The following is a 72089-nucleotide window of genomic DNA, read 5'->3' as shown; positions in this document are numbered from 1 at the left end:
TATTATGCATGTGATCTATGATTCTAATTTATGATGGTTACATGTGATCTATGATTTTGGTTTATGATGATTTCATGTGATTCATGATTTTGATCTATGATGGTTGTGTTTTGAGCTAACCAGATGTGATATGTTTATACATGATGATTTGGTAAAGAGTTGGTTTGGCTTGTTGTGATAGGAAGTGAACATAAGTGTAAGTGTACCTTATTGACGGGCCACCAATGAGGTATGATTTGAATTTATTTTAAATCTAATGGAAGTTATGTGCTTAGTACATGATAGCATGAAAATTCCCAGTTGGGTGGTTGAAACTGACTGCAAGAATTAGCAGCATCGGTGAAAGGAATTAGAACATGCAGGAGTATGCTAGTAAAGCAGTTCAGGAGCAGGGCCATCATGGGACACTGGAATTGAATAGTGTCCATTGATTGCCATGGGAATCCTATGACCGGTATTATGGTTTTTAGGTAGGGATATGCCTTGGTTTTTGGAATTCTGATGTGAGGAAACCTTACCAAGGGAGGGGTTTCCTGAGGGATTTTGTAGAAGAGAATGGGATGCCCACAAATATTGGAAGGTACATGACTGCGCAAAAGGGGGTGACTAGATTGCTTAAGGGATTGTGTAGCAAATAATGGAAGGCCATGGATGGATTTTTTGGTCATTAGAATTTTCAGATGGAATTAGATGCACACTGGCAGTGTGCCCTGGAACTGTTGTATCTCTGAGATGATAATGGCCAGCTATCATGCCAGGGCATCTAAGATATGTTTTTTGGAGGGTTTTGTTTTAATTTTGGAGGACCAATGTATGAAAAAGATTTAAAACAGTCATACCTAACCTTTTGAATAGTATTAATATTTAAATAGAGGGTTGCTATTAAAATCCACATAGTGATATAACTTGTTTAGTGATGAGTAGAAATTGAAACATGATATGACTATTACAATTTTCAAATAGATAATTAAATAATCATAAGTAAGAAAACCTTCAAACAATGTTCAGAAAGTTTAACAGAATATGCCTAGGATTACAAAAGATGTTGATGATTCTATGATTTAGAGGGAATTAATTAAATAAACAGTTTATATAATTCATTCTCTTTAAAGGTGATCACTTTAGATTCTTATAGGAGTAAATTGAAACACGATTATTCCTACCTATTTATCTTTGTGTAAGAATATGAAGAGAGAACACAGTAAAGGAAAACTGGAAAACTTACAGGGAACACAAAACTGTATGAATCAAAACTCAGAATCCTTTGCTTTTGTATTAATGATTCAGAAAAGGCCAAGTATATTTAATGCTTACAAATGTTTCTTTCAAGGGTGCAACCCTTGATAACTCATGGAAGGGAGTTATTTATACAATCATAGAGCTAAGAAGTTATCTTAAAGAAATTTACAAAAATAGATCAATAGAAAATCACGAATATAAACTGATAGTCGATCTGTCACTATTTTTGTGTTGAGTTGTTGATGACTATTCCTGGAAACACTGAAAACTACTAAACTATTGATGACCTGTTCCTAGAAACACTGTAAACTGTTGAACTGTTGATGACCTATTCCTGGAAACACTGAATTCTTTTTTATCCTCTTTTCAGTCAAGTAAATCAGTTAACTATTCCCAACATTTCTTATCTGGGATAGATAACTTATTTACTCTTCGGTAAACTTCATCCATTTCTATATACTTAGTAAAAATAGGTTTTACTAGAAATATATGTCTGATTTCATTTAGATTGAAAAAGGCATCTCTGAGTGCATTCAACACAACCCTTGGTGTTGCTGCACCTCTTATGTTTGAAACTGAAGTGGCATTGGTACCTACCTCTGTAAGCTTTCGAACATAATCCTCAATGGGCATTAATTTGTTGTTTATCACAAGAATAGAGGGCAAACCCTTGCTGGTCAAGGGTTCTAACATACTGAAAAATATTTGAACTATGACATTAACGTTGTTGCATTTTTCCTCCAATTGAGGAATGAGGTTTTTCTTTGTGATTATTTTCTTCACTTCAAGTATGGTTGTTGTCCTGTCATTTATACCTAATTCTTCAAGCTAATAGCTGTCTTTAGAATTCAAAAACTTGATTACCTAAGTCGCAACTTCTAGCATGTCCTCAATTTCCTTGGAGATAGTTTCAATAGCTTCCTGAGCTTTCTCCAACAAGTCTTCTTCTTCAAAGATTATCTTGAAATAGGGCTAGATATCCTTGAATGATTCAATAATCTCTTCCCATAAAATCTCCTTTGCCAAACCTAGTTTGTTTCCAAGGTATGATTCTTTGATTTCTTTATGGAAAAATTCAATTTGACTTTTTTCCCTCAGCAACTCGGCTGCATGTGAACTGTCTGCAACTACTTTCATATGTTTTAATTTGTCCAGCTCATCCTGTAACTTCTTGATTTCAACTGTCTGAATGGACATGTTCTGAATAGCTTCTACAAGTTGTTCATCTCCTTTTGTTGTACCTGTAGTTGGTGTTGTTCCTGAAGTAGAATCTCTAGTTATAGAGTGTTGAAAGAGGAACTACATCCATTGGAATTTGAGCCCTTTTCACAACTTATTCTTTCTCTTTGACAATTTTTTCCATTTTCTCCTCCATCTGCTTTATTTGCATATTTTGTTTCGTGATGAGCTTCATCATGTTGAATTTTTGAGTCTTAATTTCTTCAATCTCCTTGGTCATTGGGTCCTCAAAAACTGGTAGTTTGAGCTACTTCCTTAATGCTGAGAGCTCAGCATTTTTCTTCCTGACAAGTTCTTTTGCAACATTTATATTTGAGGGATCATATCCCATCTTCAGCATCAGATCTTCTAAATATTTGATCTTGGTGTCCTTTTCCAGTGAGGAAAAATTTTCCAACTTGAGCTGTGACTACATATTGGAAAAAGTGACCTACAACTTTGACAAACTCATGGCAGTGTGAGTTAATGTGGAGGAAATCATTTGGTCAGTCTATTTGTGCATCTCAATTTGGTCAATTGGATGCACATCTTTTACATTAAACTCAAAGGAGGATTGCTTCTAATAATGTGCAGGAGTCCTGGGCTATGGAATTTGAGCTTGTAAGAAATCCATTTGCATCTTACCCTTTTCAGAGTCAAAGACTGAAAGAAGTCTAGCTTGAGAACTAGAAGAGTGTTTCCAGAATTGAGTATAAGTGTTCAACTTCAATTCCTCATTCTTATTCTTAATTTCACTGAAGACATGAAAGATATCATCTTCTTTGTCCTTATGACTGGTTCCACTGGTCTGAATCACTTATTGTTCCTGAGAAGTAGTGGAATGAGTGGGGGACTATGTAGAATGTCCACCAAACTGTGTAAAAATAAAACTCTCTCCAAGTCCATCAAATGTTGTTTTATGTGGCTCATTTGTTGTACTAACCTTCACAGACATCCTAGGTCTCTTCTTTCTATGTATAATTCTAAAGCCCTGGATGGGTGCTTCAGTTGTAGGGGATGAATGTTCTTCCCTTCCTCATTTAGTTGTCTTTTCCTGTGCAAGTGGAGTTTGTACATTTGAAGTAGAGATTGCCTATTCTTCAGCTTCTTGAAGGGTATTCTCCTTCCATTCTAACTGATTTTTTTACTCCTCTATTTTAGGCCTAGCTGTGTTGTGGTATGCAGTAAACTTATTTTCAACCCTAAGTTTTGAAATCACTCCCATTGGGTCAAAAGACCAAGTGAATATGAGACCAAACTTCATTTCTTTCAATAACCTATCTACTTCTTCTCCTGCTGCTCTAGTGTTGCAGATGAAAGGACCAACCTGAGACTTTAGCTTGAACTATGATTTCTTCTTTGCAGCTACAAAATGTACTTCATCTGCATTTAACCTCTACCTAATATATTCCAATGAAAAATTCTGATAGGGAGGTACTTAGGAAGTTCTTAGGGTGGAAGCTCACAACCAGAGACTTTTATTTATGTACTGTTTTGGTAAAGGTACCAATCTCTTGTGGTGGCTTGATCAACTAGCTGCAATACTATCACAATTTCATCACTGATTCTTGGTACTGGAGTGTTGCTCATAAGATCAATAGCTGGATGAAAAAACAATTCTATGAACTATTTATATGTAAATTCTTCCTTCTCCTTCATTCCCATGGAAGTCCAAAATATCATTGATTACTGGTTACCTTATTCATCTAGCTTTTGTAAGGTAAATGGAAAATTGTCTCCCTAAAAATATATAAAAAGATATACAAGTATTGAAGCATACTTGAATACTTCTTTAGTATTAAATTGGACAAATTGTTCATGGATGGCTTCAGCTAGAAATTGGTTAAAGTTATAGAGAATAGTAGGTTTGGAATCAGCAGAAAAGATATACAAGAAACCTAATATGGCTTCATTAACATATTGATCATAATTGTAACCAAGAAAATAAGAAATATTAGTGCTAATTTTCTTAGCTCCGTCTGGGAACATGGATTAATCATAAGGAGGGTTTCTTTTAGGCAGAGGGATATCTATAGCTAGAAAAAATTCAAGAGTTTTAGACCTTTTAGTGAAATCTAACTTTTGATAGGCTTCTATCAAGCTTTCATGAAAGAAAGGATGGGTTGATGCAATAGTTGGGGCCTGCAACATCTGTTAATAGACTGAGCATTGATGAAACAGAGGATTTTTCCTGTAGGTGAAATGATATCTCTTTGACTGGGATCATAGGATTCATGGCATTTCCTAACAAATTCAGGTGCTATATGTATCTGTGGGAACATGTAGTGAGGAAGGTGGGAGTCCCACAGTCTGATTTCATCTGTCTGATCAACTAGTAGGTCCTGCATCCAGCAGTAGATTTCATATAAATCAATTGGGAGGAAGACTTAATGATTTTACAGTCTCTGTCGACCAGGGGAGTATGATGGAAGTTAACTTGTGGATGAATGAGGGGATTTGGGATTTTTGCACTTTCTTTTCCCTTAGGAGGCATTTTGTTAGGTGAATTGCAGGCTGAACTGGACAGAAATGGGAAGAATTGGTTTGAAACACACTAATAACAGAAGAATAGTATAATTTAAAATGGATTAGGTGGACCTGGATTTCAGCTTTGTTCTTGACATAATTGAAAATTCGATTGAATGATGAATTTTTCATTTAGGCTGCAAGCACGAAATCTTCAGTGATGAATTGAGTTTCAAAAATGTACTGTGTAACGGTTTTTCTGAAGGAACAGGGCTTATAATGAATAAAATGGAGCGGGGTTGTTTGATGAATAGCTAAATCCTCATTAATTATCCAACGAGACTATTAAAACGGGTCTATGGAGTATAAATTTGCGGGAGTGGTGAATTAAATGAATAATGGATAGGCAGCAGCTGATTGGACAGAGGAAGTGACTGGGAGCGGACGTGGATGATGACGTAGGAGTGATGGTGAATGGTCGAATGAAAACCGTGTTCAGGAGCAAGTTAGGGTGGTAAGTTGTTTCAGTATTTTAACTCTCGAAAGACTAGGATGGAGGAAAAGTAGTTTTGGAGGGAGGTTTCCAAAACTGCCCAGTTTGGACCTCCCCCCTCGGATAAAGTTCAGACAGTAAATGAGGGCCAAAAAACAATGTAGGCCATCAAATCTCAAGAAAGTGTGTGGGATGAAAATTAAAATGAATGAGTTTTAACAACGCGAGGTGGAAGTGCTAGTGGGGCCAAGGGTTCTCTCAGATGTGACATGTATGGGGTATTTGCAAATAAATGGATGAAGTTTGGATATTTGCACAATAACATTGATACTTAGATTTTATGGTTAATAAAATCCATCACCATATGCACATATTTCCAATGTTATATTTTAGGATAAAAATCCTCTCATGTTCCAATTATATTTCATTTGTCTAGCTACTTTTAACTCCTAACATTTTTTCAATCTTAGTTACGTGAGTGCACTTAGACTAGCAACTCAACATTTTCCTTTTAATGACTAATCTACTTCTATCCCTTATTGCTTCCATTGGCTCAGATTAAACTGTTGAGCCAATTTTATTTGTTACCTATTGATAAACAATTTAAATCAAATCCAATCATGATTAAATTGTACAATTGGATTCTATGACTAGTGTGGCAATTAAACAATCTTCACACAACGTTTTATTTGCAAAAATAAACTTTGACTGAGAGTAGTGGTATTTGGTTTTGCAACACTTTCAGAATTTATTAATTTTTCTTTTCTCTCTAATCTAACATTTTTTATTTTTTCCTTCCTTTTTTAGGGCATGTAATCTAACATTTTATTTTATATGGACTTATTCATCAAAATATCCCTAACATTTTTTGATTCAATATTATTTTGTCCATATCCTAACTTAACATTTTGTGGAATGATTTTCATTTTTTGACTAATCGATGCTAACTTACCAAAACCAAAAAATGCTACAACATCGACTCCAACTGGGAACTACTTTCTCTTGTAGAATGTAGAGAACCTGCACATCCACGTGCCTTCTCCTTGGGCTATGGAGTCTTTGCTATGAAAATTCACTCTAACAGTTTGAAAAATAAAATAAACCAAACTTTTTACAATGGTAGTAATGAAATATACTTCCACTTCTCAATACTGAATATAATGTTTGAGAAACCTTCCATTAACAGGATAAGTGGAATACAGTCCCTCAAGATTTTGTAGCACAAAAGTATTGTTTCCCTTTACTTCAGCAATAGCTAAAGGTCCAAACCATAGGTTATCAAACTTGCCATGTTTTCCATTGTCTTATCTTCTGGAATCCCATATTAGAACTAGATCACCCTCTGTGATGTCCCTTTCCCTTGCTCTTATATCAAACATGATCTTCATCTTATTCTGATACTTTTTCAATTTGTATTGAACTTCATCTTTGTTTTCATTTAGTTCAATAATTTGGTTTATTCTCCTTGAAAAATCATTAGGTTCATCAGTTGAATCCAGCAGAAACTTTAAAAAATAGGGAGGGCCAAGTTGGTACGGAAAATTGCATATTTCCCATAGACTAATTGAAAAGGAGATTTTCTAGTAGATCTCTTTGGAGTAATCCTATTTTCCCACACTGCATAAATTAGATGAGAGTCCCAACTCTTTTTATGATCTGCTAAAGTCTTTTTGATCACCTTTATCAGACTTTTATTTGATGATTCTACAAGACCATTACCTTGAGTAATATGGAGGCGAATGATGTAACAAAATCTGATATTTCTGGCAAAACCTAGTCATTTTAACACTGGAAAATGTTGTGGCATTGTCAGTAATAATCTGGGTTGGGAAACCAAATCTAGATAAAATATTTTCTTCAATGAATTTGATTACTACTGAATCAATAACATTTCTTACTGGAATTTCTTCCACCCATTTGGTAAAGTAGTCTGTTGTAGTAAGGATCCATCTATGTTAATTTCTTGAAGTAGGATGAATTTCTCCAATAAAATCTAGTCCCCATTGAAGAAAAGGTGTTGAGACTATTGTTGGGATGACTAGAAGAGCTGCTAGTTCATTCTTACCAGGAAACGTCTGATAAGGGACACAACTTCTGACCTTTTATCCTACTTGTAAGAACAATGTGGGCCAATAAAATCCTACCCTTAATATATTATATGTTGTTGCTCTCCAAGCATAATTTCCTCCACAAATTCCTATATGAAATTAATCAATGATTCCTTCAGTTTTTGATTCTGTTAAACATAGTAACAAGATATTTAGTGGGTCCTTCCAGTATAGATTTTCATTTATGATATAGTATTTGACTGCTTTCAATTTGGGAGCTTTACATTGACTTTTAGAGAATGATGTTGGACATTCAAAATGGATTATTTACAATATCTTAATACCAATTTGACAAAAGAAATTTCTCATCAATGTGTATAGAAATGGTCGGATCCGAAGGTAAAGGTTCTTGTGGATTCTTTTCTTCAGGATGGTGAGGAGGTTCTTGTGGATTCTATTCATTCAAATTTTGGGAAGGTTCTTGTGGGTTCTCCCCTTCTGCATGAACATAAGGTTCTTGTGTATTCTCCTTATTTGAACTTTGAGCAGGTTCTTGTGGATTCTCCCATTGTATTTCCATAACAGAGTTGATGCCGAGCACTTTACAGTTGGATTTAGCTAGAAGCTTAGCTAAACCTTGACCCTTTACTAGCTTTGTGGTTTTTATAGTTAGATCAAACTCCAGTATTTGAGTGATCCATCGACCTCTCTTCCCATCTGCGTTTGGTTGGGTTAAAACAATTTTTACAGCACTGTTAGGAACATAAGTAGTAGTAGGTGAATGTAGGACATACATCTTGAATGATTTCAGAGCTTGTATAAGGGCGTAGGCTTGCTTCTAAATTATGTCATACTTAAGCTCGGAATCTCTCATAACCTTACTAAAAAAGGCTATAGGTTGGTCATGGGAATCTTCATTCTTTTGTAATAACACAACAGCAAGGGTTGTTTCAGAGGCAAAGGAAAATATACTGAATGGCTTGGTATAATTAGGACTCACCAAGGTTGGGGCTTCAAAGATAGCCTTCTTTATTTTATCAAATGCATACCTCAAAGAGATAGTCAATTTAACTTCATGATCCTTTCGGAGCATATCAATTATGTCTTTCATAATTTCAGCATAGTTCGGGATAAACCTCCTTAAAAAATTAATCTTCCCTAGAAAAGCTTGAATATCCTTGTTGGGCGCGAGATCCCCCAAGGGAAGTTTTGGGGCTTAAAGCCCAGATTTCATCTAAATCTGATGTAAAGACTCTGCATTTTGTGGGCATAGAGCGCAAGCTTGTAAATGAGTCATAGGGTTGTCCGCACTAACTTTTGTAATGTAATGTCAGCTTTTTGTATAAATAGAGCAAGGCTCTAAGTTGTAAATAAGGAAGTAATAGATGAAGAATTGAGTCTTATCTAAGTGTAGAGTCAAGTCTTGGGTTGTAGAGTAGGAGAAGGCTCTACAGCTGAGTGCACAGACCCCTGCAGCTGAGTGCGCAGACCCCTGCAGCTGAGTGCGCAGAGTGAGTCGAGTCTGCAACCATTGGAGAAGTAATAAAGAGAAGTTTCATATCATTTTTTGTATCTTTTTCCTGTTTTGTGCATTAAATGTATTAGGCATAAATTGCAATTCCACTGTTTATATGGTGCGCGAACTTATATGATTGTGTTGATTAAGTGAATATAAGATAAAGTATCTGTTTATGTGAAGTTAACTAACATATATAAGAAGATAAGTAAGATCCATGGTGTAACTTGGGAAAATAGCATAGATCACTACCTTAGCAGCGTGAAAGCACCTCAGCCCCTGGTTAGGGCTACGCCAAGGCGATTATAATAGATCTCGAAGGTATCGCAAGTCAAGATAGTGTACGAAGTGACCTGCATGAAGGTATTCACAGTTAGACTAAATTGACCCCTCAGACATCTCCAGGTTGCAGAAACTTGGTTCCAGCATCCCCCCATACTGCTTCAGGTGAGACCTTAGCCCACGCTCTGCGGGCTGTTGCCGAAAGGGCCTGTAGTGTAGGGATTTGTTTGGATAATTAATTCCAAACTTGGGTCAGGCCCCCTCAAGCCAACAAATGGTCCCGTTGTTGGGACCAGAATCTGCATGGAGATGTCTAATGTCATCTCATTGGAATCCAACTAAGAAGGAAATTGAAGGTTGGTTGGATAGAAGAATTCACAAGTTCACGGTGCAGGAGAACAGGAATCTGCGACTGACAAAAGAAGACTGGTTAGACTGCTAGCTGTACACAGAGATCCACGAAATCTTCTTCGCATATTTCCCTACTGAGTTGTACTGGTGGATTGCGAAGCTAGAATATAGCCAAGGAAGGTGGAAACTCAAAAATCCTATTGTGTGGACCCCAGAGTTGCTGCACAGATTGGAAGCATCGAAGGATCATATCACGCACGCTATTGATCACTGGCTTGATTGGATTATAGGAGGATTCATTACTGAGTTTGCGGTAGATACTTCAGTTAACTACAAAGAGGTAGAGCGATGCTTTCTCAAAGGACCGCAAGGTAAGTTCGTAAAGTGTCTAAATACTTGGATTAAAATGTTACTGTGTGAAAAGAGGGTTATGCAATTACCTTGATGTTCAGAGCTATGTGAAGTGGAAAAACCTACAGAAACGAAGGAAGTAAGGGACCAGAGAATAGCCCATTGATTTCACCTCCGTGAGGGGATGAGGAAGAGCTCGTGAAGGTCTCTCCATGTAGTGCGATCCATTTGATAAGGCAGAGGACTCCGCACATACCACCCCCACCCACACCACCACCAGCTTCACTGCCTTCACCTCCATCTTCACCCATACCACCTCTGCCACCACCGCGAGTCAATATGGTAAGCACGATAAAGTTTCCTATGTTCAAGGGAGTATGAAATGAAGATCTGAACCAATTTTGGTTAATGATACGAGCCATATGGGAAGCATAGGGAGTTATAGATGACAATATAAAGAAAGCGACACTAGTTAGCACCCTGCAGGACCGCATGCTGACCTGGTATATTAAGAATTCTAATGACAATCCAAATGTGGAAATTGTGGATATCTAAATTACACTAAATAAGGAATTTAGAAGCACGAAATTAGAAGCACAGTCAATCATTGGGTTCAAAGAAATCATGATGCTACTAGGCGAAACTCCTTAGGAGTTGGATCAAAGGTTGAAGTGTACGATTCGTGAAGCTAATATGAATCTGATGGATGGACAACATCATGAATGGTTTGTAGCATCGCTAATGCCACATTTAAGGTGTGCGTTATCACAGCAGAAGTTAACAACTCAGGCAGAGGCCTTAGAGATCGTGATGAGGCTGCATGAGACCCTGATGTAGGATCCTAACTTGGGAGTTTGGCAAATCCACATGCAGCTGAAAAACTTATGTCTTGAGATACAGATTTTGAAACAGGACATGATAGCTCACCCGGAAATGTGCGAAGAGGTGTGGTGCATAAAATGAAAGGGTTAGGGTCATGATAAGGACCATTGTCCGGTGTTCACAAATTACCTCACAAGAGGAGGACTGATGTGATTAAGGCCGGAGGCACAAGTAGGACTTAGCGCAAGGCCTGATTTGTGGTGCACGATTTTTCAAATAGGAGGGAAACACGTTATGGACAACAACCATTTGCTACATAAGTATACTCAAAATTCACAACAATTGTTCAGTAGCTTTTATAGATCAGTGGGACACGATGAGTGCACTTGTAGAAGCTATGAGTTAATGATGGATAGAACTCCCACCTACAGAGTTCAGGCCAAATTGCAGCCCCTAGACCCGAAAGTAGGAGTGGCACGAACCGGATTTCAGGGGCACGGACGAGGCCAAGGTGGAGGAGGACTTGGAAGAGGTCGCGGAAAGCTGATATGCTACAATTTCAGAGGGCCAGGATGTTATGCCCGTGATTTTATGAACCCAACACGTCCATCATGTTTGTATTGTACCTTGTTTGATCATAAGACGTAGGATTGTCCTATGCTGATAGCTAGGATATGCGACAAGGGAGTGATACCGCCTCCCCCGACTCAGAACCTACAGATGATGAGGTCTGAGTCGCGTGAGGAAGATCGAAATGTGAACATTGTGCTCCAAAGTGAAATCATGATGGGAGATGAGAAAGGCAAACAGCCCGAAGATAGCACTTGGGTTTGCAAGGATTCGACGAAAGAAGCAGAGTTTGACTTGGAGCACTCTAAGGAAACTTTCATGGAAGCTAAGAAGAGCTTCGCTGATGCCTCCACTTCAGGAAGCAAATATAGGCCGTAGCTGAAGATAGACCCATCTATGCTTACGACATTCCTAGAAACATCCATGAAGCTACTGGGCGAGAGTAAGGCTGTAAAAGGATTGCAGGAACTCATTAACAGATGTGCTGGGACTGTGTTAGGAGAACCGTGTGTAATTCAAAATATTGGAAAGCATAAGACGAGGACGGGAAGAGAAATGAGGTTAACCGTGGATTGGAGAATATGAGATGGACCAAGTAATTCTAGATTTAGGATTAGATGAGGGAGACCTATGCTACAATGGTATCCTATTCAGCTACGAATGGTGAACCAGCAAAAAAAATACCCATGGGGCGATTGCATTGAATCACTGTGGATATTGAGTGAGCGGGCGCGCTAGCAGACTTTGAAGTGATAGAGATTGTTGATGACAACAATCCCTACCCCATGCTCCTAGGAACTGATTGGGCCACTGACATGAACGGGGTGATTAATCTAAAGAAGCGCAAGATGATTTTTGAAAAAAAGTCTCTACATGTAGTTATACCTTTGGACCCTACGAAAGGATCGTGCTATATAGAGCCAGTGCGCGACTATGACAACGATAATGATTTGGACTGCATCTACAAAATAACCGCATGAGAGAAAGATTGGGTAAATCCCACCGCGGATGGACATATCTCATGGGAGTGCGAAAGATCCTGTACTTCAGATTCAGATGAGGAGATAGAATGATGGCAGAACAGGCTACATGAGGTAACCACGCTAAACTGTAATATGATGTCAAGATTGATGCACTGCGTATCGACAGAAGTAAGGGATTTACCTACTTATGATGGGTTAAGTGAGGTAGATACTTTCTTGGACAAGTTTGAAATGGAGGTAACGGAAAAGAAACATTTCCAGTCCTTGAATTGGGTACTGTGCGCTACGCTCACGAGGTGGTGGGGTACACAAAAAGGAAGCTTTGAATACTGGTGTGAATGTAGGATAATGATGCGCACACGTTTTGGGAAGCATAAGATGCGACTAATAGACAAGTATGATGGATGAGATGATCCGTGCGCACACCTAGCCAAGTGGACAAAGGTCTATGGAGAAAAGCCACAACCTGAGTGGGTGCACCTATTTTTTCGTAACCTATATGTTATACCCATGAATTGGCATATTGAGATAGAGCTCCGCCATGGGACAAGTGAATGTGATATCCTGCATGAAGGGTTCATGATGACCTTCAGTTTTGAGGATAGATGGTGGGAAAACATTGATGAAGTGATACAAGAGGTAAAAGCAGCTATCTTTAGGATACCATAGGAGCCGTAAAATCAATTCAGTATGAATGGGCTACTCAGCTGAGCTGTTCAATGGAATGTTATAATGTAATTGCTAAAGAAGAAGAAGAAGATCTGTGAAAGATTAACATTCTAGAAATAGAAGGCCATCACCAGGTTCAAGGACCACAGATTGAGAACCCTGACATAACCACGCTGGTAAAAACGAAGCAGGTGAACATTGGTACAGATTCCGAACTAAGTTTGCAACACTCAGTGACTACTCGAACGACACGATAGTGGATAAGGTCCCTGAGTTACTCTGTGAGTATCAAGACTTATTCTCAACCAAGTTTATGGAGTTAAAGGGAATCATCAGAGATTTAGGAATGATGAGGATCACATTAAAACTGACGCGAAGCCAGTTAAGAAGAGGCCTTACCACTTAAATCCAAAATTCAAGAAGAAGGTCCATGTAGAGCTAGACAAAATGCTCGCAGCAGGAATTATTGAGCTGGTGGAAGAATTTGATTGGGTAAGTCTAACGGTGGTGCAGGAAAAGAAGCAGAAGGAAGAGATAAGAATATGCATGGATCTCAGAAAATTGAATGATGCTTGTGTGCATGATCCATTCCCAACTCCATTCACAGATGAGGTGTTAGACAATGTCAGTGGTGATGAAGCATATTCTTTCACTGATGGGTTCTCATGCTACCACTAGATCAAAATTGCACCAGAAGATAGGAGCAAGATAACCTTCACGACTGAGTGGGGTTGCTTTCAATACACTGTCATGCCATTTGGGTTGAAAAACTCGCTGACCATCTTTTCGTGCATGGTTGTTGCAACATTCAAGGAATATATTCACAAGTTTTTGGAGGTTTATTTTGATGATTGGACTATATTTGGGTTGGTTAAGCACCATGTAGCAAGCTTACGCTTGATGCTGGATAACTGTCGAAGATACCAAATTGCACTTAACCTCAAGAAGTGTACGTGCATCATTCCTTTTGGGAACCTGTTGGGACATGTGGTTTGTAGATAGGGACTGATGGTAGATCCCGTGAAGATTGTGGTGATTCTGAATTTGGAAGCACCGCGAAGTGTGAAATAGTTGCGCACTACGCTGAGACATATGGGGTACTACAAGAAGTTCATCAAAAGTTGTGGGTAGATCACCGCGCCGATGGAAAATCTGTTGAAAAAATATGTCACGTTTTGCTGGAACGATGACAGTGAGAAAAGTTTGGATGTATTGAAAGAAAATATGGTCATTGCATTGATTCTGTTCTTCCTGAAATGGGAGGAAGAATTTCATGTCCATGTTGATGTGTCGAGTATAGCGTTGGGGGAAGTATTAACACAGGAGGATGGAGAAGGCTTGGATCACCCTATAGCATTCATAAGTCAGAGATTATCTAAAACAGAAAAGGATTATTCCACCACTAAACGTGAGGGACTGGCTATGGTGTACGTGATCCAGAAATATCGGCACTACTTGCTAGGGGGACACTTCAAAATGTATACAGATCATTCCACGCTGAAATACTTGGTAAATAAGCTTGTTTTGGGGGGGCGCATATGTAGATGGATTTTATTGTTCCAAGAATATGATTTTGAAGTTGTTGTAAAACCTGGACAATTGAACGTAGGACCGAATCACCTGTCACGCATTAAGACAGGAGAGGAACCTACTAGTCTAGAGGAAGGATTACTTGACGCACAACTTTTTGTTGTGCATGTAGTGGATGGACATTTTGAAGATATAATCCACTTTATTACGACTGGAACTACGTCGAAAGAGTACTCCGTCCAGCAAAAGAAGGAACTAGTGGTGGGTGCTGCAGATTTCTCTATGATTACGGAGCACCTATATAAGATTGGGAATGATGAGATACTGTGAAGGTATGTACCTAAATTTGAACGAAGCAATATCCTTGTGGACGCTCATGGGGGCGCTGCGGGAGGACATTATGCTGGGAGAGGGACTGCGTAGATGATTCTCCATGTAGGGTTGTGATGGTTGTTTGGTTACTTTAGTGTCCTAAATTGCTCTACATAAATTATCAATCTGGGTATCATAAACTGATGAAGTGTAGTGCACTATATGTGCTATATGACCCTTCTTACTTCATTGTTTTTGAGTTTTATGTTGTTTTGATGGTTTTGATCCTTTAATCCCTAATGATTTACAATGTACTTAACAAAATCTTAAATCTAACTCCTGTAAAGACTGTTAAGGACCTGAAGAAATGAGAACTAAAAAGAGCTTAAGTGAGATTTGGAAGCAAAGTTTAATCAAGAAATGAAAACAGAGTTTTTATTTCTAATCATATCATTATTTCCAAATCATGAGCTACAAACTTAAAAAGTGAAATTGCAACTACTATCTATTCAATTAAAAAAACAAGACTAAATGGAATACTGCAAACTAAAAATGAAATTGCAATTATTGTCTAATCTGTTACAAGAACAAAAACTAAATGAAATACTAAAACTGAAAGTGAAATTGCAACTATCTATTACGGAAGCAAAACTAAATGAAGTGCTTAGTTACTTTGCCTCTCAATTTTGGGAGAAAAACCTCCTTGTGATGACATTTTGAGGAATTATGTACTTCATTATTCTAAGAGAAGATAAATACAAAAATGCAGAAAAGACTCATTGCATGAATGAAGTATTCAACCACTTAGTTTAAGATGACTTATCAACTAGAAGGTCTCTTTAGAAACATTCATCTACACCATGAGTAAATAAACTAGTAACAAAATGGAAAGAACTGTAATGGCACTGATCAGCTTAATTGAAAACCTAAAGATTAATGAAACAACAAATGAAACAAACTACTCTACGCTACTGAATTCAACCTCTAACTACTGATAAAAACTAAAAGGAAATTAAAGTAGAAAGAAACTACTCTGCACTGAAAGAAGTTATTATGCGTTAGTAAGAAAATGATAAAGAATGCATTATAAACAAGGTCAGTAAATGGTTATGAACCCTATGGAAGAAACGATGAATTTACAGATTAATTATAAAAGACAAAACAAAATGAAATGAAACCTTAGTCAGCACAGGGGCCCTCTACAACTGATCAGGTTATGAGTGCTCAATAAATCTCCAAAAAACGCTTTTAGATATCCATAAATGACATGGTCTTCATATTAAAAACAGGGAATGAGTTTTTCAAAATTACAGAGCAATAGTCTGAGCTTAATACATGTTGAAATTCAAACTAGTTCTGTGTTCTTTACACAAGTATTTATAGAAAAATTATACAATTGTTTATGGAGAAAAATAAGCTACAGCCAAAAACACATAGCAGACAAGCACACAAAATTCTCTTCCTCAGCTATTGGAGACATAAATCTAATATGATGGCTGTTAGATTTGGTTGCACAGATGGTTGTTGGAGTATGTGGTTTCAGGAAGTTGTTTCAGATCCCATCACTGTGAAACGTGTACAAAACAGAGCCCTGTTTGCCTTTGGTCTCTACGTTTGACTTCTTCATTGACCAGAGTCTTGTACCATCTTCCTTGTCGACCTGGGTGAGGTGAATAGGACACGATCCATGTCATCATGATTTCTAAGCTGTCCATGTAGTTATTTTCTCCTTATGACACCTGCAACCTGTTAAAGCATGAAATTAGATGCAGAACAACCGATTAGTTGCAGAATAGGCTGCGTTATGTAGCTAAAAGACAAAAATTTATTCAAACAACAAAACATAAAAGCATAACATGTAAATCACTAAAATGTTCTCCTTAAGGCAATGTATATTGGTTATTGATGATAGGGATGCATTTTCTTCATGGAAAACAAAGAAAAGGGATGAGAAGAGTTGCTAAGGAAAGGGCACTTTTGAGGCTCAACATACCCCCACTAAAAAACCATTGCATGTCCCATGCAATCAAAATTGTGAACTTCCTCCTCCTATTGCATCTGTTCTGATACTTCAGCCAACACATCCAACTTCATCTTATTGCTTTTCTTTGCACCAACTGCCATCCTTGGCTTCCTCATAAGAAATCTATATTTGAGATTAATGAGTGTCCTATTTAGCTTCTTGTTTTTCCTTTTCAGTTTCCTGTTCTTTTGTACCATATTCCCGGTGTATCATTGTGTTGTCATGAATAGCTCTGTCCAGCTTATTCTATTCCCTGAAGGTTTTGTTTTCTTTTTGGATGTGCCTGTTCAGAACTTCTAGCTCATAGATCTCCTGTTTGAGGGAGCTAGTTAGAGTCTCTTGTGAGGTAACAGGATGCTCTGGATTAGCTGAAGTCCCTGGCTCTGCTGAGCTACTCCTTTTCTCTAATGAGTCTATGTAGTCATAGATTTGTTGTTGTATTGGTTCAATGCCAGGAGAGGCTCTACTTGGGCTGCCTTCAAAATTTTGTGGAGGAGAGTTTTGGGATTTTGTTCATATGGAATATTGTCAGGAGACTGAGCTGGAGTTTCTTCCTCTAAATTTATAAACTCAGCCTCTTTTGATTTCACCTTCTTCACTTTTCCTCGGAGTCTAGAACTCCTCCTCAAGTTTTGTAAGCCTATGGTTTCTTCTTTTGTATCATTTTTCCTCTTTCCTTTCTACTTATCTTTCTTGATCTGTTCCTTGATCTTGGTTAGTCTTTTAGAAAGAATTTGTTCATCTTCTTGAGGTGTTGAAGGTTTAGGGATGTCCTTATTTATTTCTTCAACCCTCTCTTTCATTTCTCTCTTCAACTTAGTCTGCTTCATAACCTCTGATTTAGGAGTTATTTCTACATAATCTTTTTGTGAGGGGCTTCCAATGCTGACATTTCTGTTTCTACTCCTTTTTGCATGACTTCCCTGAGATAAATCTAGAGCATCTTGGAAGAAATTCCTTACCAAGAAGTCCTTCCATGTATCCCCTACACTTCTCAAATGAAATTCAACTAAAATCTTCACTAATCCATGGTGATATAGAGTGGTTTCTATTGTTTCAACTTTCTTTTCAACATTAGTTTCCATTCTTCTCAAACTATTCAAAAGGAAAAAGGGAAGTTTGAGGGTTCCATTCTCTAGAAAATTCATTAACAATCGTATGTGATAAACATACATAGACCCAAATCTCCCTTCACAGGTAATGAATTTTTGCAGTATTAACAACATGCTACTCCATTTGTTTTTGAGTTCGGAAATTGGAATCCTTTTTCTAAAAACTGAAATGTCCATACCTGGGTTTTTAAGAATCACCTTCCAAGATTCATCATGAAACTCTTTGTTCTTAAACCACCTTTCTCCTAGCCTTGGGAGTTCTGTTGCTTCTGCTATGAAGGACTCAGTAACTGCAAATTTGATGTCACCTATTTCCACTTCCATTCCATCAAATGACCTAGCAAAGGATTTAGTGATTTCCTTATGGTAAGCATTGAATTTTTCAATAAAAAACAACCAACCAGCCTTCTGTAACATTCCCTCCAGCTGCAGATATCCATCCATGAATTTTACCCCTACGAGTTCAGTTCTAACAATAAGCCCCATAACCTCTATTCTCGGCTACCCTTCAAAACTACTCTCATTGTTTGAGAAATGGAATGATTGCATATATCGTAATAAGAAGATTGTGTATACAAAAGCAGAATGATTATGGATATGGAAACAGGATGACAGGGTATATGGGAACAGAATGACTGGAAACAGAATGACTATGAATATGAAACAAAACGACTATATATACAGAATATATCTAAATAGAGTAACTGTATACACAAAATGTATGGAAACAGAGTGACTGTATGCACAAAGTGGCTGCATAAATATGAGAGAGAAAACTTAAAAGTTTGCATGTAATAAATAAACAGTCAGGGTTTGAAGAATCGTATATAGGTAGGCCATGTCATTAATCTAGACGTTAACAGGTGTAGCTGTAGCAGTCCTGTTAAGTACAAGTTATGGAGTTTAAAATGGAGATCAGTTATGAAGGAATCATTGGACCATTTGTCATTGAAGACAGAAGATATGACGGAGACATCGTGGCGGTCAAATCACATGATGATTAATCAAGGAGACATGTGATCATACATGTTATAAAAGCTTATGTTTTTGAATTTCTTTTTGAAATAAATTTTTTTATTTTACCTTTGGAACTTTTACCTTCCACTTGCTAATATTTTGATATTCGCTCCACATGTGCTTTAGGCATGATTGGTCTTCAAAGTTGATTTTTCTTCAATTACCTGCATACAAGATTTTATTATGAACTAGACACTTGTGCTTGGACTGATAATCCAACTGTTGCTACAGAATCAGATTGGCTGTAGAACAGGAACAACTACGGAATGGAATCAACTGCAGAATGTGGAAACAACTGCAGAATGTGAAACAGAGAGTAAAATATGGCTTATTAATGGATGAAATGGAAATGGCTATGTAAGTGAAAATAAGATAAGATGATAAATGAAAATGGAGATGAAAGAAATTTTAAAAAAGGAAAATTTTATTGGTGAAATATGACAATGGAATGAAGTGAAACTGTAAAAGTAAAACAAAGTAAAATTAAATGAGATAATGAATTTTGCAGAATGTTGAATGACTGTGGCTTTTTGTCACCATTTTTTTTCCAGAAAGGAAATGGAAAATATAGGGTGTCAGAAACTTCTGATTTTCACCCTGTATTTTCTGTATAACCATGCCAATCAATGATTAGTTTTCAACCTTATACATGTTTTTATTTTTTTTTAGATAGGAAAAATAAGGACTAAGTTGGTGGAGAAGAAGGATTCTACTTCACTAACTTCATTTTAGAATTTTTCTGGAAGATCTTGATGAACTCCTCCTTTGAAATTGGTTTTTGGTATACTTTCAATCTATGACCATTCACAAGAAGAGGATTTTGACTTCCATCTATTGTTCTGATCCTCACTGCTCCATTATTAAAAAAAAAATTCAATCTCATATGGCCCAAGCCAATGAGTTTGAAACATCCCTTGAAAATCTTTAAACTTTGAATCAAATAACAGTTCCCAATCTCCCTCTTCAAACCTCTTGTCCTTGATGTATTTGTCATGCCATTTAGCCCTCTGTTGTTGGACTATACCAGTCCTTTGAACTGCTTCTTGTATGATTTCATCAAGTTCATTTAATTCCTCTAGTCTATGCTTTTGAGCCTCTGATAATTCCATCCCCAATTGAACTACCATCTTGAAAGTTTTGACTTGGAACTCTATAGGGAACAGGACTTGTTTCCCATAAACAAGTTCATAGGGTGTATGTCATGTTGTGTTCCTCCATGTAGTTCTATAGGCCCATAAGGCTTTAGGAAGCCTTTCTGCCCAATCTCTTCTATGTAGATGCACAGTCTTGGTGAGGATTCCTTCAATCACTTTATTTGTAGACTCCACTTGACCGTTTGCTTGTGGATGATAGGGAGTATATTTCCTATGCTCGTGCTTGTAATCCTCCATAAGCCTTTCCATCATGTGAATTGAGATCCCTGATCTGTCCCAATTTCTCTTGGAACACAAAAATAAGTAAAGATGTCCTCAAAAAGAAAACTAACTACATATTTTTCGTTAGCAAAAGGTAATGCTTTGGCTTCTACCCATTTGGTGACATAATCAGTGCTTACCAATATATACTTTTTCTGCTTAGATGGAGGATTAATTGGTCCAATAAATTCTAAAGCCCACTTTTCAAAAGGTTCGATAAGTACCTGAGTTTGTAATGGCATATCATTTGAGGGAGCAAGTTTCCCTACCCTTTGGCAGCTATCACACCTTCTGACATATTCTTTAGCATATTTGAAGATGGATGGCCAATAATATCCTAAAGAAAGGGTTTTATAGGCTATCCTCTTGTCAGCAAAGTGTCTGCCACATGGTTCATCATGACATGATTTTAGAATATTAGGCATTTCATCTTCCCTGACACACCTTCTGATCATAAGATCTGGCCCTGTTTTATACAATTCGTTAGTGATCCATGAACATCTTTCACTTTCTTGAATAATCTTTCTTTTCTATCTAGGAAACAAATGTGAAGGTAACTTCCCTGTAACCAAGTAATTAGCAACATCTTCAAACCAAGGAGTTTGAGTAGTTACTACAAAAAGATATTCATCAGGAAACTTATCTTCAACCGGAGAGTCCTCTTTGATATTCTGAATCCTTGACAAGAAATCAGCAACTGTGTTTTGTTTTCCAGGTCTATCTAGCACAGTAATGTTGAATTCTTGCAAAAGTAAAAGCAATCTTGTAACTCTGCCATTAGCAATAGGTTTATTCATCAAATATATAATTGTAGAGTGATCTGTATGAACAAAGGTTTCATAGCCTGTTATATAGTGTCTGAACTTATTAATTGCATGAACAACAACTAAAAACTCCTTTTCAGTCAGAGTATAATTCAACTCAGTGGGAGTCAAATTCTTACTTGTATAGTGAATGGCATAAGGAATCAAATCTTTTTGTCCCAATACAACTCCTAGAGCTGTATCTGAAGCATCTGTGGAAATATGGAAAGGAAATTTCCAATTTGGACCTCTTAAAATAGGTGCTCCAAAAAATTTTGCTTTCAAGGTTTCAAATGCTAGTTGGAAATCAGGATTCCAACTAAATTCACAATCTTTTGTAAGAAATTTGAAGAGTGGAGATGCTATATTAGTGAAATTTTCTATAAGCCTTCTATAGTATCTTGTAAATCCTAGAAAACTTCTAACAACCTTTTGGCAATTCGGAATTGATAACTTAGAGATGACTTCAACTTTAGACTTGTCAACTTTAATCCCATCTCCTGAAATGTGATGTCCTAAAACAATACCTTCTATAAATATCATAAAACATTTTTCATGGCTTATTGAAAGGTTTGTTTCTTTACATCTTTTAAGAACTTTTTCCAAATTTTCCAAAGCTTCTTCAAATGTGTTTCCATAGACTATAAAATAATCCATATATACCTCTACACAATCATACATTAGATCAGAAAAAATTCCTAGTACTGCTCTTTGGAATGTTACAGGAGCATTACATAACGCAAAAGGAAATACTCGGTAGGCAAAAGTTCCCCATGGACAAGTAAATGTGGTTTTATCCTGATCCTCAGGTGCTACCTGAATTTGATTATAGCCACTAAAACCATCCAAGAATGAGAAATACTTCTTACCTGCTAATGTATCTAACACTTGATCTATAAAGGGAAAATGAAAGTGATCTTTAAGGGTTTCTTTATTCAATTCTTGGTAATCAATGCACACCCTCCATTTACCATTCTTTTTAGGCACAATTACCAAAGGAGAAACCCATTGGCTATCTGAAATTGGGTAAATGAAGTTTACATTGAGTAATTTCTGGAGCTCTTCTTTCACAATTTCTCTAAGATTTGGATTCATTCTTCTTTGAGGTTGTCTGATTGGTCTATTGTTTTCCTCAATATAGATATGATGGATACAAGTCTTATGATCAATACCTTTCATGTCAGTGTACTCCCATGCAAATGTAGCAGAATGTTTTTGTAATGTTTTGGTTAGCTCTTCTTGTTGTAGTTTCTCCAAGTTTTTGTTTATGTTCAATGTCCTACCTGGAAAAATTTCAATTGTAGAGCTACGAAACACTACTATAGAATAGAGAGACATCTGCCTAGATGGAAAGTATTCAACATTAGAATTTTCTTGAAATTGTGCATGATCATATTCTGAAGATGTTTCAAAATTTTCCAATGTATTCAAACTTTGACTATCTTCACTAATTTCTGACATGGTAAAGAGAGGCTAAATATTATCTTCATCATCAATCCATTCCTTGTCATTTATTTCTATGATTACTTTTGCTGAAGTAAATTTCTTTGTTGAATTACCATTAGAAATATACATGTCACCAGATCTACAACTAATAAAAGCATCAGCTGTGGCCAGCCAAGGTCTTCCTAATATGAGTGGGTTTCCTCCTAGATTATTCTTGGGAGTTAAGATCATGAAATTAACAGGATATTCCCCAGAATCTAAGGAGACTGAAATATTTTCTAGCACACCATCTGGTTTGATTACTGATCTATCTGCGAGTTACAATAAGGTAGGTGCGTAGAGAAGATTTGGAAGTTTAAGTTGCTCCATAGTTTGTCTACTCATGATATTTATTGCTGCCCCTAAGTCAATCAATGTATTTGGAATTTCAATTCCATTTATATGTGTCTTGACAATTAGACTCCCTGGATCCACATCGTTCTGCATGGCAACTTTTCCCATCATTATATCTGCTATCTTTCCTACCAGGTGAATTCTTTTTGTTTCGTTTGCTTTTCTTCCTGGTCTTTTGATGCTCAACCCCTTTATTGTTTTGGCTAGAATGGGAATTTCTCTAATGGCTTGTAACAAAGGAATTTTGATATGGAAATTCTTCAATTCATCTAGAAAATCATAATTGGGCAACAAGATCTATTTTTCTATCCCTCTATCAATTTGTAGTCTTTCAGGAAAAGGAGGTGTAGAAGTAGATGTTGCTTGCTTAATGATAGGAGTTGTGTTCACTGACTCTTTTTGTTTTTCTTTTTCAATGTTTTGGTTTTGGAGAGACGTTTCCTCAAAACTTTTATTGACTTTTAGAGAATCTTCCTCAGAAGTGTCTTGTTCCTGAATAACTACAGAAGGTTTTTCCTTTTCTAATATTCTACCAGATCTTAGTTGAACATCATTAAGATCTAGAGGAGTAATCATGTAAGTTGGAAATTGTCGTCCTTCTACCATGTCAGCATTCTGAGGGTTTTTATTGTTGGGGTTTGGTAATGGTTGGGAAGGTGGCTGATTTGGTTTCTGCTGAAATGGCAGTAAGAGTTGAGGATTTTGACTTTGTTCTGGAGGTTGTTGTGGAAATGGTAATGAAAGTTGAGGGTTATGATTTTGAAGTCGTGGCTGCTGATTTTGTGGGGGAGGATAATTCTGTTAGGATGGAGGATATTGATGATATTGAGAAAATCTCCCATAAGGATTTTGTACCCCTTGTGCCCACGGTTGAGATTGATACTGAGATTGAGGTTGAGGCCAAGGTTGCTGCCAAGGATTCTAGTTTGGTGGGGGCTAAAGATACATTTGATTGTTAAATCCCTGATTTTGTGGCCCTTACCAAGGTCTTCTTGCAACAAAACAAAGAGATTCTATAGAATTTGGGACTGTTACCTCTTGAAAGATAGCCTTAAGACCTGAGATTGAAGGACAACCCTTGGTATCATGACTTTCTGAACAAATCATAGAAGTTTCTACAATTTTTGCATCTAAAGGGCATTCCCTTAGAGCATGTTTCTTTCTGCATTTTGGACAAAAAATGGAAAAAGCATCAGCCTCTGTTTTCTGCTTGTTTTGAATTTTAAGGGTGTCTAGTTGCTCACTAAGGCTCCCTAGAATGTAAGTTTTAAACTCATGAAGCATATTGCCGATTTATGCCCTACTTATAGATCCAGTTGTAGATTTGTTTGCTCTAACAAGAGAAGGATCTCTTAGCCCTTTCCTTGTTTTAGATTTCCCTCTTAAGATATGAACACATAGTTCTCCTATGTCACTCAATGGAAGTTGAGAGATATCTCCCTACCCTATCATGTTAAGGATATCTATCCACTCATCTCTAATGGCCTTTAACAAAATAGCTTTCAATTTTTTTTCATCTAAATTTTTCATCTTTGCTCTCTTCAAATTATAGTTAAATCTCTTAATCAAGTCTTCTAAGTTTTCATCCTCTCTTTGCATATTTTTTAACACCTCATCTTTATGATTGGTAGGCATACAATAATCCAACTATCTATCCAAAAATGCCTATTTCATGTCATTCCATGTTCTAATGGATTGAGTGACTAACCCCATGAACCATTTCAAAGCAGCCCCTTTTAGTGTTGAAGGAAACAATTTAAGTTTTTGAGAATCTTCTAGATAGTCATAAGTTCTGCACAAGACTTCAAACTGAAACAAAACTGTTTCAGGATCCTCACTTCTCAACTCATAAAAGTTTGGAAGGACAGATGGTGAGATATTTTTCATTGTGGTATGTGTTTCCTCATCCACTATAGGGAATCCCAAAGAATTATCTACTTCCCTATTTCCTTTGCCTCCTCCATTATTACATCTACCTCCTCCATTATTTCCTCTACCTCTCCCTCTACCCCCCCTCCAAACAATGAAAATTATCCATCTTGTTCTTCCTCTGCCATTATAGTTTCTTCAAAGTCAGTATAGGGTTCAACCTACAAGGTTATTCCCTCCTCCTCTGGTTCTTCTATTAATGGATTATGGAAGAGAGTTTCTACTTCTTCTACCTCACCAGGTATTCCTAATTCTCCAACTACAATAGGCTCTCCTGTGGAGGCGAAAAAGGTTATCCCTGCTGTTGGAGATTCAAAATTTTTCTCTCCTAGGACTGTTTTGGTAGATGAAGTAGGAGATTCTTCTGATTGAGTTTCTACCCCTTGAATTCCAGGAATCCTATGGCTAGGAGTATGAGTCTGGGATGGAGGTGTGTCTTTTCTTGCTCTTAGTGGATTTGGTGGAGTTGTGGGAATTGAACTTCTGCCCCTAGCTATAAATCTACCCCTAGAGTCTCTTTCTCTATGCATGTCATTGTTTTGTTTTGTTTTGTTTGTTTTCTTTTTTTGAATGTAAGAGATAAGGCTACCTAGTTACACTTCCCCGGTAGTGGCTCCAAAATGTTTGGTCAATTTAGTGTCCTAAATTTCTCTACATAAACTATGTGCTAGATGACCCTTCTTACTTCATTGTTTTTGAGTTTTATGTTGTTTTCGGGGTTTTTGATCCTTTAATCTCTAATGATTTACAATCTAGTTAACAAAATCTTAAATGTAACTCCTATAAAGACTGTTACGGACCTAAAGAAATGAGAACTAAAAATAGCTTAAGTGAGATTTGGAAGCAAAGTTTAATCAAGAAATGAAAACAGAGTTTTTATTTCTAATCATATCATTATTTCCAAATCATGAGCTACAAACTTAAAAAGTGAAATTGCAACTACTATCTATTCAATTAAAAAAACAAGACTAAATGGAATACTGCCAACTGAAAATGAAATTGCAATTATTGTCTAATCTGTTACAAGAACAAAAACTAAATGAAATACTAAAACTGAAAGTGAAATTGCAACTATCTATTACGGAAGCAAAACTAAATGAAGTGCTTAGTTACTCTGCCTCTCAATTTTGGGAGAAAAACCTCCTTGTGATGACATTTTGAGGAATTATGTACTTCATTATTCTAAGAGAAGATAAATACAAAAATGCAGAAAAGACTCATTGCATGAATGAAGTATTCAACCACTTAGTTTAAGATGACTTATCAACTAGAAGGTCTCTTTAGAAACATTCATCTACACCATGAGTAAATAAACTAGTAACAAAATGGAAAGAACTGTAATGGCACTGATCAGCTTAAATGAAAGCCTAAAGACTAATGAAACAAACTACTCTACACTACTGAATTCAACCTCTAACTACTGATAAAAACTCAAAAGAAATTAAAGTAGAAAGAAACTACTCTGCATTGAAAGAATTTATTCTGCGTTAGTAAGAAAATGATAAAGACTGCATTATAAACAAGGTTAGTAAATGGTTATGAACACTATGGAAGAAACGATGAATTTACAGTTTAATTATAAAAGACAAAACAAAATGAAATGAAACCTTAGTCAGCATAGGGGCCCTCTGCAACTGATCAAGTTATGAGTGCTCAATAAATCTCCAGAAAATGCTTTCAAATATTCATAAATCACACGGTCTTCATATTAAAAACAGGAAATGAGTTTTTCAAAATTACAGAGCAATAGTTTGAGCTTAATACATGTGGAAATTTGAACTAGTTCTGCGTTCTGTACACAGGTATTTATAGAAAAATTATACAACTGTTTATGGAGAAAAATAAGCTACAACCAAAAACACGTAGCAGGAAGGCACACAGAATTCTCTTCCTCAGCTGTTGGAGACATAAATCTAAGATAATGGTTGTTGGAGTCTATGGGTTCAGGAAGTTGTTTCGGATCCCATCACAGTGAAACATGTACAAAACAAAGTCCTTTTTGCCTTTGGTCTCTATGTTTGACTTCTTCATTGACAGGAGTCTTGTACCATCTTCCTTGTTGACCTAGGGGAGGTGAATAGGACACAATCCATGTCATCATGATCTCCAGGTTTTCCATGTAGTTATTTTCTCCTTCTGACACCTAGAACCTATTAAAGCATGAAAGTAGCTATGGAACATCCGATTAGCTGTAGAATAGGCTATGTTCTATAGCTAAAAGACAAACTTATTCAAACAGCAAAGCATAAAAGCATAACATGTAAATCACTAAAATGTTCTCCTTAAGGCAATGTATACTGGTTATTGATGATAGGGATGCATTTTCTTCATGGAAAACAAAGAAAAGGGATGAGAAGAGTTGCTAAGGAAAGGGCAGTTTTGAGGCTCAATAGTGGCCGCCCTTCATCAGGATTCAAAAGCACATTACAAGGCCTATGATGTCTGTCAAAGAATAGGTAAACCATCGCAGAGGGACAAGATGCCTTTGAATATGCAAATGACGTTGCAGCCCTTTGAAAAGTGGGCAATAAACTTTATAGGACCTATCAAACCTTAAGGAAAAATGAGCGCGAGATATATTATCACTGCGACAGAGTACCTAACTTGTTGGGCAGAAGCGTAACTAGTAAAATATTGCATGGTCGCAATAGCTGCGAAGTTTCTATTTGAACATGTATTGACATGATTTGGATGTCCAAAGATCTTGATGAGCGACCATGGTACACATTTCCTGAACGAGGCAATCAGTGCGCTGACATAAGAGTTTCAGGTGTATCATGAGAAAAGCACACTGTATCACCCACAAGCTAACATGACAGTAGAATCATTTAACAAAGTACAGGAGACTATGCTGACCAAAGTATGCAATGCGCAATGAAGTTATTGGAACCTACGCGTACCTGCAGTATTATGGGCTTATAGGACGACATGCAAGAAACTAATGGGGCAGACACCTTTCTGGCTAGTCTATGGAGTGGAAGCTATAATGCCGATGGAATACATCGTGCCTAGTCTGTGCATAGTAGTGCTCATAGGTATGACAAACCACAGAGCACTGGAGGAGAGGATCGTGCAGTTGGAGGAACTTGAGGAGGAATGATTTTTGATTGGCTTTCACTAATAGGTACAAAAGCAGCATGAAAAGACCTAGCACGATCGACATATTAAGTTGTGCACCTTCAAGGTGAATGATTTGGTGTTACTGTATGATAGTAAGTTTGATAAATTCTCGGGAAAACTCAAAATGCATTGGTTGGGACTGTATGTTATCAAGGAGGTCACCAACGGAGGCACAGTGTAGTTGGTAAAGTTAAATGGAGAACCTTTCCCAAGAAAAGTGAATGGTAGTCAGTTGAAGCCATTCATAGGTGGCTCGACTATCTGACTAGCAAACAGAACCACAGTCTTATCGCTCCAAGTAGCTGAAAGGAGGCGCGAGACTATAAACATGTGCAGGACAGTAGTTCATCTACTGCAATCTCTGAACAGCTCGTCCAAGAAGTACAGCAGGAAATTGCTCAGTGCGATGTTGACCTTGCAGTGGTCCGGGCAGAGTTGGGAGGTCTCCGCATGAAGATATTTGCACCAAAAGAGTGACTCGAGGGCGAGTCACGATGTTTGTGTTAGGGGCTTGTTGGGCGTGGGATCCGTTAAGGGACGTTTTGGGGCTTGAAGCCCAGATTTTGACTAAATCCGATGTAAAGACTCTGTGTTTTGTGGGCGCAGAGTGCGAGCTTGTAAATGAGTCATAGGGTTGTCCACCCTCATTTTTGTAATGTAATGTTAGCTTTAGAGATCTACCCATGGTCCACGGACCATGGGATTGTATAAATAGAGCTAGGCTCTAAGTTGTAAATAAGGAAGTAATAGATGAAGAATTGAGTCTTATCTAAGTGTAGAGTGCAGTCTTGGGTTGTAGAGTAGGAGAAGGCTTTGTTGCTGAGAGTGAGGACCCTTGTAGCTGAGTGCACAGGGCGAGTCGATTTTGTAACCGTTGGAGAAGTAATAAAGAGAAGTTTCATATCATTTCTATGTATTGTTTTCATGTTTTGTACATTAAATGTATTGGGCATAAATTGCAATTCCGTTGTTTATATGGTGCACAAACTTATATGATTGTGTTGATTAAGTGAATATAAGATAAAGTATCTTTTTACGCGAAGTTAATTAACAGTTATAAGAAGATAAGTAAGATTCGTGGTGTAAATTGGGGAAATAGCACATATCAGTGTCTTAGCAGCACGAAAGCACCTCAGCCCCTGGTTAGGGCTGTGTGAAGGCGATTATAACAGATCGCGAAGGTATCGTAGGTCAAGATAGTGTGCATAGGTATTCACAATTGGACTAAATCGACCCCTCAGACATCTCCAGGGTGTGGAAACTTGGTTCCAACATCACCCCATACTGCTTCGGGTGAGACCTTAGTCTACACTTCGCAGGCTATTGCCGAAAGGGCCAGTAGTGTAGGGATTTTTTTGGCTAATTAACTTTGAACCTGGGTCAAGCCCCCTCAAGCCAACACTCCTTCTTATTTCTAGGTAATGACAATGTTTTTATAGCAGAAACACATTTGGGATCAATCACCACTCCTTTTGAGATTATGTGGCCTAGCATCTTTCCTTCTTTTATAGCAAACAAAGACTTTTTAGGATTGAGGAATATTCTAAATTTCCTACACCTGTCAAAAACCTTCATCAAGTGCTTTATATGTTTTTGATCAGAATTAGAAAAAAGAGTTACGTCATCAAGATAAATGACTACAAATTTATTTACCTGTCGCACAAAAGCTATGTCCATAACTCTTTGAAAAGTTGCTCCAGCATTGGACAAGCCAAAGGGCATTCTAAAATACATAAATGTACCCCAGGGTGTAGTAAAAGTTGTCTTCTCTTTATCTGTTGGATCAACATTTATTTGATTGTAACCTGAAAAAACATCAAGCATGGAAAGTCTTTGTGCTCTTGAAACCATATAATGTAAATGATCCATTTTGGGTAAATGATAGTTATCTTTCAATGATGCTTTATTCAATTTCCTAAAGTCCACACAAAGTCTGATTTCCCCATTCTTCTTTCTAATAGGAACTAAATTAGCAACCCAATTAGCATCTAAGAGGGAAAATAATTTGGGCATCTAGCATTTTCTTAATTTCCTTTTCTATAGTTGGTAGAAGAGTTGGATTAATCCTCCTAAGTTTCTATTGACAAAGTTTTACTTCTGGTTTTAAAGGAATCTTATGTTGTATCAGTGATGTATCATAAGTCTTTAGATCATCATAGGTCCATGCAAAAACATCCTTGTATTTTTCAAATAACTTAAGCTATTGAGCTTTGATTTTGGGATCTAAGGATGCACATATTTTGATGTTCCTAATGTCATCATTTGTTCCAATATTTACTTCCTCTATGTCATCTTGTGGAGAAATTGACTGTGGGTTTCTGAGGACATCATTTTGATCAAACAATTTCTCTAAAGGAATGATACCTTTGGGAATAAAATTGTTAGACAACTGAATGGTATCATGATTGGCAATTTTTGAATTGGAATCTGAATTATCATTTTGATTTGTGTTTTCATTTGTTTCTATTCTATTTTCATCAATTTGTAGAGCTGAAAATTCATCTATAGCATGCAAAAAATATTTTAACTGTTCATAATCTTCGAATATCTGCCAGTATTTTAGATTATTTGGGATGGATGGCCTATATTTGACTTGTATTTCATAGAGCACATTAGTTTGATCAAGAATTTTAAATGAACTGGCAGAAACAACTAGGGAATCTGCACGAATATTCTGATCCCTTGGGATATAAGTCAAACTAAAATCATTAAAGAAATTTTCAACTTAATCCCAAACCTCATTTCGATAAGATATAAGCCTAGGATGTTTTGTTTGGAAAAGATTTCTAACTTGTTTAACAATGAGCTCTGAGTCAGTAAAAACACTCAGGTTTTGTACTTTTAAGCTCTTGGCTAACTGTAGTCCTAAAAGGAAAGCCTCATATTCAACTACATTATTTGTAACTTCAAAATCAAGTTTACATGATTGTGTAATGTTTTCTTTTTCTGGTGAGATTAATACTACCCCAGCTCCTGCTCCATCCTTTGTACAAGAACCATCAAAGAATAGATTCCACACATCAGTTTGATTTGGTATAAGACTTTCAATTACATCTTCAATTTTTACTTGATTTTCATGTGTTTGGTTTGAAGAGAGTTGGAAACAACCAAAATCTTGATCAATTGCATAAATAGGATGGTTCCTTGGTTGATCTATTTTGCAAATAGTGTGCACAAATCTTACTTCTCTATACAGCCTTAGTTGTTCTCCCCCATAAACTGGAATAGTGGCATAAGACATGTCCATCTGAAGAGTTCCCCCTAATTTGGCACAGCAAGACCTTGAAAGGATCATTCCAAATTTGGGATGGATATCTGCGACAACTATCTCTAACACTACACTTTTTACTGGGATTTGGGCGAGAGTGACTACTAAATCCTTAATTAGTCCTAGACAAGGCACTCTTTTGGAATCAAAAGTGTACAAATCATGATAGGATCTAGTTATGCCGAGATTTAAATGGTCCATGATTTTTTTTGGCATGAGATTATGTGATGCTCCAGAACCAAGCATACAATTGTATAGGATAGAATCATTTGTTTTAGGAGTCACATAGAAAGGGGGTACTACTTCATCCTTCATATTTGAACTAGGACCAAAGACAACTGCTGGTTTTCATATTCAAGACTAATAATATCACTTTCAGCATCAACCAAGGTGTTTTGTGTCCATTTGGAGACTTGATTTTTATATCCATGGTTTTTGGAAAGTTCTGAAAGTGGCATAGGGATTTTAACTCTTTCTAATTCCTTTTCAACATTAAATGTAGTTAAAATAGTCTTTCCAATTTGAGCAGTGTCAGTTGACTAATTTAATGGTAGAATAATAGTTTTCTGAGTTTCAACGGATTTGGTATGAGGTTCAATCATTGGAGGTTCCTTAGGAGGTCTTCCAAGACCAGGTCTAAGCCTAAGATCATATCTTTCGTTCAGCTTTGCAATTACGAATTCAGATAAGGCATGGTATTTGGAAGTCTGTGAGGAGTCTTGATCTTCTTGAACCTACTTTTGTTGAGAGAGAGGAATAATAGAGGTGTGACCAGAATAGTTATCCATATTGTTAATATCTATAGTGATAGTCATAGTATTGTCATGAGGCTGTTGATCATCTATCAGTAAAGGAGTTGGAAATTGTTGATCATTACTAGGGCTTTGAGGAATTTGTAATGGTGAATTTCTTTTCTATTAACCTTGATTTTGATTCTGGGGTCTAGTGATCATTTGTTGAACTATTCTAGGTTGAGTCTCAATCTTGGAAATTCTATTAGATAGATTTCTAAGAAGTGAAGTTATCTCATCTATTTTAGAATCTTTCAGTTTTAGTCTTAGAGGAACTGGAGGCCTCTTGACTTGATTTAAGTTTTCTTTAGGCCTTTTCCTCTTTAGCTTTTAAAGTGGCTGAGGCAACCCTATTTGCTTCCACCTCTATAGCATTAGTTTTCATATCTTCAAGAGTCCTTGAAGTTCTTTCTCTTAACATCACAGATAAGTCATCTTTAAAAGCTTTTGAAAACCTAGACTTGCCTGCTGCTACAGGGGGTTTGCAATCAGGGGGCATCTTATGATAAATTTTGTTGAACCTTTTGATAAAATCAGAGACAGGTTCACCAAAATTTCTTTTAAGTTCTTCAAACTCAGTCAAAAAGTAAAGAGAATCTTTTTTCACCCCCCATTTATTTTTTAATATATTTGTTATCTCTTCCCAGTTTCTAATGGAATTTGCAGGTAACTGGCTAAACCAAGTCCTCACATTTCACTCAAGAGACTGAACAAACAACCTCATGTAAACATTTTCTTGTTCTATGTTCATGTTATCTGCAAAGTCTAGAAATGCTTGAAGATGGTCCTCATCTGAGGGACCCGTTTCTCCATTATATCTAGGAAGGTGATTTAAATATCCATTAGGGAAAGCATCAAGGACTGGAGGTAGAAGTAAAGCTGCATATCTTGCCTGTACAATGGGTTGGAATGCCATAGTAGAAGATGATGTATGAGATGTTTGTGAAGATGATGATAGAGAAGAGGAAGATGGTGATAGAAGGGGTGAATTACTATGTGGGGGTGAAGAAGGAGGAGATAAAGAAGGTGGATACTTCCTGAATGATTTTAAAGGAGTCTTAATAACCAACTTGTGGACTTGAGAATGAATATCCTCTTTAGTTTCAAAGAGTGGATTTGAATATATAGCAAAGGCCCCTTCAGGTTGTTTAGAAGTCGAAGATTCAGGTTGTTCAGAAGTGGAATGAAATGAATAGGTGGTGGGGGATATAAAGTCTGTAGGTTTGTATTCAGGTAAATGAATACCTAGGTTAGAATCAGATTTAGGTGATCCTGGTGGAAGTGGGGGTTCTGGATGAGATTCAAGTGAATGAATAAGGAAATTTTATTTGAAATCAACTCCCCTATCTAAGAGTTCAACAACCCTTGGTGATAAGTGAGTGTACTCTGGATTGGATGCAATTTTACTATGGGGATCAAATTGTAATATATCTTCAGACTGCAAAGCTGAAGTAGAAGAATATGGTTGATGTCTTCTTCTAGAACTGGCATTTCTCACAAGTATTTTTGGATCTGACAAAAGGACTAACCGTGTCAGATTCAGAATGGGATCTAGTGTGCTTAAAAGGTGTTAGTTTGTTACAGTGGAGTTGCCAGGTGAAGTATTTTGACCTATCTAGAACTTTAGTCACCTTAAAGGAATAGGAATTTTATCATTGATCTAGGAAAACTTAATGAAATTCGAGACCCCGGCAACAACGCTAGATTGATGTTGTATCTCTGAGATGATAATGGTCAGCTATCATGCCAGAGCATATAAGATATTTGTTTTGGAGGGTTTTGTTTTAATTTTGGAGGACCAATGTATGAAACAGATTTAAAATAGTCATACTTAACCTTTTGAATAGTATTAATATTTAAACAGAGGGCTTCTATTAAAATCCACACAGTGATATAGCTTGTTTAGTGATGAGCAGAAACTGAGAGATGATATGACTATTACAATTTTCAAATAGAAAATTAAATAATCATAAGTAAGAAAACATTCAAACAATGTTCAGAAAGTTTAACAAAATATGCCTAAGATTACAAAAGATGCTGATGATTTTATGATTTAGAGGGAATTAATTAAACAAATAGTTTATATAATTCATTCTCTTTAAAGGTGATCACTTCAGAAGCTTATAGGAGAATTGAAACACAATTATTCCTACCTATTTATCTTTGAGAAACTTAAGAATATGAAGAAAGAACATAGTAAATGAAAACTAGAAAACTTACAGGGAACACAAAACTGTATGAATCAAAACTCGGAATCCTTTGCTTTTGTATTAATGATTCAGAAAAAAGCCAAGTACATTTAGTGCTTACAAATGTTTCTTTCAAGGGTGCAACCCTTGACAACTCGTGGAAGGGAGTTATTTATACAATATTAGAGCTAAGAAAACATCTTAAAGAAATTTACAAAAATAGATCAATACAAAATCAGGAATATAAAATGATAGTCGATCTGTCACTATTTTCGTGTTGAGCTATTGATGACTGTTCCTGGAAACACTGAAAACTGCTGAATTGTTGATGACATGTTCCTGGAAACACTGAAAACTGTTGAACTATTGATGACCTATTCTTGGAAACACTGAATGCTATTTGATCCTCTTTTTAGTCAAGTAAATCAGTTAATTGTTCCCAACATTTCTTATCTGGGATATACAACTTAGTTACTCTTCAGTAAACTTCATCCATTTCTATATACTTAGTAAAAGTAGGTTTTACTAGAAAGATATGTCTGATTTCATTTAGAATTAAAAAGGCATCTTTGAGTCCATTCAACACAACCCTTGGTGTTTTTGCGCCTCTTATGTTTGAAACTGAAGCTGCATTGGTACCTACCTCTGTAATATTTCAGACATAATATTCAATGGGCATTAATTTGTCGTTTATCAAAAGCATAGATGGAAAACCCTTGCCGGTCAAGGGTTCTAACCTACTGAAAAATCTTTGAACTATGACATTAATGTTGTTGCATTTTTCCTCCAATTGAAGAATGAGGTTTTTCTTTGTGATGATTTTCTTCACTTCAAGTATGGTTGTTGTCCTATCATTTGTACCTAATTCTTCAAGCTCATAGTTGTCTTTAGAATTCAAAAACTTGATTACCTCAGTCGCAACTTCTGGCATGTCCTCAATTTCCTTGGAGATAGTTTCAATAGCTTCCTGAGCTTTCTCCAACAAGTCTTCTTCATCAAAGATTATCTTGATATAGGGCCAGATATCCTTGACTGATTTAGTAATATCTTCCCACAAAATCTCCTTTGCCAAACCTAGTTTGTTTCCAAGGTATGATTCTTTGATTTCTTTCTACAAAACTTCAATTTGAATTTTTTCCCTCTACAACTCGGCTACATGTGAACTGTCTGCAACTGCTTTCATATGTTTTAATTTGTCCAGTTCATCCTGTAACTTCTTGATTTCAACTGTCTGAATGGACAGGTTCTGAATAGCTTTTGCAAGTTGTCAAGCTCCTTCTGCTGTACTTGTATTTGGTGTTGTGCCTAAAGTAGAAACTCTAGTTATAGAGACTGCTGAAGAGGAACTACATCCATTGGAATTTGAGCCCTTTTCACAGCTTCCTCTTTATCTTTGACAAATTTTTCCATTTTCTCCTCCATCTATTTTATTTGCAGATTTTGTTCCATGATGAGCTTCATCATGTTGAATTTCTGAGTCTCTGTTTCTTCAATCTCCTTGGTTATTGGGTCCTCAGAAGCTGGCAATTTGAGTTGCTTCCTTAATGCTGAGAACTTAGCATTTTTCTTCCTAACACATTCTTCTACAACATTTATATTTGAGGGATCATATCCCATATTTAACACCAGATCTTCTAAAGATTTGATCATGGTGTCCTTTGCCAGTGAGGAAACTTTTTCCAACTTGAGCTGTGACTACGTATTGGCCAAAGTGACCTGAATCTTTGACAAACTCATGGCAGTGTGGGTTAATGTGGAGGAAATCATTTGGCCAGTCTATTTGTGCATCTCAATTTGGTCAATTGGATGCACATCTTTTACATTAAACTCAAAGGAGGATTGCTTCTAATAATGTGCAAGAGTCTTGGGTTGTGGAATTTGAGCTTGTAAGAAAGCCATCTACATCTTACCCTTTTCAAAGTCAAAGACTGAATGAATTCCAGCTTGAGAACTAAAATATTGTTTCCAGAATTGAGTATAAGTGTTCAACTTCAATTCCTCATTCTTCTTCTTAATTTCAAAAGATATCATCTTCTTTGTCCTTCTGACTGGTTCCACTGGTCTGAATCACCTGTTGTTCCTGAGAAGTAGTGGAATGAGTGGGGGACTGTGTAGACTGTCCACCAGACTGTGTAAAAAGAAAACTCTCTCCAAGTCCATCAAATGTTGTTTTCTGGAGATCATTTGTTGTACTAACCTTCACAGACATCCTAGGTCTCTTCTTTCTATGTCAATTCTAAAGCCTTGGCTAGATGCTTTAGTTGTAGGGGATGATATTTCTTCCCTTCCTCGTTTAGCTGTCTTTTCCTATGCAAGTGGAGTTTGTACATTTGAAGTAGAGACGACCTATTCTTCAGCTTCTTAAAGGGTATTCTCCTTCCACTCTAATTGATTTTTGTACTTCTCTATTTTAGGCCTGGTTGTGTGGTGGTATGCAGTAAAATTATTTTCAACCCTGAGTTTTGAAATTAATCCCATTGGGGCATAATACCAAGTGAAGCTGAGACCAAAATTCATTTCTTTCAATAACCTGTCTGCTTCTTCTTGTGCTGCTCTAGTGTTGCAAATGAAAGGACCAACTTGAGCCTTTAGCTTGAACTGTGATTTCTTCTTTGCAGCTACAAAATGTACTTCCTCTACATTTAACCTCTTCCTAATATATTCCAATGCAAAAATTCTGATAGGGAGGTACTTAGGAATTTTGTAGGGTGGAAGCTCACATCCATAGACTCTGATTTTTGTATAGTTTTAGTAAAGGTACCAATCTCATGTGGTGGCTTGATCAACCAACTACAGTACTTTCACAATCTCATCACCGATTCTTGGTATTGGAGTGTTGCTCATAAGATTAATAGTTGGACGAACAAACAATTCTATGAACTGTTTATATGTAAATTCTTCATTCTCCTTCATTCCCAGGGAAGTCCAAAATATTGTTGGTTTCCTTCCTCATCTAGCTTCTGTAAGTGTTGTGGTCACCAACAACCCCCCCCCCCCCTTTGTTTGATATTAGCAATAACACCAAGCAAAGGGGGGACCCTGAATAAAAAATCCAAAAAATATTTTTGTTAAAGTTTTTGTGTTTTAGACTCCCTAAGGCTTGATCGCATCGCAAAGAGAGAGTGAAGCGTTTCCTAAGCGCAAAAAAAAAACAAGCTACAAAGAAGCGACGCGAAGTTCATCGCGTCGCATACATTCAAAGCGCTCTTAAAAAAGAAAATCTTAAGGAATCGCCGATCGCCGATATGCGACGTCGCATATCTCAACGTCGCTTGAAACAGCATAAGTAACTGAATGAAAATCTGCGATCTGCGATCTGTGATATCAACGATCTGCGATCTGCGATATTGGCAATTTGCGATAACACTTAATGACGTTGCAATCCTCGATACTACGATTACAATCGTAGAAAGGACTCATCGCAAGAATTCTCTGACATAAACGGTAAACCCAAGATTGAGCGCGCACCTTAAGGGAAATTAATGATCGCATGCTTGAGTATCCAAGAATGATTGTATCGCGTGTTTCGAAGAGTCAAATCATGATGAGTGTCAGAATTACGCATTCATTAGAACTTAATGCTTTCATGTCAATCTTTTCGTCATTTCTCTTCTTCTTTGCGTAAACTGCAAGACATGTAACTGATATAAATCTATATGCAGGAAACATCTAAGGAAAAGAGGAAAGCGCTAATGGGGTAACAGAGAGAAGATGCCTCCGCAAATGGATGCCGCATGCAGCAGGACCGCGGATTCCAGAGTATCGCCCAACAGGCGCTGATGAAAATAGACTATCTAAGACTCGGAGTCAAAGGCGCACAAAAGCAGCGTGTTTGCAAAAGATCTTGAAGCTCAGACTGGGTAAAGCAAAAAGAGAAACGCAAAAGAAGGAGGACGCTCCAGAAAAGCCTGGAACAAAGAACGGAAGCAATTCTTGATACAGAGGATTGTCCAAACAACGCGACTCCTAACTCATTGAGTCATCCGCACGACCAGAAACCGAAATAGCAACAGCAAAATCAGTTCGAAAGGAACCTGCGTTTTACTAAGTATACACACAGCGAATACACCCAGCTAGAGAAAGATTTTCGAAAATATCTTCTAGTCTGTCAGAAAGAGGTGCCAGCTCTTGTTGTTTCCACTTTTATCACTCAAACGAAAGGAGAAGACAGCCAGCCGACTCTTCCCAGGCAAACGTTGCATTACTTACAGCACTAAGGAGCAGATACAGAAACGGTTAGAAATTAGATTTGATTTTTAGAAATAAATTTGCTTTTAGTAAAAGGGTGGTCATTTGAAGCCGTTCCCTAAATTTGTGTAATTAAGATTAATTAGTTAGTAGTATTTAACCCTTCTCATGGAATTTGGAGAAGGGTCCGGAAATCTGTCAAAAAACTTGTACTCAGAACATGCACTTTTGCACCCTCGGAGGGGGTTTTTGATGAATGGATGGATCGAGATTTATTTATGTTTGCATTTTAATGTCTGTTACTGATGTTGCACTTTTGTACTCTTAGCAGATATTAGAACAAGTAGAAATAAATCGTCATTGCTTGAAGTTTATTAGTGAAATCAGTCATAAATGGTACTTTTATCTCTTGATTAATTTCTGCTTATATTCCTAAAGTGATATGCAGCTGAGTTCTTTATATGTTAATGTATGAATGTGTGTATTACCATTTGGCACTTCTGTACGGTGGAGTCATTTATTTGTGCTTGACATATGAATAACTAATTATGCGATATGCTGTTCACAACTGTTTTGGCTAACTTTTTATGCAGAATGGTTTATCTTAATGGATTTCTATTCTTATGATAGCTGAATGATCTTTATTACCAGCTATTGTTCGAAATCTTTTTAGATCACATAATAGAAGAAAAATAGCCCGGGTTTGCGTAGATTAGATGTATTGTTTTTTATTAGATTACAATAGCATAGAGTTAGTTTAGAAGTTAGAATTAAATTAGCTTAAAATACCCCTAGATCAATACCATCAAACTCTACACACACACACCCCTCACATTGGGAAACTGGTCCCATTACCCCCAGTCGGACCCACTACTCCAAACGGGCAAGGAGCCACCAACCAGGTTCCAGACCGGGTGGGTATCCCCCTTGTTGTTGACCCGATTTTGGGGCTCTCAACATATTTGGCGCTAGAAGGAGGGCACGAGCTATGAATGGCGCATAAATCAAAATCTAAATACCATTCTGAGAGCAAATCACCCTCACCCACTCCCCCGACTTCTCCGGTATGATTAAACTTGGAGCTAGAAGTCGCTCGAGCATCCACCGCTGCTACACACCCTAATATATCAGACCAACTTATCATTGATCCCCCTGAACTTCAAACTTTGATTCGTAAACTCCAGGGATTCTCTATTTTTACTCAGAGGTCTGATAAATCTAAAGGCAGCATGACTTCGCAGTACAATCCTGCTCATCCCCTGACCAGATTGAAGAGTGAAAAGTTTAGCATCCAGCCAACTAAAATCCCTCTCCCCACTAGGAAAAGAGCAAGGAAAGCACTTCTAGAGTCTGACAGAGAGACTCTTTCATCTACCTCGTCCATTTCAACTCCCTCACCACGAAGTCAGCCACCCACATCTTCACCCCAGATCACTCATCCATCTTCCGCAACCCTTCCTCCGTGATCATCGAAGATCATAATATCTCCATCTTCTCAGCATCAGAGATCATCTTTTGCACTTCTATTAACTAGCAGCTCAACGATGGCCCAGTCTCCATGGAACAACCCTGTGGCGGTTTTAATGCCTCCACCCCTGAGTCCAATACCGGCCCATCCTGAGAAATGGCTACCTAAATTCAATCCAGAAACAGGCATGCTAGCTGAAGAACATATCAATAATTTCATGCTTTCTGTTAATCTCAACGGAGTTACCAACGAAGATGCTGTTGTCCGGCTTTTTCCCCATACAGTGCAAGGAACAGCCGGGTCATGGTACTTTTCGTTACCTTCCGGATCTATCACGAGCTGGGACATTTTTCAAAGTCAATTTCCAACCAAGTTCGGTGATGATAGATCAACAGCGACATTGATCAACGACTTATCCAATCTTAAAGCTGAGGCTAGAGAACCCATTAAAGATTTCAATTTACGGTTCAATAAGATCCTCAACAAAATCCCCGCTGCTTCTCAACCTAGCAAGGAAGTAAGATGTGAATGGTATATTACGGCCTTACCATCAAACTTGGCCATCTTCGTAGATAGGGCAAGCAAGACAACCTTAGTTGAAAACTTAACAGAGGCGTTAGCAGTTGAAAAACGCGTAGTAGCCCTTGAAAAGAGATCTGCAATTGAAGAACGTAAATCTAAGAAAATATCTTTCAAAGAAGACACCAAGAAGAAACAAACGAAAGATCCTTTCGATATGGAAGGATTACAAAAGGTATTAAAGGCCATGTCCAATGAGATGATTGATATAAGAAAACAAGTAGCAGAAACGTCTTCAAGAAAGCCTTTCAGGACTTTTAAAAGAAACCCTCCCATGGAGACGAAGCCACCCAACGCTGTCTCAAACGTTGAATCTGAAGAAGAAGAAGAAGAGAATACCATCGAAGCACAGACCGACGATGAAGAAGTGGTGGAACTACAAGGAATGTGGGATTTCATCCTCCCAGAAGAAGAGGATCAAGAAGCATTTCCGGTTAGCACACGAAGCAAAAATCAACTTGATCCTCCCCAAACTACCCCTAAACAGAAGGGCGCAAGCCCTGCAGCAAAAGATAAGGTCGCAACAAAGAAAACAATCGCCAGAGCGACCCAATTTAGCCCATTCCAATCAGACAAATCGCCTCCATCAAGAACACTGATAGTGTCGGATGAAATGGAGTATAACATCATCGATGACATGAAAAAGACTAGGGCTAATATCACCCTTTACGAGTTGAGCAAATTGAAACATCAACAGAAAATAATGATGAAAGAATTACATGCCGTGCCTACTACACCTTTACCTACGGCTGTAGCTTCCCATAATGTGGGAAGACCTCCAATCAACACGATCAATAAGATTGATCCAAACGACATCGCCTTAATTGGAGGAAGATCTAGATCTCATACTCCTACTTTTCTCCTCACTTATGAAATTTTCAATAAAAACGTGCACAATTGCTTGGTTGATTCTGGTGCTTCAACCAATATTTTACCCAGGTCAATATGTGACAAATTGAATGTTCAACCGCAAAAATCTGCAGTGCGCATAGTTCAACTTGATCGATCGCAAGTCGAAGTGATAGGTGAACTTAATCAAGTGACCATAAGACTGTCGTCTAACCCCAAGGTATGCCAGGTTATCGACATTCTAGTAGCTGATATCCCTGAATTCTATGGTTTGATTCCTAGCAGGGACTGGTCCGAAAAACTCCACGGATACTTTTCAACCGACTGGTCGCACATGTGGTTACCCTACAACGGTAAACCAAATCAAATAAAGGTTGAACGAGAGTTGCACCAAAAATACATAGTGACGAAATTGGAAGGAGAGAATGAAGCAATAGCATACAACAGCAGCATCATAGGCAACTACTCGGTAGATTCTTTCCTCGGAAATTTCAATGCTCATATATCACCTTATTTGGAAAATTCAGTTTTGTCCCAAGTAGAAAACTTTTCCCAAAGTAATGATTCAAAATGTGTTAGTTTTTTAGATAACCCTATAAATACATCTTTATTTTGGAAATTATATTTTGATGGCTCTAAGTCCAATGAGGGAGCAGGAGCAGGATGCATTCTGATTAGCCCAGACGGAAATAAGACCATGCTTACATGCAGACTTGAGCTCGATTGTACAAACAATACAGCGGAATACGAGGCCTTGGTGCAAGGCCTATACAAAGCAATCGGATTGAACATTAAGTATCTTCAAGTCTTTATAGATTCTGAGATTGTCGTCAAACAGGTACGTAACACCATACACTGCCTGCCAAGTCATTTGAAGCACTATCAATCTTTAGTACAAGATCTGACTGCACATTTCATAGCATTCAATATTTCGTCAATCCCGAGACTCCAAAATGCAAGCGCAGACCTGTTAGCTAACGTAGCCTCTAGACTTATTCCCTCCGAAGATTTCAGTCCAGCTAGATTCTCAATAGAATTAATCTTTAGATCGTCCATCCCTGACAACATCACCAACTGGAGAGTATTCAACGACGATCCGAACATTGTAAGTTTCCTCACCTCTGAAGGATCCTACTCAAACCAGATAATCGACGAAGACTATCATGATCACCAAATACAACAAAGTAGCACTGATAATGCTATACCCAAATCGGTGGTCAAGTTAGAAGACCTATATGATTTGGAAAGTCGGTTCAAAAGGTCAGCTAATGCCAAACTCTACAGCTCAATTCTGAACTATGAATCGGTGAACCTAGGAACCGATGAGAAGCCACAAAACGTTAATCTAGGCCAGGGCCTAGCCCCTGAAGAAAAATCAGCATATATCCATCTTCTGAGACAGTACAAAAACGTTTTTGCCTGGAATTACGATGAGATGAAGACTTACAACACTTCTATCATTCAACACACTATCCCTATGATTGACAATGAAAAACCTGTCCAACAGAAGCTCAGGAAAATCCACCCCAACTTGGAAAATCAGATAAAGACTGAGTTGAACAAGTTGTTGAGAGCCAGAATAATTTTCCCGGTCAGACATTCCAAATGGGTATCCAATATGGTACCCGTTAGAAAGAAAAACGGAGATATTAGGATCTGTATCGACTTCTGGAATCTCAACAAAGCCTGCCAGAAAGACAATTTTCCCCTCCCACCTATGGAGCAAATATTACAGGCAGTAGCAGGCTCAGAGTTAATGTCTTTTCTGGATGGATTTTCAGGATACAATCAAGTGCTGGTACATCCCGATGATCAGTTAAAAACCACCTTCCGAACCAAATGGGGTACCTACGCGTATCGAAAGATGCCATTTGGTCTGATCAATGCCGGCGCCACCTTTCAAAGAGCCATGGACATTGCATTTAAAGGTTTAGTCAATAAATCGGTAGTGATTTACCTGGACGATATAATAGTGTACTCCAAGAACCAAAGTGACCACCTCAAAGATTTGAAACAAATCTTTCAAAGATGTTTAAGGTATGGGATCTCACTTAACCCGAAGAAATCTTTTTTCGCATTAAGTGAAGGGAAATTGCTAGGATTCGTAGTGTCAAAATCTAGTATTCACATTGAACCTGACAGAATCAAAGAAATTTCCGAGATATCCATGCCCCATAACAAAAAGGCCATGCAATCTTTCCTGGGACAGATCAATTTTGTAAAAAGGTTTGTCCCGGATTTTTCACGTATTATTTCTCCTTTACAAAAAATGATAAAAAAGAATTCAAACTTTAAATGGGGTCTAGACGAGCATGAAGCATTCAACTTGATCAAACAAGCCATCATCAACGCTCCATCTTTAGCAATCCCAAATTTTTCAGAACCTTTTATCTTATACACGTTTGCCTTAGAGAAATCTTATGCTGCGATTTTAACTCAAGCGAATCAAGAAAAGGCAGAAGCTCCAATCGCATTTTTTAGCTCGAACTTACAAGGTGCTGAACTGAATTATTCAGACGTGGAGAAATAGACATATGCTGTTTTCAAAGCAATCAAATATTTCAGACTTTTCTTGCTAAAAGCCCATACCAAAGTCATAGTACCGTTCCCAGCGGTAAGAAACCTCCTGATACAGAAGGATGTGGGCGAAAAGAGAGCGAATTGGATCACCGCCTTACAAGAATACGATCTTGAGATCAAGCCAGCACACATCGTGAGAGGTCAAGGCTTCTGCAAGATGTTAGCTGGAGCATCGCAAATTCCTGAGAACTCGTCTGAAGAGGTACACAAGTATGAGGTAAGCCTAAACGACGCAAAATCATTATATGCTGACACCATTTATTTTCTTAAGAATGGGTATGCTCCATTTCACCTGGATCACACCAAGAAGAGAGCCCTGAGATTGAAATCTAAACAATACCAGCTCATAAATGATGTTCTGTTTAAAAGAAATTACGATTCTGTGCTTCTTAGATGTCTTGAGAAAACTGAAGTCGAAAAGGTTTTGCAGGAACTTCACGATGGACCAGCAGGTGGACACTATGCTGGAGAAGCCACCGCACATAAAATCTTGCATGCAGGATATTACTGGCCCACGCTGTTCAAAGACTCATACAATTACGTAAGGAAATGCCAAGTCTGCCAGACTGCTGCAGGGAAACAAAAGAAGTCATCCATGCCACTGCAGCCGGTTAACATTGAGCAACCGTTCAGTCAATGGGGCCTGGATATAATAGGTGAGATCATTCCTCACTCTTCTAAACAACATAGGTATATCCTCACGGCAACTGACTATTTTACCAAATGGGTAGAAGCAGTTCCTCTCAAGACAGCTAATTCTGAAAACATTATTGAATTCATAGATCAGTTTATCATCACTAGGTTTGGATTGCCAACGGCCTTAATGTTTGATAATGCATCATATTTTTCTGGAAATGCAATGACTGAGTTTGCACTCAAAAGAGGGTTCAAACTGAAGTATTCTGCCAACTACTATCCGCAAGGTAACGGGTTGGCCGAATCAACAAACAAGAACCTAATCAGGATTATTAAAAATACAGACGACCAAAACCAAAAGAATTGGCACAAAGCGTTGGTAAATGCCTTATGGGCAGATAGAATTACAAAGAAAGCTTCTATCGACACTTCTCCGTTTAATTTAGTTTATGGGAGAGAAGCGATTCTTCCTACTCACTTAGTCATCCCCTCTTTGTCCTTAGTTCAATACATCGATGAAGTACCTACTTCCTCCTTACAATTAAGACAAATGGAAATAACCAAACTAGAAGAACGAAGAGAACAAGCTAAGAAAGCCCATGCTCACCACCAAGCGCTAATAAAATCCTTTTTTGACTCAAACATAATGACCAAAAAAAGTTTTCAGATGGGAGATTTAGTTTTAAAATGGGATAAGGCTCATGAAGAAAAGGACAAACATATGAAATTCCAGAAGCTGTGGCTTGGTCCTTTTCAGATTGTAGAGGTCATAGGCCCATCGACTTTTGTGTTGCAGGATTTAACAGGCAGGAGAGTTCTCTACCTGTGAATGGACAAATTCTCAAAATGTATTTTCCATAGAAGATCATTCTTATATTTTTTGTAGGATAGTTTTAGTTTTATTTTTGTTTTTCTTTTCTTATAAATAAGACTGGTTGTGAATGATCATAAATAGTATTCATGAAAGAGCACACCATTTCTCTATCAGATTTTATTTTCACTTGTATAAATAGCAAAACTTTTCGAAAAATCTGACTTTTATTATTGACAAATAGAGTTAACTTTAACCTGAATATGATGTTAGTTTCAACTTCGAAAATCTTGGATGAAAGCAACTTTTGGTAAAATATTGTTTTATGCCAACACAATGAAAGGTATCATCAATAATAAAATAAATATTCTCTGTAAAACTGTTGTTTTCAAACTCTATTATTGTCATCCAGAGCTTTCTTAAGGAAAAACAATGACTTCCTCCCTGCTGAGGGAAATCGCAGCATCCAGAGAAACAATCCGAGAAAACACTATATCTCGAAGAATAAGAGGTCTCATCACGAGCAGGCTTATCATGATCACAGATATTATAACTTGCTGACTTTGCCAATACTGTCTATCAAAACAGGGCAACGACTCAAGATTGTTGCAATCAAAAGACAAGGGGTCTCATCAGGAGCCAGCTTGTTCAGCAGAAGTGTAAATCAAGTGAATGACTGTGTCATAATTTGGCCACCAAACCAAGACATTGTTCTTTAGAGAATAAAAAAAAGAAAAAGTGTCAAAAGGATTTTTCTTTGAAATGTTGTAAATAACCTCAAGCAGGAAAAAGGATCATTGCTGGATAACATGGTAACCCTGTCGAGGCTATGGACGCTTGCGGGCAGCAGAGGCTCTACCTACGATAAATGAGCATATTTTAGAAAGCCAGTACGCAGAGAAGACCTTATTTTATCTTTAAAAAGGACCGAGTAATGTCTGGTATGAATGCAAGAACTAACCCAGAGGAAACAGAAAATCAGAATAAAAAGGTTGTGACGAAATATCATTGACAGGATAAGGGGTAATATACTCTATCTGTCCATAACAAAATTTAGACATACGAAAATTTTTCTGTTTTGGAAGTGAAAATGCAATAGAAAAGCAGAGATAACTGGTTCTTCACAGTGAATCGCCATTATTGTCGTCACCAACAACCGCCCCCCTTTGTTTGATATTAGCAATAACACCAAGCAAAGGGGGGACCCTGAATAAAAAATCCAAAAAATATTTTTGTTAAAGTTTTTGTGTTTTAGACTCCCTAAGGCTTGATCGCATCGCAAAGAGAGAGTGAAGCGTTTCCTAAGCGCAAAAAAAAAACAGGCTACGAAGAAGCGACGCGAAGTTCATCGCGTCGCATACATTCAAAGCGCTCTTAAAAAAGAAAATCTTAAGGAATCACCGATCGCCGATATGCGACGTCGCATATCGCAACGTTGCTTGAAACCGCATAAGTAACTGAATGAAAATCTTCGATCTGCGATCTGCGATATTGGCAATTTGCGATAACACTTAATGACGTCGCAGTCCTCGATACTGCGATTCCAATCGCAGAAAGGACTCATCGCAAGAATTCTCTGACATAAACGGTAAACCCAAGATTGAGCGCGCACCTTAAGGGAAATTAATGATCGCATGCTTGAGTATCCAAGAATGATTGTATCGCGTGTTTCGAAGAGTCAAATCATGATGAGTGTCAGAATTACGCATTCATTAGAACTTAATGCTTTCATGTCAATCTTTTCGTCATTTCTCTTCCTCTTTGCGTAAACTGCAAGACATGTAACTGATATAAATCTATATGCATGAAACATCTAAGGAAAAGAGGAAACCAACAATGGGGTAGCAGAGAGAAGATGCCTCCGCAAATGGATGTCGCATGCAGCAGGACCGTGGATTCCAGAGTATCGCCCAACAGGCGCTGATGAAAATAGACTATCTAAGACTCAGAGTCAAAGGCGCACAAAAGCAGCGTGTTTGCAAAAGATCTTGAAGCTCAGACTGGGTAAAGCAAAAAGAGAAACGCAAAAGAAGGAGGACGCTCCAGAAAAGCCTGGAACAAAGAACGGAAGCAATTCTCGATACAGGGGATTGTCTAGACAACGAGACTCCTAACTCATTGAGTCATTCGCACGACCGGAAACCGAAATAGCAACAACAAAATCAGTTCGAAAGGAACCTAGGTTGTACTAAGTATACACACAGCGAATACACCCAGCTAGAGAAAGGTTTTCGAAAATATCTTCTAGTCTGTCAGAAAGAGGTGCCAGCTCTTGTTGTTTCCACTTTTATCACTCAAACGAAAGGAGAAGACAGCCAGCCGACTCTTCCCAGGCAAACGTTGCATTACTTACAACACTAAGGAGCAGATACAGAAACGGTTAGAAATTAGATTTGATTTTTAGAAATAAATTTGCTTTTAGTAAAAGGGCGGTCATTTGAAGTCGTTCCCTAAATTTGTGTAATTAAGATTAATTAGTTAGTAGTATCTAACCCTTCTCATGGCATTTGGAGAAGGGTCCGGAAATCTGTCAAAAAACTTGTCCTCAGAACATGCACTTTTGCACCCTCGGAGGGGGTTTTTGATGAATGGATGGATCGAGATTTATTTATGTTTGCATTTTAATGTCTGTTACTGATGTTGCACTTCTGTACTCTTAGCAGATATTAGAACAAGAAGAAATAAATCGTTATTGCTTGAAGTTTATTAGTGAAATCAGTCATAAATGGTACTTTTATCTCTTGATTAATTTCTGCTTATATTCCTAAAGTGATATGCAGCTGAGTTCTTTATATGTTAATGTATGAATGTGTGTATTACCATTTGGCACTTCTGTACGGTGGAGTCATTTATTTGTGCTTGACATATGAATAACTAATTATGCGATATGCTGTTCACAACTGTTTTGCCTAACTTTTTATGCAGAATGGTTTATCTTAATGGATTTCTATTCTTATGATAGCTGAATGATCTTTATTACCAGCTATTGTTCGAAATCTTTTTAGATCGCATAATAGAAGAAAAATACCCTGGGTTAGCGTAGATTAGATGTATTGTTTTTCATTAGATTACAATAGCATAGAGTTAGTTTAGAAGTTAGAATTAAATTAGCTTAAAATACCCCTAGATCAATACCATCAAACTCTACACACGCACACACCCCTCACATTGGGAAACTGGTCCCATTACCCCCAGTCGGACCCGCTACTCCAAACGGGCAAGGAGCCGCCAACCAGGTTCCAGACCGGGTGGGTATCCCCCTTGTTGTTGACCCGATTTCGGGGCCCTCAACAGTAAGGTAAATGGAAACTTGTCTCCCTGAAAATATATAAAAAAGATATACAAGTACTAAAGCATGCTTGAATACTTCTTCAGTATTAAACTAGACAAATTGTTCATGGATGTCTTTAGCTAGAAATTGGCTAAATTTATAGAGAACAGTAGGTTTGGAATCAACATAAAAGATAGACAAGAAACCTAAGATGGCTTCATTAACATATTGATCAAAATTGTAACCAAGAAAATAAGAAAGAATAGTGGTAATTTTCTTGGTTCTGTCTGGGAACATGGATGAATCATAAGGAGGGTTTCTTTTAGGCAGAGGGCTATCTACAACTAGAAAAAGTTCAAGAGTTTGAGACATTTTAGTGAAATCTAGCTTTCGATAGGCTTCTATCAAGCTTTCATGAGAGAACAGATGGGTTGGTGCAATAGTTGGGCCCTGCAACATCTGTTCAATAGACTGAGCATTGATGGAACAGAGGATTTCTCCTGTAAGTGAAATGATAGATATTTGACTGGGATCATAGGATTCATGGAATTTCTTAACAAATTTAGGTGCTTTATGTATCTGTGGGAAAATGTAGTGAGGAAGGTGGGAGTCCCACAGTCTTATTTCATATGTCTGGTCAACTAGCTGGTCCTCCAGCCAACAGTAGATTTCATATAAATCAAATTGAGAGGAAGACTCAATGATTTTACAGTCTCTCTTGACCAAAAGAGTGTGATGGAAGTAAACTTGTGGATGAATTAGGGGATTTGGGATTTATGCTATTTATTTTCCCTTAGGAGGCATTTTGTTAGGTGAATTTTAGGTTGAACTGGACGGAAATGGGAAGAATTGGTCTGAAACACAGTAATAATAGAAAAATAGTATAACTGAAAATGGATTAAGTGGACCTGGATGTCAGCTTTGTTCTGGACAAAATTGAAAATTTGATTGGATGATGAATATGTCGTTTAGGCTAGAAGCACGAAATCTCCAATGATGAATTGAGTTTCATAATTGTACTGTGTTACGGTTTTTCTGAAGGAACAGTGCTTATAACAAACAAAATGGAGTGGGGCTATTTGATGAATAACTAAATCCTCATTAATTATCTAGTGGGATTGTTAAAATGGGTCTATGAAGTATAAATTTGTGGGAGTGGTGAATTAAATGAATAACGGATAGGTGACAACGGATTGGACAGAGGAAGTGACTAGGAGCAGACGTGGATGATGACGTAGGAGTGATGGTTAATGGTTGAACGAAAACCGCATGTGGGAGAAAGTCAGGCCAGTAAGTTGTTTTGGTATTTTAAGTCTCAAAAGACTAGGATGGAGGAAAAGTAATTTTGGAGGCCAGTTTCCAAAACTGTCCAGTTCGGACCCCCCCCCACTGATAAAGTTCGGACGGAAAATGAGGGCCGAAAGACAATGTAGGCCATCAGATCTCAGGAAAGTGTGCGGGATGAAAAATAAAATGAATGAGTTTTAACAACGTGAGGCAGAAGTGATGTTGGGGCCAAGAGTTTTGTCAGATGTGACATGTATGTGGTATTTGTGAATAAATGGATGATGTTTGGATCTTTACAAAATAACATTGATACTTCGATTTTATGTTTAATAAAACCCATCACCATATGCACATATTTCCAATGTTATATATTAGGATGCAAATCCTTTCATTTTCCAATTGTATTTCATTTGTCTACCTACTCTTAACTCCTAACATTTTTTCAATATTAGTTACCCGAGTGCACTTAGACTAGCAACTCAACATTTTCCTTTTAATGACTAATCTACTTCTATCCCTTATTGCTTCCATTGGCTCAGATTAAACTGTTGAGCCAATTTTATTTGTTACATATTGACAAACAATTTAAATCAAATCCAATCATGATTAAATTGTACAATTGGATTCTATGACTAGTGTGGCAACTAAACAATCTGCACACAACTTTTTATTTGCAAAAATAAACTTTGACTGAGAGTAGTGGCATTTGGATTTGAAACACTTTCAAAATTTATTATTTTTTCTTTTCTCTCTAATATAACATTTTTTATTGTTGCCTTCCTTTTCTAGGGCATCTATTAACATTTTATTTTATATGGACTTATTCATCAAAATATCCCTAACATTTTTTGGTTCAATATTCTTTTGTCCATATCCTAACTTAAGATTTTGTGGAATGATTTTCATTTTTTGACTAATTGATCCTAACTTACCAAAACCAAAAATTGCTACAACACGAACAATGAGCCGATAACTATTCACTGAGAGGACAAGTGGTGCAGGATTGTAGTGTTGGACATTGGATGCAGCTTTGACTTTGGCAGTGGATTTTGGACTTCCTGGGAAGGAGGTGAATCTTGGTACTACTTTTGAGGGTGGAGGTGTGAGCCTTTGGATTCCCTTGTTGATTTATATGAGCATCATATCCTTTTATTTGTTGGTTGAGAAAATGTGCATATGTGTATATGTGTATATTATTGTAAATACTATATCAAGTTTTCTTTATAAATCTCCATAGAAAATATGTTTATTTGTTGGTTGAAGCAAATGTGCATGAAATTATATGTGGTTGTTATTGTAAACACTGTAATGAGTTTTTTTTATAAAGCTCCAGTAAGGGGTATATTTGTCATGTTTTCAACAGTAGTCATTGTAAATACTGCAATGAGCTAAGTTATAAAGCTCCATGGACTGTATGTTTTGATTTTCAGTGGTCTTCCTAGTTGTAGGTGTCATTGAACATCGAGGACAGTGTTCCACCAAGGGGGAGAGTTATGTAACATGCCTGGTTGAATTTCCATGTCAAAAAAAAAATATAAGACCAAGGTCATGGGACATTTATTCCAAGTTGAATGGTGAGAAAAAGATGCTAGTGGGTGTTCATTTGGTTTGTTATGGCTAAGGGGAAATCAGAAAAGGCATTGGAAAAGGAAAAGAGGAATTATTTGGCATTTATTTATGAAAATAATGGAAAATATTAGAAAAGGAAGGTGAAAGGCCATAGGTTTCATGTGAGGATGAAATTGAAGGAAAATAATGGAAACTAAACAAAATAGAGGCCTCATTGATAAAAAGGATTATGAGGATCAATTCATAGGATTTTTATCAGTTTAACTTTGCAGCTCTCATTTTATTCTCTCCCTCTCATACTCTTGGATAATTAGAGTTTTCTTGGAGCACTCTTGGAGTAGTGTGGCATACTTCGGATTTGGAGCAAGGAGGAAAGGTAAGAGTAGGAAAGCGCAAGAGGACATCGGGATTAGCAACTACAACAGGTTTTCCTTGCAAGTACTGAGTTGCATGTATGATTTCCTTGCTATTTTTGGCATGACTAGAACATGCATGTGGTTTCTTAGTTATGATATGTCATTGGCATAGAGGACTACCTGGATTGATAGTGGTCTTACCTGACCTTTCCATTTCCTGGATAACCATGGTGTTTTGGGTTTCTCTCCTCTTGTTTTATGGTTGGTTCTCATGTTCCTTATGGTTGTGGGTTGAGTTACTAGTTCCCAGAGCCTGGGTTGGACAAATGCTCTGGAAGCCCTGTAACAATTTGGGTTGAGTTACTAGTCCTAGAAGCATTGGTTGGATAAACTATTTGGAGCCCTTGGTGGGTTGAGCTACTTCTCCTGAAATCCCTAGTTGGACAAAATCTCTGGAGCTCGGTAATATTTGTGGGTTGAGTTACTAATCCTGGAAACCTTGGTTGGAACAAATGCTCTCGAGGCCTAAAAAACTAAGTAGAGACTGATCTGGTGATGGTTAATGATGTCTGACTATGAGGTGGAATCATTGATTGATGGTTGGGGTGGTTTGGCATCTAGAAGCCTTGTTTTGGTTTCATTTGATTTTTTTCATAATATTGCACATTCATGCTTGGAATATGGCGTAGGGGTGATTGGCTGAAAGAGAGATTTGGTTTAGACCAATCTATCATCGAGTGGTATGTGGAAATCCATGACTTGGTTTAATTTTCATATGTTAATAATATCTCCTTTCCTTCGGTATTTTATGAGTATATGTGCTTTTCATTAGGTGACTTTAATGGTTGTTTCCCCATTGATATATCTCTAGCTAGTTATAAGCATGTCTTATGATAGTTATGTTGTATGGCTCTCATCGTGTTTTGGTTAGTATATACAATCTTAATGAATAATGACCTAATAGATAATAATTTAGCTATTGTGAGGAGATATCAGTCCTCTTTGACGATTCTCAGATAAGTATGAAACCCCTATGCTCAGATATGTTGGTGTGACCTATAGATTACAAGTTTGTGATATGTTTGACTTAATGCATGTCATGGCTAGTAGGGGTCAGGTCAATTCCTTATTCAGTTGTTTGCATTAGTACCCTTTTTTCTATGTTATTTATCATTTCTGGAAGTTTCATGAAGTTATGGGCAATGGCATGATTCTTGGCCTTGAAAAAGTGACAGAGATTCTAGGGTCGTTGGCACAAAACTGCCTAAAAAAGGCCACAATTGCATTGATGCCATGTTGTGGGAGTGACTGGAGGGTCCCAAACACATGAATTCCTTTTCATGGGAGTGACTGAGGCTTTAGGGAAATGAAAAAGTAAGTTGCCTCAGGGGTTGGTCACCTCGAGGGGTTAGCTGGCTCTTGAATGTTCTCTAGCCTCTGAGGAAAGTTAGATTGGTATTGTCATGTCAATTCCACTTCCTTAACTATACATGGTGATTTGGAGCATATAATGGTAAATATCCATCACATGTTTACCCCAGTGGATCAATTAGGTTGGGTAAATGTGGGAGGAGGGTGTTACAGGTTATGTACCTCTAGGAGTCAGAATCACCAATGCCACCATTTCCAAAAGCAAAGATTCCAAAGGTAGATATCATTCAACAACATGCATACAATTAATTTGAATCACTGGAGAAAGAAGCACATTAAGATAAGGTAAATTCTTCCTTTGAACAAAATTTTAATGATGATGTTCCAATCTTCAATAGCCCTGTACAAGGTAATAGTATTACTTTCCATATGGAGAAAGAAATTATTAAAACATTAAAGGAGGAGATAGTTGAACTTGAAGTGCTAGAAAATCATCTTAAATGAGAGAATCAATTTCTCAAAGAACAAAATGAATGAATGCTCAAATGAATGAATCATTGGTATCAAAAGAATTTAAAACTCAATAGGGCCAACAAGTTGCTCCAACAGAAAGTTAAAGGATTAAAGGCCAAAATATTGATGAAGAAACCCAGGTGGTCAGTTGCCATGTAGAAGAAAGGAGTTCAGATTAACTTGGATATCTTAATCCAAGCCTCTGAAACAATTCTTTAAATATCAATGCTAACAATTTTGAATTTTTTCTACCAATAGGTGCACATGGACAAGCAAAACCCTAAGCGTAAGGGAATTTTGGGGCATAGAAATTGCATCTTTTTGACAGTTTGTTACCCTACTCATTCACTTATTTTCTACTTATCCTCACACTACTACACTACTATTTTGAAATAAAAAACCATAAGACCTACATAAATAAGAAATAAGGTAAAGATATAATATTCTCTCAATTCCATATGTGTTTCTTTGTAAATTAGACTTAATTTGCATGAGTTACAGAATTTGACACATTCCGCAGCCTCACTAATATCTATAGTTGAATCCAAGGTTTGAATAGATCCCATGCAAGATAAATCAAGCACCTATTGGGAAAAATAAAAAGAGTACTATTTGATCACAACATCAAATCCTAACCTTGAGTCAAAATGTGACATGACACATTCGAAACATACTTGGCATCATAACAGAGTATCAAACAAGCTTAATTCCATATCAAACAAGTGAGATCATGAAGGAACGAAGGATATAAAACATGATGATTTGTTTATTCACATGATTCAATTCCTTTATAGTGAATCATTTTAATTAGAGTTCTTCAGAAATAAAAGTTCGAGATATCGATTCATAGGTCTAGCTTTTAGCAATTACTTTCTTAGGATATTTATTTTAAAACACTATAAAATGCTTCATTTAGAAGTTAACTATGTGTTCAATATGCTCAGTATGCTTATATGTTGTTATTATTTTTGAATGCATGTAAAGCTATTTTGATTGTACATGCGTTGCTCAGTTAATACAATTCTATTTTATGGTTGCGGTTCATGAAAATAATTGGTGATTGATTAGTAAATTCTCGAGTTTTCCATCTCTTGTGCGCCTCAGGAGGGCCCCCTGCTGAGTACGAGAGTAGACTAGTTTCCCTTATGTTTATTTTCTACAAGATTTCTTTCAACTATTTCATTTAATTCTTTGTTTTTCTTTGTTCATTTAGACTCTATATTTTACTCATTTAATTATTGTTCTAATTTAGTAGATATTAATGCTTGAATAAACCTCTAAAAAAACAAAAAAAAACAAAAAAACATAAACATAAACAAAAAACAAAAAACAAAAACAAAAACAAAAACAAAAAACAAAAAACAAAAAAACAAAAAATCAACATTTTTCAATCACTTCTTGCTAATAGTCTTTTACCTCTCCACTATTTTAGTCTCAAATTTATATATATTACAAAGATATGAATGAACTCCGAACTTTTTACATGCACACTAGTCAATTTAAGTTTACTTTGATCTCATAGATATATGTTATTTCAATTTGATCTTTTAGAATAGAATTTTCTCATTTTCATAGGATAATTTGTCTTTATTTTGATTAGAATAGAGTCCAATTGCTTCCTTAGCAACAAAGTTTAAATGCTTTCCTAGAATAGAGTATTAAATTAATTTCTCATAAAATATATTTTTCTTGCTTTCATAGAATAACTTTGTCTTTAGATTCATTATAATAGAATCCAAAAGATTTCATAAAATAGACTTAAGAATATATTTTAAACGCTTTCATAAAATAGGTATAGAATAAGAACTTTAAATGCTTTAATAGAGTAGAAGTTTGATTGCTTTTATAGTATAAGAATCTAGTTGTCTTCATAGTATAGAGTTGGTTTCATAGAATATAATTGCATTTATTCTTCATAAATTGGAATTGCACTTTCAATTCAGATAGACTAAAATCTCATTGCTTTCTGGTTTAGAATCTTTTTCTTTCGTCAGATTGAATTTTATTGCATTCCTAGAATAATTTTTATTTTTCTTTCATAGAATGAATATCTGATTTTCATAAGAAAGTGTGTGTTCTAATTTTGGATATAGTTTCTACCAGATATGATAGGCTTGTTCATTATTAAGATATTGGATGGTCGAGTGATCAATGCGCATAAACATAGGGTATCCAGAAATGTAGTGGTGAAATTTGTTGATGGCATGGACTACAACAACGAAATAATTTTCGGTAATTGTATAATTTAACTCAATTGGTGTTAGGTTTACACTGATGTAGTAAATGGCATATGTATTTTGGTCTTCTTTCTATCCCATTACAAACCCAATGGTCATGTCTAAAGTGTCAGTGTGGATGTGAAAGGGAAGAGACCAATCAGGACCTTGTATAATGGGAGCGATGGAAAATTTTTGTTTAAGTGTATCAAAACCTTGTTGACATTGATCATTTTAGGAAAACTCTACAAACTTTGTTAAAATGTGAAAGAGGGGAGAGGATATCTTGGTAAAGTTTTCTATAAACCTACAATAGTATCCTACATAACCCAAAATTTTGTGGACATCTTTCTGTGTGGTAAGAGTTGTTAGCTTAATAAAGACTTAAATTTTAGTAGGGTCCACTCTAATCCCTTCAAAGGCTAACATAATCCCCTTCTTAAGGAGCATAAACAAATTTACATCATTGAGGGAAATATTTGTTCCTTAACAATGGATCAATGCCTTTTTTGGGTTTTTTAAGGCTTCTTCGAATGTGTATCCATATATAGTGAAATCGTTCATATAGATCTCGAAAAATTCATGGATTAATTTAGAAAATATGCCAAGAACATCTTATTGGAAGGTAGTTGGGGCATTACACAATCTAAATAGAAGCACTCAGTATGCATATGTTCCCCATGGACAATTAAAATTAATCATTTCCTGGTCTTAAGGGGCTACTTGAGTTTGATTGTGGCCACTCAATCCATAGAGAAAAGATAAACATTTCCTTTTAGCCTAGTTATCCAAGACTTGGTCGATAAAGGGTAATGGAATGTAATCCTTCAAAGCAACCTTATTCAACTATCAATGATCGGAACATATTTTCCATTTCCCATTCTTATTGGAGATAGTAACTAAATGAGAAGCCCATTTTCTATCAGGATTACGGTAAATAAATTTAACATTTAGCAATTTTTATAACTCTTCTTTCACAATTTCCTTTAGAGTTAGGTTATTCCTTCTCTGAGGTTTCATGACTAGTCAAGAATCCGCCTTTAGATAGATATAATGAGTGCAAAGGTTAGGAGAAATTCCTTTCATATCGATACAATCCCAAGCAAAAGCAGCATTATTTCTTTGAATTACCTCTATCAATTGATTTTGATGGGATGGCTCTAAGTGGCCAATAATGTTAAGATTCTTTCCATGATAGATTTCAGCAACCTTGGTTTCATTCCCAATATCAATATCTGACTAGGCTGTCGATCCCAAATATTGTACCAAGTTAGTAGGTGAACATGTCCCTGAAGATGTTTCCCTAAGATTTGATCATATGGTGAGAGATGGTCATCATGAGGGTTGGTTAAAGTGGTAAAGATCAATTCATCTTTAGTATATTCCTTGAAAGTAGCAGCCTTCTCAAGGGTCAAGATAGGTTTGGTGAGTTTTTCATCACTATCCTCAAACCATAAAGCATTCTCAAATTCCAGTGAGGGTTTGGAAGGTTGAAACAATGTAATATTTTTCGTGGAGTTCCCATGTGAAACAATCATGTTCCCTAACCTACAACTAGTATAAGAATTTGTTGTGTCCAACCAAGGTCTCTCTAGGATCAACGGATAGCCACCTGAGTTAGTTTTAGGTTGAATAATTATGAAATCATTCAGATATCCCATGAGTGTATGGAAAAAATTATGTATTCTGCCACTCCTTCTAGCTTGACAATAGATCGATCAACCAGCTAGAGAAAATGGGAGTTGATCTTAGGCTTAATAATCCAATCCTTTCCATAGTATATTTGGTCATTACATTGATGGTTTCCCCTAAGTCTAATAGAGTGTTTGATATAGGGAGATGTTTAATATTAACTATCATAACAGGACTTCCAAGGTCTCCATATTTTTTTGTTATAACCTTTCCAAACATTAGGCCAGATAATTTCCCTATGACATAGATTGTCTTAGGGTCCTTCTTTTTCCTCCATGAATTCTTTAAACACAATTCCAAAACTTCTTTTGCATATATAAGAACATCTCTAATGGATTGGAGTAGTGGATTTTTCACACATAGATTCCTTAACTCTCCTAGAAAATCGAATTCGTGTTGTACAGGGGGTTTTGCCAAACCCAATCTTTCAAGGTAAGGAGAAGGCCCTTTTTCAGTAGGTTGATTTATTGTTGTATATTTAACTTTAGAGAGGGTAGTCCTAATTTTGGGGAAGTTTCCTCATTGTCTTTTGCTTGAATGATGCAACAAGTATGATTTTGGAGTACCTTCCCAGAATGTAGAGGAATATTCTCATAGTCCATTAATAATAGATTATAAGTTGGGAAGAATGGAAGCTTGATGTTTTAGGTGGGCTAAGCTATTTTATTGTTTGGATTAAGCATTAGATGAGCTGGCATTTGGGGTCTCTATTGAGTTTGAGTTTGAGTAGGTTTATTTCAGGGTAGTTGAAGCTACTAGAGATATTTTTGAGATGGTTCTTGTGATGTAATATTCCCATAAGAAGAATAGCTTGTCCAACATGGGACCCACCCTTGATTTTTCATTTGTGGGGGCCAGTGAGGCAAAGGCATAGGAGGGTACCGAAAAAAGGTTGGAGGAGGGTATAGAGATGGATCTGGGGATGTGTTTTCAAATGATCAAGGGGGAAGGGTTTTTTTTCCACAAAGTAAGTTTGTTCCATTCCTTCGTTGGACTCTTGAAACGTAGTCTTAAGCTCGGGAAGAGAGGGACATTCCCGAGTTGAATTCTTTTCCTCACAAATGTTACATCTTTCATTTATTCAATGGCCACTTTCAAAGAGGGTGTTTCTTGTGACATTTGGAGAAAAATATAGATAAGGGTAAAGCAAATTCCTCCACTTTCTTGTTTTGGAAGGAGTATAATCAAGAGATTAGGGTACTAAATATATCAGTTTAATATTTTCTAATATATTCCCTAGCTTTGGTTTAGTTACCCTTGTTCCACCAGATCTATCAATCCTGGAAGTTACATCCTAAGAATTCCTATTATATTTTAAACTTCTTCTAGAATATCGTGTACACAACTCATAGATCTTCTCATGTGACACCTGAGAAACATAACCTACGTCCATGAGATTAAAGGTTTCAAGTTAGTATTCCTATTTTACCTTGAGAAGAAGGATATGAAAACTGTGAGGACATATGGAATTCTACTTTATCCTCTATATGGTATATTGAAATCATTCCACACAGTGTTCCAAACTCGCATCATCAGCTTGGGACATCCTAATGATCTGTTCCTTAATATCTCATACCTTATAATAATCCTAATATTCTTTTAAGAAGATACTCTTCATTTATGTTAGGTTCAAATGGAATTTCCCCCAAGCCCCATAAACCAATGGATAGTTGCATATTTCAAAGTTATAGGAAACAAATTCAAGTGTTGTGCATTCATGGAGTAGTCATAACTACGACAAAGAGCGTCTAACTCAAAAACAAATGTATTTGGGTCCTTAGAGAGACCATGGAATTTCAAGAGGTCAAAGATATGAATATTATTCATTTGAACCATTGCATCAGGATCCTAGATTGGAACCTCAAAAGTAACAAGGCCTTATTCCCTCGGTCCATTTACTTCTTTGTCTCCCATATTGTCCTCTCATTTAGTTTCACAAGATTGAACTTTATTGGATGTCAAAGAGATTTTTGTCTCCTTGTTAAATGTAATTCCTTCCCTTATAGGTATTCCACCTTTCGATGGTTGACCCACCACACTGTTCTAAATAAAAGGGCCCCTCACTAGCTTCCCTTCATTTTCTTCCAGAATGTTAGTAGGCATGGCTCCTACTGCACCACGTATTGGGGTTTTTACAGACTTTTTCTTTTATCTACCTATGGTGTTCTATCTATAACTAAAATTATTTTTAATGCAGGACATTTAGGATGGAGTTTAATAAAAGGGTTAGCTAGCTATCTCCCATTGGTCGCTTCTACTCCCAACCTTGTTTCCTATTTAACAGGAACTTCTAATACTTTTGAGTGCCTCCCTAAAAATGGCACCAAAAATGACAGTGTGAATGCTTGTATCTTTATTCGAAATGACAATGAGCATTCACAATATGAAATGTATCCATGGTACTTTTTTGGATCCACGGTATGTGGACCATGGTTTTTATAAAGGTGAAATGTATTTAAGGTTGTGTAATACCTTATCGAAGGGGAAGTAGAACATAATATAATATCACAAGCAATTGAGCCTTGTTTTGTCTATAGTTTTGGGAAGGCTCCGTAGTTGAGTGCGCGGAGACCTTGAAGAGTCTGAAACTGAGTGCATAGGCCACCTGCAGCTGGGTGCGTGGATAAGAGAAGTGCATGTAATTGAAGAATCTTTTAAAATAAAGAAGAAAGTTTTGGTGAAGTGTTGCATCTTTTTATGTATCTATTGTCTATTGTTATGTATCTCGTTATGCATTCTTTTCACTGAATTATGCAAAGAAATGTAAGATATACTATTATTTGTTAGAGTTTATGGGTTTAATGTGAATCTATTAAGTTAAATCATCTGCATGAAGCTCTTATGCATGTGAAGTTATAAGTTGAATATAAAGTAGAATTAAATACATGGCGTCACTGCGTGGATATCCCTTTGGCTACCGAAACCTGGTTATGAAACCTCCCATAACTACTTCAAGTGAGACTGTGATCCGCTTGTGGGTTGTTACTGAAAGGGCCAGTAGTTGAGGGTTTTGTTGGTGCACAGGATACTCTGAACCTAGGTCAAGCCCCCCTCAAACCAAAAAATGGTTTCGTTGCCAGGACTGGGATCTGCTTAAGGCGATATGGCTTTGGCAACCATCAAAGAAAGAACTCAAGGAGTTGGTTGAACATAAAGAAATAGAATTTGCGGAAAAAGAGAACAAAATCCTGCGCTTATCAACTAAATCTTGGTTGCAGATACATATCTTTGAATATCAATACGAGATTTTCTTTGCTTCGTTCCACATTTAATTATTTGATTGAATATCTAAGTTAGCTAAGCATAAGACTTGTTTCAAATGCAACGAACCTAAGGAATGGAATCCTGATTTAATACAACTACTCAAGAGAATTGATAACAGTATCTCAAGGGTTGTTAATTTCGGGATCAATAGAATTTTGGGAGGATTTATCACAGAGTTCGTGATCGATGAGATCGTGTCCTATAATGAAGTTGAACAGAGATTCTTTAGAGGAACACGAGGTAAGTTCTTAAATTCTCTGAAGCTCTAGATTAAGATGTTATTGTGTGAAAGGGGGATTTTGCGGATGTAGTCAGATTAATGTTTGTGCAAATAAGAAATAAGTCAGAACCAGGAGCTACGCGAAGTGGGAAGCAATATAGAACAGAGCCAAAGAACTATATCGAGACTGACTATAGCCCTCTCTTAGGATCTAAGAGTGAAGAATAAATAATTAACCCTACAACCTCGTGACATTCTCCCACCCATCCTGAACGCGTGTCAAAGTCAGGAGCTGAGAAGAAATGGGGTGTCTTTTGGATTCTACATCCACCCACCCCCCTCACACCCCATCCCCCTTCCCATACTTCCCCTACACCTCCACCTCCATGTGCACCTCCGGCCTAGCTTGTTGAGAAGAAGAAGAATGGCTAATGACATTAAGCTACCTGTATTTAAAGGACTGAGATGAGAGGACCCAGACCAGTTTTGATTTGTAGCTGATGCAGTATGGACAACGAGATAGATTAATAATGATGATGTAAAGAAGGCGCAACTCATCACGTCGCTATGGGAGAGAGTGCTAACATGGTATATGAAATACTCTATGAGTAAGTTGAATGTTGTTTAATTAAATTAAGGAAGAATTGGTAGCAGAGTGTAAGAATCCAAAATCAGACTCACAATGCATCACAGAGCTGAAAGAAATAAAACAGGCAGCAACTAAATCTATATGGGAGTTGGATCAATGATTAAAGTTTTTTATGGGTCAAGTGAGCTTTGATATAACCCCATAGCAGCATAAATAATAGTTCATAGTCCTGCTAATTCCAAATATTAGGTTATCATTGACACAACAAAAGGTTGCAACTCAAGCTGAAGCATTGGAGATTGTAATGAAGTTAGAAGCTTCGCTGGTTGGGGACACTCACACAGGAGTACAACAGATACAAACTCAGCTACCTAATTTTACCTCGGAATAGCAGGATCTTAAGAAAGGAAAATATTTTATATTAGAAGTATGTTGTTCAAAATGCAAAGCATAGGGTCATTACAAGGATCAATACCCCGTGTTCAGAGATCATATTACAAGTGGAGCACCTAATCCAGTAAACCCAGGTATGTGGTGTAATATTTTTAGAATGAGAGGCCAACATCACTTTGAATACTGCTACCTATTACACAAGTATGTACAGACCCTAAAGAAGTTGTCTTGTAACTTTTGTAGATCAGTAGGCGATGATGAGAAAAATTGATGAAGTTATGACTTAATGATGGAGCGCACTATTGATAGTTATAGGCTGCAAGATGAAGGAGATACACATGAGAAGAAAATTCAGCATGCTAGTCAAGGAGGATTTCAAGGATGAGGACAAGGAGCTGGTCAAAGATGTGGCTAGATTATCTGTTACAACTGTGGATAGGTTAGACACTTCACAAGAGATTTTCTAAACCCTACGACAACCTGCAGTTACTGTAAGTATTTTGATAATGTGATAGAGGAATGTCATGTCCTTATTGCGAAGATGCAGGAGAAATGAAACCAAGAACCTACAAAAATTGTCCAAATGATGACCGTTGAGCCAAGAGAAGATCAATTGTGCATCAGCATTGTAACAAGAAGTGGAGTTGCAATTGGAAATGATAATTCCAATGGGAAAAAGGAAGTTGAAGCTATGTGGATAAGGAAGACCACTGAAAAATCTCTTGCATTTGATATCGTAAAGGAAAAGAAAAAATTCTTGGAGGCGAGGCAAATTTTTATGGATGATGGGGTCTTGACCTGTATCGCGCAACTGACTTAGAAGGATAACTGTGAGATAGTACCAGTTGCAACACAGGAGGTGGATATGAATATCTTGAAGTATTTTCTACATACCTGCATGAAGATGTTGATGAATTAGAAGGTTGTGGATGGATTACAGGAATTGATAGACTCTTCTGCTTCCAAGGAGATATTGTAGAGCGAGATGCGCGCAGTGAATAATATGCATAGACAGAAGAAGGGAATGGGGGAAGAAATGAGACTTACAACACAAATTGGAGAATATGACATGGATTAGGTTATCGTTGATTTAGGATCTTATGCCAATGTCTTGCCAAAAAATACTTGGGAATTGATGGGTAAGACGAAGCTGCAATGATCTACTATTCAACTGAAGATGGAAATCAACAGAAAATCTTACCCCTAGGAAGGTTGTCTAATGTCACAGTAGACATCGACGAAGTGCACACTACCACTGAATTCGAAGTGATTGAGATAGTGGATGATAGTAATCCTTACCCCGTGATGTTTGGATTGGATTGGGCGTTTGATAACAGGGATATAATTAATCTGAAGAAAATAAAAATTATATTTGAAAGAAATAATGTGAGGGTTATTTTTCGATTGGATCCATCAGAAGGGGGGAGGTATACAAAGCCTGTCAAAGAAGAATATAGTGTAGATGACGTTGATAATATCTATCAGATCACAATGAAGGAAGAAGAGTGGATCAATCCCACTCCAGACCGAAAGATGACTTGGGAGCAAGATAGTTCCTACACTTTAGATTCAGAAGAGGAATTGGAGAACTGGAAGAATAGGTTGCATGAAATATCTACAAGGTGATGTGCAAGGATCACTAAAGTAGTGGGTTGTATGATAGATGAGGTACATGATTTACCTTTATATTATGGTTTGGGTGATGTAAATATTTTCTTTAGATATTATGGGAGACAGGTACTAGAAGATCATAGATTGTTAGCTCTAGATCAAGCATTCAGAGCTACTCCTACTAGATTGTGGGGTACTCATAAGAATAATATAGGAGATTCTAAAAAATGTAGGAGGTTGATGCGGGTAAGATTTGGACAAGTAGAAATAGAGCTTGAAGACAAGTATGATGGCCAGAATGGTCCTAGAGACCACATACAACTCTGTATGGTAGCTTGGGGAGAAATTATGTGAGAAGAATGGGTGCATGGTTTCATCCATGTTGTGGAAACGATCCCTTAGAACGGGTATTTGGAAATTTAACTTTGACATGGCACTACTAGTTGGGCAAATATGGTTGATGGATTCATAATGACATTCAGATTTGAAGATGATATCCACATATATATGTAGCCTGAATATGGTTAAGAATAAGATTTTTGAAAATGAAGTTCTAGTTATCTGGCAACCTGATTAGGATGTGAAAATCTGTAATGCAATAGAATGATATAACCTCACTACGGAAGAGGATGAATATCCTTGTAATATTGAGATTAAAGAGTCAGAAGGTCATTGTGAAGTAAATGGACTTGAGATATAGATTCTTGATATAAAAAATCCATTGAAGACGAAGGAGGTGAATATACGGTAAGAGGCTAAACCAAAATAAGCAACAATAGGATATTACTGGGATGAAGACATTGTCAACAAGATAATAGATTTGTTACATGAATAGCAAGAGTTGTTTCCCACTAAATTTTCATACATGAAAGGCATCATAGGGGATTTGGGAGTTATGAGGATTCCTCTAAAGCCTGATGTAAATCCTGTTAAGCAGAGGCCTTATAGATTGAATCCAAGGTATAAGGAAAAGGTAAGAGAAGAATTGGACAAGATGTTAGTAGCGGGGATAATTGAACCTCTTGAAGAGTCTGAATGGGTAAGTCCCATGGTAGTTCAGGAGAAAAAGTCGAAAGGGGAAATTAGAATCTATGTGGACTTGAGGAAGTTGAATGATGCATGCCTACATGAACATTTTCCTACACCATTTATAGATGAAGTGTTGGACAATGTAGGAGGACAAGAGGCCTACTCTTTTATGGGTGGCTTCTTAGCGTATCACCAGATCTGAATTGCGCTAGAAGACAAACATAAGACAACGTTTTCCATAGAATGGTGATCCTATCAATGTAAGTGATGCCTTTTGGGTTGAAGAATGCACCTGCTATTTTCTCTAGAGTTGTAATTGTAGCTTTTGTAATTGCAGCTTTCAAGGAGTGCATACAAAAATTTCTAGAAGTTTAGTTCAACGATTCAACATTATTTGGGCTACGAAAGAAGCATGTGGAAAGCTTAAGATTGATGTTGGATACATGTAGGTAGTATCAAATATCGTTGAACCTGAAGAAGTGCATCTTTTTTGCACTATTTGGAATATTGTTGGGACATGTGTTTATAAAGAGGGATTGATGGTGGATCCAACGAAGATCGCAATCATTGTGAACCTTACAACACTGAAAACAGTAAGACAACTGGGTACAATGCTGGAACACACTAGTTACTACATGAAGTTTATTAAAGGGTATGTGCAGATAACTGTGTTGATGGAGAAGTTGTTGAAGAAGGATGTGACCTTCCAATTGGATGAAGAATGCCAAAAGAGCTTGGATGTACTGAAAAAAAAAAAAGATGATAACTACACTGATTTTAGTTTTCTCGGATTGGAAGAAAGAATTTCATGTGCATGTTGATGCATCTTGCATAGCTTTGGGAGTATTACTAGCACAACGAGGAGCAGGGGATATTGATCATCCCATAGCATTTGCAGGAACGAAGCTGTCTAAGGAAGAAAATAATTATAGCACGATAGAAAGGGAGGGATTAGTTATGGTGTATGCACTATATAAAGTCAAATATTACTTGTTGGGAGCACACGTTGAGATGTTCACAGATCATTTTGCGCTGAAGTACTTGGTGAATAAGCTTCTTTTAGGAGGGAATATCTGTCGATGCTTGTTATTATTCCAATAATATGACTTCAAAGTTATATTGAACCTGGGAAGATTGAATGTTGGGCCTGATCATCTATCCAAGATAGAGACAGGAGAAGAACCTACAAGTATTGAAGATAACATGCCCGATGCACAGTTGTTTGCAATTAAAGTCGCAAATGATCACTTCATAGATATTATTTAGTTTTTATCCACAGGAATGGATCCCATGGAGTACACTACAAAGCAAAGGAATGAATTGGTGGTTCGAGTAGCTAATTTCTTGCTGATTGCGGGACACTTGTATAAAATGGGACCGGATGAAGTACTTCATAGATATGTCCTTGAACATGAAAGATAGAGCATTTTGACAGAAGCTCATGGAGGAGTCACAGGTGGGAATTATGCAAGAAAAGCCACTGCACAAAAGATTTTTAGAGTTGGGTTATGGTGGCCTACAATGCATAAGGATGCAAAAGACTATTGTCAAGCATGTGATGTATGTCAAAGGATAGGAAAGCCATCCAAAAGAGATGAAATTCCACTAGTATGACAGGTGACTTTGAAGGCTTTTGATAAATGCGAAATTGAATTTGTTGGACCTATTAGTCCATTGGGGAAAAGGATTGGCACAAGATATATCATTACTGCAAGTGATTATCTGACAAGGTGGGCCGAGGCAAAACCGATGAAGGACTGCAGTGTAGTAACTACTACAAAGTTTATCTTTAAATATATACTATCTAGGTTTGGCTGTCCGAAGATTTTGATGAGTGACAAGGGGACTCTTTTTTTGAATAATATGATTGAAGCACCAACTGAGGAATTTCAAGTTTACCATGAGAAGAGCACTCCATATCATCCTCAGGCAAATGGGACAGTGGAAGCTTTCAATAAGATTCCAGAAGATGCATTGACCAAGAAGTACTTATACCTATGGAACACATTGTGTCGAGTTTGAAAACTGTAGCTGTCATAGATATGGAAAAACCCGACATGATGAAGGAAATAATGTCCATATATTAGATTTAGAAGAAGATAGATTCATAGAAGGATTCCATCAGTAGGTGTAGAAAGCAAGGGAGAAAGCCTAACACGAAAGGCTGATCAAGAAGAAGATATTTTGGGAAGGGGATCTTGTATTATTATATGAAATTATGTTCGCGAAGTTCCTAGGGAAATTCAAATACATTGGTTGGGGCCATATATCATTAACAAAATTTCAGATGGTGGTGTTGTTCAACTCGTGAAGTTGAATGGCTAGGTGATTCTAGGACAAGTGAATGGTAGTAGATTGAAGATATACAGGGATGACTATGTCCCTAGAGCTTCGCATTTCAAAATAGAGGGAAGGAAGTCTTAGTGCCGCCTACAGTTAAAAGTGGGCATGAGACTATAAACTACTCTACAAGAAAGGACTTTGCTAAAGGAATATTATTGTGTGATACTCAGGAGTATGACAAAGTCCCAGGGAGCTGCGATGAAGAAGAGGTGACTGTGCGAAAAGGGAAATCTAACGAAGTTAACCGGAAATATGACTGTTGGAAGGAAAAAGGGTACCAAAGCTGAGTGACTCGGGACATGTCACAGGTGAGTGTTGGGGGGCTGTTGGGCGTAGCCCAACTTGGTCCAAGTTTTGGGTAAAATACCCCACATATGAAGGAGCGGACCGCATGGAGCTAGCGAATATATATTCATTGCACGATCTTTTAGGGCTTTGGGGATGGGACAAATCCCTTATTTTGTAATGAGTATCAGGTGTTAGTCCTTGTTTTGTGGATCCATGGTATGTGGACCATGGTTTTTGTAAATATTAAATGTATTTAAGTTTGTGTAATACCTTAGCGAAGGGGGCATAGAACATAATAGAAGATCATAAGCGATTGAGCCTTATTTTTCTGTAGTTTTGGGAATACTCCACAGCTGAGTGCACAAAGACCTTGAAGAGCCTGCAACTGAGTGCACAAACCACCTGCATCTAGGTGCACAGGTCAGATAAGTGCATGTAGTTGAGATCCTTTTAATAAATAAAAAAGTTTTAGCGAAGTGTTTGAACTATTTATGTGTTTATTGTCTATTGTTATATATCAGCTTATCCATGCTTTTCACTAAATTATGCGAAGAACGGTAAGATATATTTTTATTTTTTAAAAGTTTATTAGTTTAATGTGAATATTTTAAATTAATCATATGCATGAAGTTCTTAAGCATATTAAGTTATAAGATCAATATAAAGTAGAAGTAAATACACGGCACCACTACGCAAATATCCCTTCGACTGTGGAAACCTGGTTCTGCAACCTACCATAACTACTTTAGGTGAGACTGCAATCTGCTTATAGGTCATTACCAAAAGGGCCAGTAGTTGAGGGTTTTGTTGGTGTGCAACACACTTTGAACCTAGGTCAAGCCCCCCTACAACCAACAAGGTATGATTTCACAACACTTTCTACAGTTCTACTAATCTCTCAGCTCTTTTAGAAATTGTTGATTAAACGATAGCTTTGAAATAACCTTCTACACACCTAGAAGCAGGAATGAAAATAACATAAACACACTTTAATTTGAAAACACTGTGAAAATCAATTTGTCTGATCCTAATCTAATGAACAGTTAAAGAAATAAATATCACAAGAAAGAAATACATATAAGTTATTGGAAAGAAAAATTACCAGGACCTTACCTCGAGCAAGCTCAACTCAGTATTTAACTTGTGCCCAATACTCAAATTTTTTAAGACAAGCTCAGTATATCAAATGCACATCCACTCGCATTTTTATTATCAAGCAATATTATAGTAGAGATTTATAGCAACATATATTACAAGTTTATATATACATATTTATACGTAGTAAGGGAATATTTGTCACAACGAATAACGAAGTTTAGAGACTACATTGTCCAGATAGCTTTCCATGATTTTTAAAATAATACTGGACACCTTAACATAAGTTTACATATAAAATGATATATCGAGCCTCGTGATGCAATGACTATTTCGTGCCGAGGTATCTTGATTGTTAATACAGTAATCCATAATACATGAAATTTCTCTTTCAGTCTTGGAAAGGTTCCAGCAGATAACTAAACCATATAATTGGTTTATGTGAAATAGTTTAAGTATATCATAGCTGAGATGCCCAACCACCTAGAAATATGCCCATTCATTTGTTCCTTTCTTATAGTGTTCTATTAGCCTAAATATGCCAATTGTTCCCTGAATAATAAGTTCCTACATCAATTATTCATTTGTGTGTCTCGAACAAGTTTATATTAGTGCCTCACAATTATTCAAGTCATATAACTATAGTATCAAGTCACTCTTCAACTACGTTCTAGTTCTAATAATTATCAAAATAGAAAACTAATAAACATGTATCATACCTTAGAAACCTCTATTAGATATGTAGGATCAAATTTGTTTTATAAAGGAAAAGGGGGGAAATTGGCAAAAATGAGGGGAAGGATTTTCAAAGCAAAAAGGTCTATTTTGTAGCTCATTAGTTTGCAAGGAAGGTGTTTCAGTGGACCCAACCAAAGTTTTTATCATCCTCAATATGACTCCTTGAACAAGTTTTAAAAAACTTAGATCCACAATGGGACACATAGGTTATTATCACAGTTTTATCTGTAAATATGCTTCTATTGTTGCTCCATTGGAGAAGGTCATGAAGAAGTATGAACCTTTTATATGAACCTTTGAGTGTGATGTTTCCTTTAAGACACTAAAGGAAAAATTAGTAATTGATCCAATTTTAGTCTATCCTAACTGGAATAAAGAGTTCCATGTCAATATTAATGCTTCCAACATAGCTCCTAGTGTTATCTATGCACAACCTAGAGAAGGAAATTTAGACCATCCTATATATTTTCCTAGTCAAAAAATTTCTACTATAGAACGTAGTTACAATACGACTAATTGTGAAGGCTTAGCAATAGAGTACTCCATTAATAATTTTTTTGATTATCTATTGGGTGGGCACTTCAAGTTCTTTCCATATCATTTATCTCTAAAGTACTTAGTCAACAAGTTGGTGCTGGACGGGAGGATTTTCCTTTGGATGTTACTATTTAAGAAGTTTTCTTTTAAGGTTATTATTAAGCTTGGATGAGCCAATGTAGGGTCGAACCATCTTTCCCATGTAGATTCAATAAATTCTTGGGGTCCAATTGATGATCACCTTCCTCATGCAGATTTATTCAGAGTTGAGGATATTCCATATTATCTAGAGAATATTGCACTTTTCTTAACTACTCGAATGTGCCTTGAAAATATATTTCCACTCAAAAGAGGCATCTCAACTGATTGCGGGACAATTATATAAATAATTGGGCCTTGAAAACATCTTACGTGGATGTATTTTTAGTCATGAGTGGGATGACATTCTATGGGAGTGTCATAGTGGAATTGCAGGAGGCCATGTAGGAGGGAAAGGAACTGCCCGCAAGGTAGTGTAACTAAGGCTATGGTGGAAAACCTTGTTTAAGGATGTGAAGGAGTTTTCTAAGCCTTACAATGTCTTCCAAAGGGATGTGAGACCTTCTAAATGAGATGAGATTCCATTGCATCTAATTTTTGCACTGCAGGATTTCACAAACTGGGTAGTTGATGTCATTAGACCCATCAATCCTGTTCAAGATATTCAAACGCTAGATATATTATCATCACCACTGAATATTTTAAAAGGTGGGTAAAGGCTACTCCTGTAAAATATTGTACTGCTAACACCACAACCTACTTCATTTTTTCGAACATTAAAACTAGGTTTGGTTTTTTGAGAAGCTTAACTAGTGATCAAGGAGCTCACTTCATTAATGCCACTATTGCAACTTTACCAAGGGATTTTTTATTCAACATCAGAAGATCAATGCTTATGATAGACAAACTAACAATATTGTGGATGCATTCAACAAAATTTTGGAGAAGGGACTCACCAAAGTTTTCTCAGCTAATTGGAATGACTGGGATGAAAGAGTTCGAACAATGATATGGGATTATAGGACCACTACTAAAAGGTGGCATAAGAATACTCCTTTTCAATTATTGTATGGTAAAGAAGTTATGGTTCTTTCTAAATTCCTTATTCCCAGTCTTTATATTACACAAGCTACCAAAATTACAGAGGATGAGTCAGTTGCACAGTGACATTCGGAGCTATGGGAAATCAATGAGCAAAGGTTCTTAGCATATTTCCATCAAAGTGTGGAGAAGCAAAGGAAAAAATATTGGCATGATCGACATATTAAGAATAATTATTTTTCTTTTGAGATCAAATTTTTCTCTATGACAATGAGTATTTGAAACATCTTGGAAATCTTCAGATGCACTGGTTGGGACCATTCATAGTTGTGGAGATTAGAGACTTAGGAGAATCATTCAACTCAATGATATTATCAAGCCTAGTTGGGTGAGTGACACTCACCTAAATCCCTACTATGGCCCTTGAACTCATAGGATTTTTCTTTCTCTCTACACGAGAGCATAGGTTATGTCTTAGGGTCATAGTTAGTCTATTCTTCAATTGGAATTTAGTTGCTTTAGTTGTTTCTTCTTTTCTTCTTGCCTCATACCATAATCGATTGTGGTTGGGGCGGTATATTTTATATTACTTAATTGTTAGTTGTGTCATTTAATTTTCGACTTTTCGGTATGTCAAGTCATTTCCCTATAATAGTTGAATTTGTTGAGTTGGCACTTATCCCTATTTTTTTAGTTGTATTGATGCTTTTATGAGTCTGTCTTGTCAAATTATTTTTGGTCGTTGATGGGGAATGTTAGAAATTAAGTTCTGGTCATCATAAATTTTTCAATCAAATTTTGATTGAGTCAATATTTTCACTTAATGTCTAATAGGTGAACTAACTATCACAATGTGGGGATTTCCTATAAGTATGAAGTGTCAAGTTAGTGTCATTCATTCGCTTTTGAGTCTTAACCTAAATTTATTCCTTGGAATTTATGTCTAATCCCTCAGTCTCTGTTGTGTCCTAGTCTCCCCCTATTCATTCTATCTATTACCACAAGCATTTAAGTATGTGATGAACTGTTAAGTTTGTTGTCCCCTTTGACATCTGTGATCTTTGTATTGAGCCCATCAAGGAATTTCTAGGAAAATTGTTGGGCACAACCCAACTTGGTCCAGTTTTGGTCAAAGACTCCACATTTTGAGGAGTGGAGCA

Source organism: Pinus tabuliformis, chromosome 6 (genome assembly GCF_031772625.1).
Source record: "Pinus tabuliformis cultivar Carrire ecotype Pingquan chromosome 6, CPIR1, whole genome shotgun sequence".
NCBI classification, from domain to species: Eukaryota; Viridiplantae; Streptophyta; class Pinopsida; order Pinales; family Pinaceae; genus Pinus; species Pinus tabuliformis.
Note: the sequence above shows the minus strand (reverse complement) of the source record.